This window comes from Hevea brasiliensis, chromosome 18 (assembly GCF_030052815.1).
Source record: "Hevea brasiliensis isolate MT/VB/25A 57/8 chromosome 18, ASM3005281v1, whole genome shotgun sequence".
NCBI classification, from domain to species: Eukaryota; Viridiplantae; Streptophyta; class Magnoliopsida; order Malpighiales; family Euphorbiaceae; genus Hevea; species Hevea brasiliensis.
The window spans coordinates 39,500,424-39,561,371 of record NC_079510.1 but is presented as its reverse complement, the minus strand read 5'-3'; the positions used below and the strand labels follow the sequence as shown (position 1 = coordinate 39,561,371).

At 35.6% G+C, this 60,948-nt stretch overlaps 2 protein-coding genes, 2 long non-coding RNA genes and 1 pseudogene across 16 annotated transcripts; 2 read left to right on the top strand and 3 right to left on the bottom strand.

Moving 5' to 3' along the window:
- Positions 1-2,534: 2,534 nt before the first annotated feature.
- On the bottom strand, positions 2,535-5,400 carry LOC110672806 (F-box/kelch-repeat protein At3g27150-like). 4 transcript variants are annotated; one of them, XM_021835691.2, is made up of 2 exons: positions 4,844-5,400; positions 2,535-4,302 (listed from the first exon to the last, which is right to left on the bottom strand). In XM_021835691.2, the coding sequence occupies exons 1-2, from the start codon at positions 4,905-4,907 to the stop codon at positions 2,828-2,830; spliced, it is 1,539 nt and encodes a 512-aa protein (XP_021691383.2). In that variant the 5' UTR covers positions 4,908-5,400; the 3' UTR covers positions 2,535-2,827. The 4 variants fall into 4 exon arrangements, with proteins under 4 accessions (XP_021691383.2, XP_057996705.1, XP_021691384.2 ...); XM_058140722.1 differs by having other exon boundaries at positions 2,535-4,283; XM_021835692.2 differs by having other exon boundaries at positions 4,950-5,400.
- A 9,421-nt stretch (positions 5,401-14,821) lies between these two features.
- Positions 14,822-17,488, top strand: LOC110672809 (30S ribosomal protein S21, chloroplastic). 5 transcript variants are annotated; one of them, XR_002498373.2, is made up of 4 exons: positions 14,830-15,304; positions 16,511-16,666; positions 16,837-16,877; positions 17,110-17,488. XR_002498373.2 is itself a non-coding variant. In XM_021835698.2 (3 exons), exons 1-2 carry the CDS (start codon positions 14,883-14,885, stop codon positions 16,620-16,622), a joined length of 534 nt encoding a protein of 177 aa, XP_021691390.2. In that variant the 5' UTR covers positions 14,830-14,882; the 3' UTR covers positions 16,623-16,666; positions 16,837-17,048. The 5 variants fall into 5 exon arrangements, 4 of the variants coding, with proteins under 4 accessions (XP_057996704.1, XP_021691389.2, XP_021691390.2 ...); XM_021835698.2 differs by lacking the exon at positions 17,110-17,488 and having other exon boundaries at positions 16,837-17,048; XM_021835699.2 differs by lacking the exons at positions 16,837-16,877; positions 17,110-17,488 and adding an exon at positions 16,809-16,835.
- A 4,991-nt stretch (positions 17,489-22,479) lies between these two features.
- LOC110661161 (chloride channel protein CLC-b-like) lies at positions 22,480-30,610 on the top strand (annotated as a pseudogene).
- On the bottom strand, positions 28,988-29,969 carry LOC131175969 (uncharacterized). The gene is made up of 2 exons (XR_009146086.1): positions 29,829-29,969; positions 28,988-29,755 (listed from the first exon to the last, which is right to left on the bottom strand). It is a non-coding gene; the product is annotated as an uncharacterized LOC131175969 (long non-coding RNA).
- A 272-nt stretch (positions 30,611-30,882) lies between the features above and the next one.
- On the bottom strand, positions 30,883-32,857 carry LOC110661162 (uncharacterized). Of its 6 annotated transcripts, none has more exons than XR_009146085.1 (6): positions 32,714-32,857; positions 32,519-32,633; positions 32,309-32,425; positions 32,076-32,188; positions 31,921-31,970; positions 30,883-31,439 (listed from the first exon to the last, which is right to left on the bottom strand). It is a non-coding gene; the product is annotated as an uncharacterized LOC110661162 (long non-coding RNA). The 6 variants fall into 6 exon arrangements; XR_009146084.1 differs by having other exon boundaries at positions 32,309-32,420; XR_009146081.1 differs by having other exon boundaries at positions 32,309-32,633.
- Between the last annotated feature and the right edge of the window lie 28,091 nt (positions 32,858-60,948).

Sequence of the window (60,948 nt, the reverse complement as noted above, 5' to 3'; positions counted from 1 at the left end):
GTTCTTGTTTTTGCAGTTCTGTTGAGATTTGGTAAAGGAAGTGTGTCGAAAACCTATCCTAGTGTTGTATCGGTTTTGTGGAGTTTGTAGCAGATTGGGTTGTTCTGGGAGAATGGTACCTCTTAGGGTCTCAAAGTACTGGCCTTACATGTGTAACTAGCTCTTTAAGGTTACAAGAGATTGAGAAGCCATATTAGCTCTGCCTTTTCTTTTCTTGCCAACATCCATGGTGATGGGTCTTTGGTTGGCCTATTCGAGACCTTGATGCTTCTATTGGAAGAAAAGCTTTTTGTCGATGCCTTGGAAAGTTTTCTCCTCAATGCTTGATGAAGAATCTATCTTTGTTCTTCCTTGTGTGCCTTGCCATGTCTAGATCAAGAGAAAGCTACAAAGGGTGGAAGCCATGTTGGGTTCTATGTTTTGGGACAATGATCAGTAGTTCAACCTAGAGTTATTTTGTTTGGTCCTCTAGGCTTTGCTATTTTTGTGTTAGAGTGAATGGATCTATAGGCTATTATGTTCTCTGCACCTCAGGTCTTAGCCTTGTCTTGCAAAAATAATTGTTATTATATAATATTTTACAATAAAACAAGAAAATAAAATGAAAATATGTTTCAAATCAAAGCAGTTCCTTTGTGTCATTTGGTAAGTTTGGGGTGAATGGTTCAAAGCATGCATACTCAGCTAAAGAATTGCCTCTCCTTATCTAAATTCGATCTATTATAAATTTAAGATATATTATAAATTTAAAATACAGAGCATGTGATCTACTTAAAATTTATCTATTAATTGAGTTTTATATATTGTGTTTATCATGGATATAAGACACAAATAAATATATAAGACTCCCTTAACAAGTGAATTCTAAATCGATTTCACCTCATACATCATGTATACTCGATTTTGGTAAAAAAAATTTCTTATTCTAATAACTGAAAGCATATTATTAACTTGATAAACTGCATTTTAATTCCACTTCCTTAGTCTACTAAAAGGGAAAAAAAAAGCGACATCATGAGCTCTCAATCAAAATCATAGTATTTCAAGTTTCAGAAGTATAGTTGATTGTAAGAGATGTTCCTTCTTTCTGTGGGTTGATGACATGATTTATAGAAGTTGTGAAGGAATTGCAACCATTTGAATGAGAAGATTTCAGATTTTAAGGACAAAATTGGGGACTGTCGAGCTCAGGAGATTGAGTTGTCGGCAAAAATAGAGGAAAATCGAAAGCTTATCAGCCGTTTGGAGAATGATTTAGGAGTTGCAATTACATTTGTGAATAAAGAGTACAACAAAGATAGAGTGACTGCTGGTAAGCAATCAAAGAACAACCTGGTGGTACATTATAGCGTTCTATTTTTCTTATTCTTGAATTTTGTTTCATCGTGTACATTCAATTGGATTTCTACGATTGCTCCTATAGGTTTATAGCATTTGCAAAACTCTAGAATTCAAAATATAAATGCAAATACTTACCTAATTCCATTGTCCTTTCTTTCTTTGTGGTTGTAAAAATTTTCAGCTCGCATTAATATTTTTAATAGGACTTGCCTTTTCTTTTTAATCTTCAGTGACTCATTTGAACTTTTTGAACATCAATTAGTGGCAATCCCCTTCGGCTTCTGGTGCCTCTATTGGCTGAATTGCTCAGGCAGAAAATCGCCATGCAAATGGTCAAGAATGCTGGCCTCTTAAATCTGCCAGATTCATTCTTGATTTGCTTAAGCAGGCTGAAAGAATCGCAGAAGTATGCTTTATCTACAAGTAACTCAAAGTCAGTTCTTTGATTCCTAACTTGGTGCAAGCTTTGTCAACTAGTTGAAGCGTCTGGATATGGATGGGTGAAACAAACACAAGAACAAAAACGCTGAACCTACGGTGCTTGACAGAATAAATCAGCTTGTTCAAATTTTCTTTTGCTTCGATGCTCACAGAGTCACAGAAAGTGCCAAGCTGGTGGATTTCCTGAACGCCTTTCTTGCATATTTTAATTCATCATATATGTTATTGTCATGCCATATCCAATTGGATTTGTTGGGAATGGAAGTTCGTTTTTGAATCCATCATTTTGACCCTGCAACATCAGTGGAATTATAATGATCAGAATTTATTGATTTATGATCAGTCAAATTAGAAATTTTGATGTTTATTTTGTTTTCTTGGTTTTGCAGATTGAGACTTTGCTGGCTTCTAGAAAGCACAAGAATGCACAAGCTCTATGTGTGTGTGTGTGTGCCTGAGATGCAGCGCTCTAGATGTTTTTTTCCCACTCCAGGAGATGTCTTTCTGGATGTTATTAATTGTATGTTGCTCCTCAGATTTTCCGAGTGCAGAAAAATTTTCAATTGGACGTTTTATAGCATTAGCACCAGATTCTAGTGTAAATGATTGCTTCCAATGTCATTATCAGCTTCATCTTCATGCATGTTCATTGTATCAAGCGCAGCCAGAGACATTTATAATTGTCCAATCTGTAAGCTGAAATTAAATCTTTGCAGTACTCTGTCATTTCAAACAAAACTAAAAGAGGAATATCAAGCAAAACCTTCAAATACATCCACAACACAGAGGGTTCAACAGGACCAGGATTCAAAGCCATTACAATTGACAGGATCCTGCACAGAGAATAAAAAGAAAACAAGCCACTTGATAGATAATTCATCCGGGTTCATTCAAATAGCCTCCATCACACTGTTTGGAGGAACAATATATATATATATATATATATATTGAAGCACCTAATATGTCAAATCCTAGTTTCTAAATATAGGTATTATTGTGACTAGCATCAAGCACCTCAGTAGTTGCTGCCTTGTAGGGTTAAAATTCAAGCAAACATAACAGAACAGTTCAATATAAAGTTGCTCAGTCTGTTTCTGCCACACTCAAGAGGCCTCCATTGCAATTCCTCAGCTACAGCATCTGGGCAGCAGGTGTACATAGCCATGCCATCTCCTGAATAAGAGACGGATTTTGATGAACCTATTACAAGTAGCTCATTGCCCAGAGACTTGAAGGCTACCCCCCATCCTCTTGAAGAATCAGCTCTTACAGGGACTGGTCCTAAGTTCCTCCATGTTCTGCTCCTTTTTGAATACACTTTCAGCCCATTTGATGAAGTCTCTAGCGAGTAAAGCTCATTATTCACAACAGCAACAAGAGGTGGAGATTGGAAAGTAGCAACAGGAGTATCCTCCAACACGTCGGGGATGAGTTCCCATGTCTTTTGATCCTCATCATAGGCTTCTGCACAAGTAAGACATCTTCCCTTCTCATTCCGCCCACCGATCACATAAAACTTGTTATCCATGTAACAGCCTGAGCAGAGCCTCCTTTTCTCCTGCATCGTTGGAAGGGTTTCCCATGTCTTAGTATCAGAATTATATTTCTCAGCAGAATTTAGAACTGCACCAGCCTCTGTTACTCCACCAGCTACAAAAGCAAAGGGACCACAGGAAGCTGAAGCAAACAGACACCTAGGCTTGATCATTGAAGGACCCTTTCTCCAGCTATTTGTTTCCAGTTCGTATCTCCAAACTACAACACCCTCTATTTCCCTGCCTGAAATGATCAGATGAGTCCCTGCACAAACTGATTCTCTGTCTCCTGAAGAAAAACAAGAGTCTGCTGGCAAGTCTGGAAGCTTTCTACAGGAACTGAATTGTCGATCAAATGCCCACCAACCGCTGTCTCCAGTTGTAAAAATAAAAACAGATGATTCTCTGACCCCAAGTTCCCTTCTAATCTTAAAGAGCTCACCACTCTTCATAAGAGAGAATATTCGCTTGTTCAGCAATGGAAATTTCCAGTACTCTGATCTTGGAACCCTTGCCAAAATCTGATTCTCTATCTCATCACTGAGCCGTGGAACTTCGGAGTAATCTGCATCCTGAGGTTCTACACTTGAGTAACCACCAACTCTGTCCTCGCTGGAAGAAAAAACATACCTGCCCATGCCTTCCATTCTGTTGGTTTCGCAAATAATAATAGTTTCAGGTGGTGTATTGCAAGCAATCCAGAAACTATTACCAGAATCCTCCGCAAGCATCGCTTTCTTGCTAGGATTATTATCATATCCAATCACATACCCTCTTTCATCTTCCTTGCTATTAGTTTCCCAAGCATCAAGATTTTTTGGTTGGGTACTATTAGAAGTAATCCAAAAGCTATTGCCAAGATCCTCGCCAAGCATTCCTTTCTTATGAGTATTACAATAATTTCTGCATGCTTCAACCTCTTCATCTTCACCTTCCAGCTCTTTCCCTTTGGACATGGATAATAACCTTTCAAAAAATGAAGTATCTGACATTACAAGAAATTAGGGGAAGATACTCATTATCAGAAAATATTTGGAGAATTATAAACATTATTAGATGACTGAATATAGATACAAATCTTGGGAAGGTGGAAAAGAAAAAAACCCAACAAATAGTTTTTTTCATGGATGGTGAGGATTCCAAACTAGTGAATATTTTCATCCCTAGAAACAAAATATTTCTCCCTATCAGAAATTAGACCAATTAACCACACGTATATGTCAAGAATTGATCAACACAGACCAAAGGCATGAGTGATAAAGAAACAGTAAAAAGCCATGAACCAAAAAAGCAACGGATATGAGCAAACTTGGATATGAGCCCAATTCAACCACATAAAAGAACCTTTTTGTACCATGAGCAGATCAGAAATAGACACTATTTACCCAGATGAGGATTGCATCAGCCAAGACGAGAGAAAATAAACATGCAAAACCATTATGAACAACCAGAAAATGCAGAAAACAGAACAGAAACAGAAAAGTAGTTATTCAAAATCAGAAGTCAAGTGATGAATCACAACGTACATGGATAGAAACCCAGCAAAGCAAGGCATGAACGGAAGACGGAAATGGTGAAGAAACAAGCCATTTGGACGCATATACAGAAAGAATCACAGAGAGAGAAGCGTACCAGGTAAGTCTAAGTCCAAGTCAGTCAAGTCAAGGAAGTAAAAGAAGGGGACGGTTATATGGAGAGAAATGAAATCATCATCAAAACACAAGTCTCAAGGGGCTCATAAATTGAGGACAACCCAAGAATTTGGAGTTAAGGAAGAGAGAGAAAACATATATAAATGCAAAAACAGACGATTATAGTAGTGTTGAGGTGAGAAGCCATTAAGAGGCAGAGAAAGATGGTGAAAGAGCTCAATTTCAAAGCAACCCATTTGCTGGGGAGGAGATTTATGGCTTAATTTATTGATGGGATTACAATATTCTGCAATTGATTGATTTTTATTAGTATTAAATTTCTGATATTGCTTTTACTATTATCATCACCTCCTCCAATACAAGACCATTTTTGTTTTCAAGAAAAGGCAATTCCTCCGGAGGAAGAGAGAGAGAGAAAGAGAGAGAGAGAGAGAGAGTCTGTTTTCGGTTCTCTGTCCCCTTTCATTTCTTTCTCTACGTAAAGAAAGAGAATTAACATTTTTAAATTCGTTGATGAGAAGCAAAGTCAGTTACTTTCCTCTCTCTGCCCTCTGGTTCCTTTTTTTTTAATTATTATTTTTCTTCTTTTATTATAAATAAAGCATAAAAAACGCCATTGATTTTAGGTCATGAATATTTTACATCTGCAAAGTACGTGGACCTTTATTTTTTTTTATTTTTTTTAATGAATGATAATAATGTCAATCTGGGTTTCGTGGGGTAAGTTCAATTGGAATCTCATTGCCAGCGTCTGTGTTTTTCCATGTTTATCGGGGATGCAAGTGTGCTTCCGATTCTTTTGCACTTCTGGGTCACATCTTGTCTGTCTTCATTTCTGGTCATCTCTCCTCAAGTGTTATCATTATCTTGCTGCTGATTGAGTTGCTGAGAGAGACAGAGATGATGAAGAGCTGGGTTGTGGATTTTAACCCTCTATAATGCTATAATTGAGTTTGTATTAGATTAATATTCACTAATTATTAAGTGATAATTATATGAGGGAGTATTGAGAAATGAATTGGCCTAAAAAATAATTATTTGTATAATTAAAATATAATGTGCCGAATATTCTCTTCTAATTTAACAAACAGTTTATAATAAAAATATTGTTACAATTTTGATTGTTAAAATAATTTGATATCATTAATGATATGTGAGAAATTAATTTATAGATTAATATATAAATTTTTATAATAAAAATATTATATATTTTAATTAAATTAGAAATATAAATCATAATAATCATTGGCAAAGAATAATCTATATGGATTTGTTATTTGATGGGTATTGCTTGAAAACTACATTGAGATAATAATAGAAAAAGGTAAAATTGAAAAAATAATAATTAATATTTCCTTAATTTAAAATAAATAAATAAAGTAAAACAAAAAAATTTTTTAAAAAATGGGGCAGAGAAGGAGTATAAAATTTTAAAGGACTAAAATATTATATAATATAATTATTTAAAAATAAAATAAAATTAAAAATTCATATTTTGTATTTTACATATTAATGAAGTGTACATTAGATTATTGAATTCCGTGTAAGTTTAGCCAATCAAATCTAATTTAGTTGGTCTCTCCATTTGTTTCAAAAGGTGTGGGAGTGAGGGTCTTCGGTACTTAATAAAAAAATTCATAATAACATTTTATTTATTTTTTTAATATTTAAATGAGAATATTTTTAAAATAGCTTTTTCACATTAAAATTAAATTCTTTCTCAATAATTCTAAAGATAATTTTAAAATATTTATATTTTTCAAAATATTTTAGAAAAGATTGTTTTTGTGGATAAATTATTTTTCCAATGAAATAGGAAGCGCGCATGCATGACGCGTCTTTAGGGAAAGTATATTAGGGATTTTTCTAAGTCTCAAACTCAATTCCCAATTTAAAATTTTGGTTGGTTTAGTTGTTAAATATAATTGATAGTTAATAATTGATGATAGTAAATTTATATTAAGTATTTGATAAAATTATATTTAAATATTATTATTGATATGTAAAATAACTAATAAGGACATATATTATATAATTTATTTTATTGTTAAAATAAATATAAAATTATAAATTTATTATATTATATTATTTATTTTATTATTAAAATAAATACATAATTATTAATTTCATATATTATATCATTTATTATATTATTAAAATAAAAATATAATTATTAATTTATTATATCATATTATTTATTTTTTTATTAAAATAAGAAAATAATTAAATTCCTTAAAAAATAATTAAATAATTTTAAAAATGTAATTATAAAATAATAAAATAATTATTTTTGTTTTTAAAGAGAACAAATCTTATAATTTTAAGTTGTTAGTAAAAAAACTTTTTTTTATAATAAATAAATATTTTATATTTTATGTTATTAATAAAAAATATTTTAATAAAATTACAATACGCTAATTAACGTGTTAAGATTGTAAAATAAAAAGATAATAGCAAACAATATTAATAATATTGATTTTTGAGTTATATAAAAAAAAAATATAATTTAAATAAAAAATAAAATCAAATCAACTATCAGTTGATGAGAAATAGCTCTAATCGTAGAGTTAATATAAACTGCAGATAATTAGCTCTTTTTTTTTTTAAGTTACAAAACAACTTAATTCATTTATTTAGGCATCTATCAACTATCATTTGTACTCAAAAGGTAAACCAAATACCCTTTAAATATATACAACTCCACTAGTCCACTAGCCAATGCCCAAAAGATTAAAGGGCTGTTTGACATTATTGTCAGAACTGCTGTTTAGAAAATCACTTTTTAAAATAAAAATAATTTAAAATTAAATTTAATAAATTTTAGTCATAATAATGCTAAAATAACAAAATTACTTTTATCATCAACATCTAAAATGATATTTTTATTCATAAAAATAGTTTTGACACTTCAAACGCAATGCCAAATAGGCACTAAAGTATCAATTAATGACTTGAGTGCTTAATTAGGGTACACATTTTTTAGTTTTTTAATTGATAAAATCTTCAATTTCATTCATATACTTATGAGAAAAGTTAAATTTAATCAAATTTTTTTTTTAAAAATTAATTCAAAATCTTTAATTTAAACTTAGTTTAATTTAAAAAATTAAATTCATAAATTAAATTTCTTGATTTCTGAATTAAAATAAAAAAATTCAATTTCTTATATTTAAATTGAAACTTTTGGATAATTTAAACTCAATTTATCCTTTTTTTTCATTAAATTCAATCCCCAAAAATTGACAAATCATTTAAGAAAATAATAATTAAAAAAATATTTTACAAATTAAAATTTCAATTGAAACTTAATAAAAAATATTAATAAATTAAAATACATGATCACCCATGGCTCATCATTTTCAGGAGTTATGAGAAGATCAATCACAAAACTTGATTAATTTTAATAGTAATTTAAATAATAAAATCAATAGACAAATAGACAGGAGTGGCAGTTTGTCTAGGACAATGAATGAAGTAGCTGCCAAAAGAAAAACAATTCCATAACATGTGTCCTATTCAGATTGTACTAATCAAGATTATCAATTATCATTCTAATTAATTAGTTTAATACAAACAATTGCAGAGAATAGGCCACGCCCTAAGCCAAGATAGTGGAAAGTCTATTAGATGAGTCATTCTTTTGAAGTGTTCTTGTTTAGCTTTAAGCAAAATTAATTAATTTTTTAAGCAAAGTTTATGTGGGTTGGCTCTCCACTGATTATTATGGTGGATTTACCTTTCCCCTTTATGGATTTTATAATAATATTCCAAGTTTCTCTGTCATAATCCCATTTTGGGTTAGACACAGCACAGGTGTTGATTTTTTAAGGTATTCTTAAATTCCTAATGTCTCTTAACCCAAACTATGGGATTGGCTACAAAACAAAACCTAATCAGCCTGGATTTAGGACAAAACCATGGGATGCATTAATTCTGTTGAAAACCCCAAAACCCACTAATCTTCTTTTAATCGGTTATATCAAATTGAAGCAGCACCAGCATGGAGATGATGATGGGTTTTGATTAAATAAACCCCTAATTATACCCACTAATAAACCTCAAAATTTAATATTAATTAGTCACTCTTTGGGATGCTCACAAATCTATTTGATGCTTCAATATTGGGGGTATAAAAGAAAGACAAGTACCTTGCCTTTTTAGGGTTTTTAAATGTCTAATTGCATATGCCACTCTTATATTTATTGGATTTAATCTATCATTCTCTAAAAAAAATTTGGAAAATCTATTACACCCTTAAATTTTCAAAATTTATAATAATTATACGCAATTTTATTATATCAAAATGTGCATTAGAGCATTCCTTCCAAATGCGAGTGTTACATTGAGCATTACATCACTACTAACTATTACCTATTCCACTCTGAATTCTTTTTGATGTTGTCACAGGAATCTCTACAAGTATGAATCTGCAACACAAGAAAGTATCAGTGGGTTAATTGATCACTACTCCAATGTCTAAGTTAGTATTGAGAATTTGGAGAATGAGAGTAGGGTTAAGAGAATAATTATTAGAATTTGCATACCTGTCAATCCTCATATATATAGGTATCAGTTAGACTCCCATTGGAATTAGGGTTGTTGAGTCATGAGGGGGTTTATCTCCTAATATCTCGAACCATCATGGCAATAGAGTTCTTATTAGTGTAAGAGTCATTCTCTTGTTGGGATTCTAACTTGTTGTGTAGTATCTCCAAATCCTGTCTTTAGGAGAGGGAGGTCTCCCATGTTCGAGTGTCCTTAGGCTTGTTGGGCAAGCATTATCCATGGGCGAGCGCCTTTATTCCTACTAAATGGGCGAATGTCCCATGGGTGTGACTCATGGGCTTAAGCCCTTGTACCAACTGGATGGGCGAACACCCCATGGGTGAGTGAGATTTGGGCAAGTAGCATCACTTCTAATTCCCTTACCTGTGCTAATTTTTAAGACAATGAAAATCGTCAACTATGGGAAGGATGCTTGGGTCTTTGACATTGATGAGACCATGGAACAAATAGGGAGATGAAAAAAGAGTGATAAGGAGGGAGATGTCAGAAATTAAGAAATAGAGGAGTGGATGTAACAACCTGAACTTTTTTTTTAATTTTTAAATTAAATACTAAATATTATAATTCTTTTTATTATTAGATTTATTATTAAGATTTTTTAAATATACATATTAATTTTCAATAAATGTATTTTAAATATATTAGTTTTATTTTTATCCTATTAGTATTAGAGGCAATTGATGATTTCATATAAAAAAAGAACTTTTGTAAATATTATTTCAATAAATTAAAATTAATGATAATGTTATTAAATGAATTTTTATATATTAGATTAGGATTGGACTTAATTGAAAGAACTTTAAAAAGTTAAGGACTTCCTTGTAATTAAAAGTAAAAAAAAAAAAACCTAATCAATGCAGCCTACCAGCCTTCCCTTTTTCTCTCTCCTCCCACTCCTCCTCTCCCTCTTGTAGCTCCTCCTACCTGATGAACCTCCCCCTCTTTTCTCCCTTATGGCAGCCACCATTACATCCAGTGGCTTACTCTTTCACCATCGGCAATTCAGGTGTCCACCAAGGAAGCTCAGACAGTGAGGCATCGTGCGTGGCTGGGGCAAAAATCGATGAAGGAGAAAGAGAGAATGCACATGTGGGGCTCAAACTTCTCTGGCCATTTCAAACAATTCCTACGGCTATTCGGTCTGAGGTCACTAGAGCTAGAATCCTTGAGCCATCAATGTTCTTTTGGGACCTCCCTCGTCGATTTTCATGGAGTTTTCCGGCGAGGGAGAGGATAGAGAAACAGTACCTTTCCGGTGAGACTCCGGACGATCCAACTGTCGCATCGAAGATTCGAGACCACCATTGATCTCAGTGCGACGAAACTTTTGAGATATGGCCAACCCCACTCTGATTGGATGCTGTTTGAAAAAGGTGATCATCGGATAGTCCAGATCGCTTGGTGAGTTTTCGAACTTTTTTTATTCTCATAAATTAAAAATAATTATATGATAATTATTAATAATTTATGGGCTTTGTTTAGGTGTAATCGGATTGGCAATAACTCATTGGCACTTGGGACCGAGTTTTCGGGACAGGTTGAGTGCCTAGTGGGTTATCCCATAAGGCGATTATGTTTACAGTCATTTCCAGCATTTTTAGACATTCCGGAGATGTTTCCGACGTATTCCAGATATCAGAATTTGTAAAGGTAGTCACTAACTCAAGTTTTATAGTTTGTGACATGATTAAGCTAGTTAGTTAAGTCTGTAAAATATTCTTTGCTTTGTAAAATTAAATAAAATGAGTTTAATTAATATAAGAATAATGTAAATGACCTCCAAAAATATTTTCATAATTTTTGAAGTACTGAAAATAATTATTTTAGACTGTAGAGGAATTACAGATCTAAACTAGAGTTTGAATTATTGGATTTAGATTAAATTTCTTGTAGGCTTCGGATGGGCATTATAATTATTCTTGTGAGCTTGAGGCCTTGTATGTTACTTTTTGTTGAGTTTTCTTATAGGGGTTAGACCCAGTTATAGGGGAGACTTGAAATTTAGGCGAGATTTTAATATTTATTATTGCTTCTGTAAATATAATTAATTTGTTAATTCTGTTAGTAAATTTGATAAAGGTCAGTGTATCTGTATAGGTAATTAATGTCGACTAGCCTTTCTTCTTTTCAGCTAGACTAATTGCAATTGGATCATCAGTCTATGAGTTGGATATTGATTATTTTGTAATTTCATTATTATTTATAAATTATAATTTTGGCATGCTCATACATTTTATATATATAATTACATACTTAGTTAAAAAAATTAGAAATATTTTGTTGCATATTTATTTATTGATAATTACTTGTGTTTGCCGTCCTGAGGATAATTTAGAGCTATGTGCATGTTATATATGGTACATGATAGATATGGATTGGACGGATAGTCACGGCTTAAGTTAGTCTCGCTGGAACTCGATCCTTATGGATATGAAAAGTTGGGGTGAGGCATGGCTTTGAATTGATCTTGCTAACCCCCGCATGTGAATTTAAGTGAAAGTTCGGCTTGAGTTGAGCTCGCTGACAGAATTTGGATTAAAAAAGGGGTAGAGGAGATCAGCTCCCATATTTATATATTGATGTGATACATTGAGTGCATGAGTAGCTTCAAATTATCTTTTCGTATGAATATTGGATGAATTATCTGTTATATGTGATGGATGTGCATTTCATAGTAGAATTGTACTAGTTTTAGATAGTTATAAAAATTACATCTATAATCAATATCTAAATTCTTTGAGCCAAACACTCATTCCTGTTCGAATATTTTTTCCAAGTTATAAGAGGAGTAAGTTTATTTTCAAAATTAACTTGCATTTTTTCTCCACAGGTTGTAGTAATTCTTAGTTAGTAGTTTTTATCATGCTCATTTATTTATTTAATTATTTTTCTATTTGTTAAATTATTATAGCTTCATTATGACACCAACGTGTGTGTGTGTGTGTGTGTGTGTGTGTGTGTGTGTGTGTGTGTGTGTGTGTGTGTGTGTATTTATATTGTATTAATTAATAAAAATTAAATAGTTTATACATGCTGGGTATCGGGGTTGAATTAGGTCCCCCTAGTTGTGATTTTCTAGTAGTTATTCAGTTGAGTTGGCCCAAATAAATTTATTCTATTTTATTTCATTTTGTTTGCATGCTGAACCTTGAGTTTTAGGTCTAGTCATGAGTTTGTGAATAGTGAGGCTTACTATAGGTTTTAGAGGTTTTATGCTAACCTAAGTCCTAGTGTCTGTCCAACCTGTGAAATCGGGTCATGAAAAAAGAGGTCACAGACTCGCATGAGAGAGAAAGAGGGAGATTGAAGACATAAGAACTAATCTAAGCAATGTATCAGCATGTTATATATAAGTTTGATCGATTTGGTTAATTCTGTTATTTTAGTTAAACTAATTGAATTGAACTAAAATTGAACATAAAAAAAAAATTCAGGCTAAAATTAAATCGACTAAATCAAATAATCGAATTCATTCAGCTTGATTTTTCTATTTAAACAAATAGTGATTTGCCCTACTAGACAGTTCTACTTGGCAAAGAATGTAACATCAATAAGCAAAGTGTTCTCTCTCTCTCTCCCTCTTTCTCTTTTTTAAGTTGAAAGGTTTTGTCATTGAGTGTGATTTTAATTTATGTATTTTTAAATTACGGAGGTGATAGTAGTAGCAGGAAGAGGTAGCAGCCGAAGGAGAGGAAGAGAAAAAGAGTGAGAATAGAGAGGGAGAGGAGAGAGGATGTCATAGATTCAAGGTACAATTGACAATAGGCGAAACTTTTTTTAGACTTATTTTGACAGGTTACTTGCGTGATTTCATCATTTATGTCAATTTGTGTTTATAATTCTATTTGTTTTATAAAAAATAATTTATATATGAAAAATATTTTTCATATAAAATATTTTTTTTAAATTATTTTTTATAAAAATATTTTTTATTATTTAATTATAATATTAAATTAATGATATGTATTTATATTACATATGTATAAGTAATATCATATTTTAATAAGATTATCAAAATTTAAAATATTGAAAATAATTTTTCCTTTTAAAAGGGAAAGCTATTTTCCTTAAAAAATAACTTTATGTTTTTTTTATTGGAAATATATTTTCTATTAATCCATTTTTTTAATACCCAAACATTAAAATAAACAAAAAATATTTTTTCAAAAAATATTTTTTTATGAAACAATATACATTTAATATATATATTTTTTAATTTATAGAAGTTTGCCTCTTTTTGCAATGGACCTCAGACATACTCAAGTGCACGCTTGAATGTCTCACGGAAATGAGGACAATTTTTTCAAGTTATCATCACTTGAGTTGAACTTAATTGTGGGTTTTGTAGGCAATCACTAGGCCTACGACAAGAGAATTTGAGCATCAACCTCAGTTTGGAAAAGTTTTGTTGATTATTCAAGAGACATGGGATGAAGGTTTTGCAAGCATTTACAAAATTGGTAAACCCTATCATCGTTATCCGGATTTATTATTTGCGTGAATTATTTACTAGATTTGACTGACATTAAAATTGAAGGGTTAAAATTAATTTTTTTTAAAAAGTATAATTTTAGATTTGAAAAAAATTATTTTTATTATTTTAGTATCTATATAATTAAAATTTATTAAATTTAATTTTAGATTATTTTTTAATACATTCTAATTAATATATTTAAAAAAAATATAATTTTTAACAATAATATTAGACAAGTTTGAAATTATTCCATGTAAATTTATTAAATTTTATTTTAGATTATTTTTTAATACATCCTAATTAATATATTTAAAAAAATATAATTTTTAACAATAATATTAGACAAGTTTGAAATTATTCCATGTGAAATTAGAAGTTACTTTTTCATAATAAAAAATTATTAAATTTTTATCAATTGAATTGATCTTATTATTCACTAATCATTGTTATGACATTAAATTAGGAATATAAAATAGTAAAAAAAACCAATTTTATTTAGTATTTAATCCAAAAATTTTTGAAAATCATAATTACGAGCCTTTTTATAGTATTTTGGCATTCCCAAGTCCATGATATCTCTCATTGACTTTAATAATTTTTTATATATATTAAAGTATATTATTAAAATAAAACAATAAATATTTCACTATTTGTAGTCAGAAGACACCTTACTACAAACCAATTGGGCTTACAAATTACTATATTATTGTTGGGCTGCCAGTAGAATTGGCCAATTGGGCTTGGTCATCAAAGCCTGTCGAACCAAACCAAACCCAACCCAAAACAAGAAGCCAGCCACACACCAGACCAGAAAAACGAAATACAACTCGTATCCATAGAGCATGGCCGAGGACTCCCTCAATCTATCCATCTATGGCTGCCTCGCTTTCTCTCTCCAACTTCCTTTCCTTCCTCTTGCCTTCAAACCCACCTCCCAAAACCTCACCCCAACTCTCCTTCTCTTCTCCACCAACTCAATTATTATCGCGAAAGTCTAATGATAAGTTGATTCCACTGGTGGGCCAACAAAGTCATTCTGGTTCTTTATCCGCTGACTTGTCCTCGGTTATCTGTCCGTCTCTTGCATATGCGAATACCCTTTTCTTCAAATCGGCTTACAATGTGCAGGTGATCGTCGATGAGAACGAGCCTGAAGAGAGGCTGTTGAATAGGTTCAGGAGGGAGGTTTTGAGGGCTGGTGTCATTCAAGAGTGTAAGAGGAGGAGGTTCTTTGAGAACAAGCAAGACGAGAAGAAACGCAAGTCCCGTGAGGCAGCTAAGCGTAATAAGAAAAGGTCTGGGTTGTTCTCCTGTTCTTTTGATTTCCTCTTTTTCTTGTTATTGTCTATTTGGTTTCTGAGTCAATTTGAAGGAAAGTAAAGAAAATATGAGGAAAGGGAGGTTTCAGATAAGAAGTTTACACCATTCAATAATTAATTATGCATTGAGCGCAGTATGATGTGAATTTTTCCGTCGTATTTTGTCTTGTTGGTTGGTGAGTGCGCTGGGTCTTTGACGAAGAATTTGTTTTAGGAATATAATTAGGTGTATCTCAGGCTTAGTTAATTGTGAAATTGCTTTTTTTTTTTTTTTGGTATAATTTCTTGCGTTTGGGTGCTGAGAAAATGAGGAGTTGGAAAGAAAAGCAAAGGCTTTTGTTGTTAAGACAAAATTTGGCCAAAAACTTGTTTTCTTTGGTTGTAGGGTAAGAGAATCTAACTGAAAAGCAACTTTAGTCACTTCTCCTTTCCTATTGTTTTAGCGACCCAATGCACTAGTTTTGGGTTTGTTGTGGTTTCTCAATTCTATTACTCTACCTGTGACGGATTTGTTTGATTTTCTATCTGCTATCTGCTAGAATTAGACGGCATTGATATATAAGCTGCTTTAAATCATCTAAATTCAATTGCAATTTTGATTTTCACCTTGGTTTGTGTTTGAGGATGTCATTTGCTGACTTTAGCCCATTAACATTATTGTATACTTGTACATATTTCACTTAATTGGGTAATTAATTAGTCATCTACTGCGTTCATTAATCATTATTTTTTTTTAAAAAAAAAGAGAGTCTTGTTGTGAGCATTTTGTAAGAATATTATTCAATTCTTTGATCTTTATGTTACAAATCTTTTGTATGCAATGAACTAGTTATGCATTTTCATTTGTTGTCAAGGTCTTGATATCTGCATTTTGTAACCATTCCTGCTTCACATGCTGTATTATGTTAGCTGTTATATTGCAATTTATTGTGGTTTTTGTGGTCTCTTTGCCATGAAATTTAGTATTGTCAATATGAGCATTGGCTGAGTAGCAGCCATGAACGATTTTTTAATTAGGCCATTGTTTTTCCTTAAGGGGAACGTTTTACTTCTGTTTTTTTGGCTCTATGCCCTTCACTCAGTTAATACAGCATTTTTTTTTTTCTCTATCAACAAAGATTCTTTTGTTAGGTCTTTTAAGAGAGTGGATATTTGTTGCTGATTTTTCTTGCTATAAACTAGGCGCTTCCAATCGAGACCCACAACCCAAAACAAGCTCGAAACATCCACAAGTAAGAAGGAGGAGGATGATGAAGATAACTGGGACATGCCTGAAGGAGGCCTTCCTTATTAAATATTTTACCTTGCCTATTGACTGTAGCATTTTCACATTTGACTGTAAGAGGCTTGTTTTTTCCTTTAAAGTTGGTCAATTAAATCATGTCAAATGGTCAATTAAATCATGTTCTTTGACTTACATTTTGCATTTTCATTTTGTTACTTTTGTATCTAAGGTAATTATATCTCATTCTTGAATCAGTTTAAGGGCACTTCGTGTTGTGTTGTAGGTTCTGAATCATTTCTTGGCAACTATCTTCCTCTGAAACAGGTAAGACAACTGTAGTTTTTACTCAAGCAATGCATCGTGTCAAGAAATGGCGTAAATCTGGTTTCTGTTTCATATCGTTATACTTTTTGAGACAATTTCCTTTTCACTCTAGAATTCATTTGTTTCCTTATTGTGATTGAGAAAGGATTCAAAGAGATACATTCTATATCAGTTTTATGCTATTCATACACTGAAAATTATAAGCATTTAGGCATATGTGGGTGATTTGCAGAGAAACAAGCAACACCTTGAATATACAGGAGGCAAAAGAACAGGGAAAGAGTGCTGAAGAGGCATTTCAGCCTCGTAGTAAGAGAACATTAGAGGGGCAAACGATTTTCTTGTTGTATAGAGAGTACAGGGACAATCATCTCTGAGAAGGATTAGGCCTTTATATTCTGTAATGTTGATGGGTGTTTCAATATAAAATAAAGCAATATGTAGGGTCAAAAGTTCAAGGCAAGTGGACTGTAAAGGGTAGCTTGGGTTTAGAAGGCAGAGATTGGGCCGTATACATGAATGAGAAAAGGCAATTGCCTCGTAGACTATGTGCTCAGTTCTGCACACGGTTCTGGTCATTAGGAATGGAAATAGGCAGGGTATACGTGAAATTGCGTGTATTTAAATTCAAAATGAATCTTTAGGTATGTAGCAAATCTGCCAATATGAGCCATTCTAAATCAACACAATTGACACCCATGAAGTACAATATGAAAGAAAGGATTCTGATGATAGTAAAGGATAGATCATACCCAGTGATAAGTGAAAATATTGATGGAGTATGAGGGAATGTAAATAATCTTTCCTTATGTTGTCCATCTTCTCTACAGCCTTCAATTAAATGAACAACATTTGCATAAAATAAATAAGAGTATTTGGTCATTCACAGGTCCAAGCATCTCTAACATAAACTCAACTCTGTTGGTTTTTCTAGTGGAACCATTAAGCAGAAGATATATGGACATGCCTCGAGGCATTCCTTGGTAGCCTCATGAACTCAAGAACCAGCATCACCTTTTACATCAACAAAATAATCATAAAAAACTTTTTAGTACCCATTTGAAATTGTAGTAAGGGTGTAAAATTATTTTTCATAAAAAATATATATATTATTTTAAATACAGTTGAAAAAAACAGTACACAACAACACTAAAACCAGATAGGTTAATGACTTGACACAGACATGCTGCCCTCTCCAAAATAAATATCAGAATATTCTCTTGCCTAAGTTGCATGACTGGACTAATTATTTAACTTATGTTTTCAAAAATATTATCAAGGGTGTAAACCAACTAACTCAAGCCAAGTTTTGAAAAGTTACGCTTAGTTTATTAAAATTTTTTTGAACGAGTTCTCGAGCCAAATATTTATAAGTTTAAATTTAATCAATTGATTTAGAAAATAAGCTTTAAATGAGTAAAATCAAATTAAGTTTTTTTTTTTTTTATTGAATTGACTCTTGAATAGTTTATAGAGTTACCTTGATTCATTTGTAGAGTTAGTTTTAAATAAAAAGATATGAAATTTAAATTATATAATTTTGATTAGTTCTCATAAAAAACTTAATTTTTGTAAAAATTTAAATTTGAATTACAAATAACTATATTTAATAATTACATTTTATATATTATATAAATATAATAACTAATATAAATATATTTTTTTAAATGAGTCTGTTCACGAGTCTATTTAATAAATCTACTCTCGAATAGACTCGTTAATCTACAAATGAGTCGGCTTAAAAGTCTTAACGAACCAAACACTATGAAATTTGAGTTCGACTCATTTATGAAATGAGCTCAAAAATTGAGTTTAAATTTAAATTATTTTCTAAACAAGTCAAATCCAACTAAACTTTTTTTGAGTCCAACTTTAAGCAGCTTGTGAGAGATTTGGCTTATTTACATCCTAATTTTACTAATAATAATAATAATAATAATAAGGAGAAGAAGAATAATAAATAGAAAAGATTGGCCTTCCGATTTCCTGAAGGGTTGCTTAATTCTGCACCGTTGATCTGCTCTCATCGACCCAACAAGATCTTTACACGTCTATCCAATTTGTTACATAAGAATAGGTTGGAGCGATCATGAGGATCTGGGAAGAAGTTCAGATCACCATAAGGATGTGATGTGTACACCAAAAGGCCCATTGGATAATTTTTTTTCTTTAAAAATAATCAATATTTTCCAACTTAAGCAAATTTGTTTAATCAAAATAATTCATATATATATTTAAATAAAATTTTATTATATTTACACTAAAATTAGAAAAAAAAATTAAGAGGCATCCACAAATTAATTTAAGCGCATTAAAATTAAAATTTTTTCTCAAATGATAAGCCAATTTAACTATATTAAAACTAGTTATCTATTTAACATTATTATTAAAATTTTTATTTAGAAAAAAAATCTCCTTTTAATATGTTAGTTTAAAAATATTAAAATTAATTTAAAATTAAATATGACATATTTTAATTAAATAATTTAATATTTTTTTCAAAACGTATTTTTAGTTTGGCGAAATAGTAAAAAAAAAAAAAATTAAATTTTACGAGTTTTGTCAATTATAATCAAAATATTCTTTTTTGTCAATTTTGATTTAATTTAAAACTTTTATGTTAATTATGACTCGAGTCCTAATAATAATATAAAATAATAATATTTTTACCACATCAGCAATAATATGATAAATAATTAAAGTTTATGTGACATCAACTGTCACGTTAGTAACAACATATAAAATATTAATATTTTTATCACATCAAACACCATATCAGTATTCATTTTATCCAATTTGAAATTTGAGTCATAATTAATACGAAAAATTGAAATTAGGTCAAAATTGACAAAAAAAAATTGACAATAATCGATAAAACTCATAAATTTTGGAACTCGCAAAGTTTGGACTATATTTTTTTTTTTTACCATTAGATCTTTTAGTTTTCTAACATCTACCCTAAATGGAGTATAAGTCTTATTCATAGAAATTACATTGGATAAGATGTCTGTGAAATTCAAGATATTTAACTTAAAATTGTTCTAAACTCGAACATTATTATTTATAAATTATTTAAATAAATGCAAGTTTATTTAATTTTACATATTTAATTGATAATTTATATAAAAATTTATTTTTTATTAACAATTTTATACATATTCAATAACAACAACAATTAAACTTTAATATCAAACTTATTGGAGTCAGTTATATATACTTCTTTTCACTGTTTAACTCTATTAGACAATAAGTTCACATTAATTTTCAAAACTTGTAAATCTTTTGATATTGCTTCTCTGTACATTATCTTATGTCTCCCCCTTCCTTTTCTCACTTTTTCTTTATAATTTATCACATTTTTTATTGAAGTATTTGATTATGTACCTTTGATATGATCAAAGCATCATAGTTGACCCTCTTTCATTTTATCTCCAATGTGGTCACCATTATTAATCTTATCTACCATTGTGTTACCAAACATTTATCTTAACATTTATATTCTTTCCATAATCATCTTGTAAATATATTATACTTTAGATGTCTGACGTTCATTCTCATGTAATATAGTTGGTTTGATCATAGTTTTATAGAATTTCTAAAAATTTATATTCTATTTAAAAAAATAATATTTTCAAATTTATAAATAACATTATAATATATATATATATATATTTCTATTTAATTAATAATTTATATAAATGAATTTTAGATAATATATATCTAATTTATAAAATTTAAATCTAGTATGGGCACTAATTATCAAATTCAAATTAATTCATCCCAAGTACAATAACATCTTATTTGAATTCGTTATTTTGAGATTAAATTAGATTGGATTGGATTGATTTGGAATAAATTATTTGTAAGAAAAGAATTCAAAAAAATTTTCACAAAATTAGTGAAAATTTTTTTAAGTTAAAAAGAATTAAATTATTTTATTTTAAATATTAAAATTAATAAAAAAATAATCAAATTGAATTCTTATAAAATTCTACAAATAAGAGAATTATGTGTTTAAGATATTTAATTCAATCTTATTTTTATTAAATGATCTTAAAGATGTATTCTCTCACCACGCATTAACCTGATTTATTTATAATTTTTAAAGTACTTTCAAATGGGTAAAAAATAAAATTTTAATTTTTATCAATCATACTAATAACATTATTAGGTAAAATTATAATATTTTTAATAATGTTCATAAGATAGATTTATTACTAATTTTTAAGCATTTTAACTTTCAAAGACATTTTTAGATCATTTATCATTAAATAAATTTTATTGGGCCCTGCCTTTTTATCAATCAATTTATTTTGAACATGATTGAAAGATTTGGTTGTCTACATGTGTAACTTGCCTAGACCCATATATTATATTTAATTATGAAAGGTTATTAAAAAAAAAAAAGAAATTAATAGAAAAAACCAGCTGTTTGAAAATGCATCCAATAAAAAAAAATAAAAGAAAGCGTTTGGTGGAAGGGATTAATTCAAGTCGTTTGTCTTAACTTACCGGTTACAGTAATATTTAAAAATTAATTTAAATTATAAATATTTAAAATTTTAATTAATTATATATTTTATTAAATTATTTATAAGTGACTGATAATTAGTTGATAAGTTTGATAAAAAAAATAGTATATAAATACATTTATTATTATTAAACTACTAAATCTAATAGCAAATAAGATTTATATTGAAATTTAAAAAATTAAATAAAAATAATATAATAAAATATTTAATTAAATTAATTTATAAGTATATAACTTATAAGTATTAAAATAAAAAATCGATTTATATCGGTCTATCTTTTTTAATTTATAAACTTAAAAATATTATAAATTTTTAGAGCTTTTAAGTTGATTTAATCAGTTTATAGATTAAAATAAATATCTTTTTAATCATTGAATTTTATATAATTATTAATAATAGAACACATGGAACAAATGTACTAAATAATTTTTCTTATTTTAACCATAAAATTGTCATTTTCTTTGAAAGAAAAGTTAATTGGTTTTGATTTGAAGTTAATGAGCAAGCAACTTCTAATGATATGGGAAATTTTTATGAAAGGTACTAAAAAGAAAATTTAATTAAGATTATGATCGTATGATCAAGATTTCATTGTCTAAATGTGTGTTTTTAATTTTATTATGTCAGTATTAATTTCTTTTTAATAATTTTAATATTTGGATTGAAATATTTTAAGTTTTTTTAATTTAAAAAAATAATTAAAAAAATTAAAATTAATTAAAAAAAATCAAAATTATGTATTATTATGAAAATTCAATTGAATTCTATTTTTATAAATAATTTATTTTAAAAGAAGTCAATAATTTATAATAAAATTATAAGATTTGTAAAGAAAATAAAAAGTTTGGACCCATTTGCTAAAACCCAAATGAATTCCGAGTTCTAAGTAGGATTTGAAGAATTGTATTCCAATAATTAGTTAAGTACTCTGGTAAGACAAAATGAAAAGGGATAAGAGTGTAATATAGGCGTCTAACAGCTTCTCCATTTTTCAAATTCCAACACTACAAAAGGCTTCTTGGAACTTATAAGCTTTTGCTGCTGCCTCTGCAATTTTTGCAGCTTGGAAAATGGAAGAAAATTCAAGCCAATTGGCAGAAGTAATGGCACCACCCCACACCATGGAAGATGGTGAAGAAGAAAGAGACCCAGAAAGCAATAATTCTCTCCAACAGCCACTCCTCACGAGAAGCAGAACTCTATCTTCCAATCCATTAGCCACAGCTGGAGCTAAAGTCTCTCATATAGAGAGCTTGGATTATGAGTAATCATTATTTACTTAATTGAATACCCTTTCTTCCCTCTTTGCATCTCTTGCTCTTTGTTAGAAGAAAGAATACAAGTAATGGAGAAAAGGATTGTGTATTTGTCTGTGTCTCATTTACAGAGATATTACATCTATTTATACATGAAAATATGAACTAAGTTGGACAAGAATAATAATTGCTATAATTATGCTACACAAATCTCCTATAATCATGCTAATTGCTGTAATTATGCTACACAAATCTCCTATAATCATGCTAATTGCTGTAATTATGCTAACACCCTCCCCCTCAAACTCAAGGTGGTAGCACAGGTGCCAACTTGAGTTTGCTTAAGAGATCCTGAAAGCGAGCGGGAGGATGCGTTTTGGTGAATATATCAGCGGTTTGGCTGACAGAGGAGACAGAAATCAAATATATGGTGCCATGAGCAACATGATGACGTACAAAATGACAATCAATTTTGATGTGTTTGGTACGCTCATGAAATACATCATTATGAGAAATCTGTATGGCACTTCTATTATCGCAATGAAGCATTGTGGCAGAAGAATGAGTGACACCCAAATCAGTTAATAACCACCGTAACCAAAGTAATTCAGATGTAGCATCGGAAGAGCACGATATTCGATTACGTGCTAGAACGTGCAACAACAGCTTTGCTTTTGCTACGCCAAGAGATAAGAGAATTACCCAAGAAGAAACAATAACCGGTTGTAGAGCGACGATCCGCCGGATCACCCAATCAAGATCGAGTAGCGGATAATACTAGGGAGGAGGTAGCAGAAAAGTGCAAACCATGAAAAAGAGTGCCTTTAATATAACGAAGGATTCGAAGTACTGCAGAGAAATGAGTTGAGCGAGGAGCAGACATAAACTGGCTGACCAGATGAACAGCATATGAAATATTAGGTCGAGTAACTGTGAGATAAACAAGACTCCCGACAAGCTGTCGATATAAAGTAGGATCATCAAGAGGAGTGCTATCAAGAGGTGTAAGTTTGCAATTGAGCTCCAATGGGGTTGATATTGTTTTGCTATCAGTGATGCCTGCTCGAGAAAGTAAGTCGGATGCATGCTTGGCTTGAGATAGATAATAGCCATCAGAATTTTGAGAAACTTCAAGACCCAAAAAATAGCTGAGAGAACCCAGGTCTTTCATTTCAAAATGTTGATTGAGATAATGTTGTAACTCTAGAATACCAGATGAATCATCTCCTGTTATTATCATATCATCAACATAAAGCAACAGAAGAACAATACCACTGTCAGTTCGGCGAGTGAATAATGCAGAATCATGTGGACTAGAGAGAAAATCAAGTTGAGCAAGAGTGGAACTAAATTTGGCAAACCAGGCCCTGGGAGCTTGTTTTAATCCATATAAGGCTCGTCGAAGTTTGCAAACCTTATGAGGAGAATGATAACCAGGTGGAGGATGCATATAAACCTCTTACATTAAATCACCATGAAGAAAAGCATTTTTGACATCCATCCGGAAAAGTGTGCATTTACAAACTGCAGCAATAGCTAAGAGACTGCGAATAGATGTTAATCGGGCCACTGGAGCAAAAGTTTCTTCATAGTCGATACCATACTCTTGAGTGTACCCTTTGGCTACTAAGCGAGCTTTGTAGCGTTCAATAGTTCCATCAGAACGGGTCTTGATTTTGTAAATCCATTTGCAACCAATAGGGGTCTTGTTTGGTGGAAGATCAACTACATCCCAAGTATGAGTTTTCTCTAAAGCCTGAAGTTAAATCGATCATAGCTTGCTGCCAAAGAGGGTCAGTACTTATCTCACGATAAGAACGAGGCTCATGAAGGGTTGCAATAGTAGAGTAATAGTGAAAATCAGAAAGATAATGAGGAGTTTCTCTTACACGGGTAGAACGACGAAGAGTAGTGCTAGGAGGAGATGCGGCGCGCGATCGGATCAACAACTGGTGCCGATTCAACAGGGGCAGGTGTAGTTGGGCTAATATTGAGCACATCACAATCACCTGGATCAGGACTTGGAAACAGCTCTTTGGAGGAGTCAGTGAAAAATAGAGAGTCAGTATTGACAGAGTGATGAAATTTGGAAAGAGAAGAGAACATAGTATTTTCCCAAAAGGTAACATGACGAGAGATGCGTAACTTATTAGAAACAGGATCCCAACAACGATACCCTTTGTGTTCAATGCCATAACCAAGAAAACAACATAGACGAGCACGGGGTTCTAATTTGGTATGTTCATGAGGTTGTAAAAGAACAAAAGAAACACATCCAAAAGGTTTAAGGATGGAATAGTCAGGAGGTTGTCCAAACAACTTTTCAAAAGGAGATAAATTATGAAGAACCAAGGTAGGAAGACGATTAATAATATAAACAGCATGAAAAGCTGCTTCTCCCCAAAATTTTTCTGGACAGTACGTACAGAATCAAGAATATGGCGATGCTTGCGTTCGGCTCGCCCATTCTGTTGAGAGGTGTGAGGACAAGAACGTTGAACAACGGTGCCTTGTTGACTAAGAAACTGAAGTAAAGAAGAATCCCGATATTCCATGGCATTGTCTGTTCGGAGAATTTTAATGTCACAAGAGAACTGAGTTTTAATCATTTTTGCAAATGTGATGTAAATTTGTGATAACTCAGATCGATGTTTCAAAAAATATATCCAAGTAAACCGAGAATAATCATCAATAAATATTACAAAATAACGAAAACCATTTATTGAAGAAATAGGAGAAGGACCCCAAATGTCAGAATGAATTAAACCAAAAGGAGTGTCTGAAGTAGTATTATTATGAGAAAAAGATAATGCAGGTTGTTTTGCAAGCTGACAATTTAAACAATTAAATGACTCAAACTTAGTAGATCCTAATAATCCACGAGAAATTAAAGGTTGAATTTTACTGGTAGAAGCATGACGAAGATGCCATTGGTGAATGGATGAATTAGGGATTGTAGCTGCAGACACAAATCTCTGAGGAAGATGTAAAGATGTAAGCTCAAATAATCGACCCACTCTGCGACCCTCCCCAAGAATCTGTCCCGTTTGTGGATCTTGTACCTGGACACCATGGTGAGAAAAAATAACATTTAGTCATTTTTCACACAACTGACCAACAGAAATAAGATTGAGTGCCAAATTAGGGATATAATAGGTGTCAGGGAGATGAAGATTTGAGGTAGACACATGACCAGTATGTGTGATGTTCATTTTAGTACCATTTGCAATATGGATTGGTGGTAAGGAAGATACAGGTTTTGCAGAAGACAAGAATTTAAGATTAGTAGTCATATGATTACAACATGCAGAGTCAAAAAGCCAATAAGAATTACCCGGAGTGGCAGACATGCCAGCAGGAGAATTAGAAGAGATAACCTGTTTGAATAGTGCCTCAAGATCACTCATGGTGATGGCAGTAGAGCCCTCAAGATGCGACAATGATGTGAGAGGAAGATCCAGGCTTTGAGACATTCTTGAATTTAGACTGCCCTCCTTTTGGTCTTGGAGGACGTGTGGGACAATGTTTAAGAATATGACCGTAACCATGACAATATTTGCATTTTATAGTAGGACAATATGCAAAAGCATGAGCAATTTGATTACAATTCTTACAGAGTTGATTGCCAGATTTCTGATGTGAGGATCGAGTAGTTGCAAGAGCAGCTTCAAATTGAGGAGTTTTGTCCAAACTGAGACGAGTCTCTTCAAAAATAATCTCTTGAATAGCAGTTTCCAATGATGGGAGTGGATTTCGATGTAGCAGGGACGCTCGAACGGCCTCATATTCTGATCGAAGAGCCATTAGAACTTGAATGAGATGAAGATGATCTTCACTGATTTTGGCCTGAGATATTTGATTCCAAATAGGTTGGACCTGGGCAAGAAAATCATTCACAGATTGACCTGCTTCTTGTTTCAGATTATGAAGAGTAGTCCACAACTAATAATATTGGGCAAGTCCAGTGGTCTGATATCGATTAGCCAAAAAATCCCAGATTTCTTTTGCAGAGTCATAATTAGCAAACTAGATGTGGATGGATGAGACAGAGGTATTGCGAAACCAGGTGATGATCTGATGATTTTTACTATCCCAACAAATTTTGCATCAGTTTCATCGTTCTCTCTTGTCGGCGCAGTGATATCTCCGGTAACAATACGCCAAAGCTTACGACCTATCAAAAAACTTTTCATTCCTTGAACCCAAAGATTATAGTTGGAACCGGTCAGAACTGTTGCAATAGGTCTTGAAATATCAGATTTCTCCATTGATAACAAGATGAGGAGAAAAAAAAAATGGTATAATAATAGGTATGAAAGAATGAACCAGAACAGGTTGTAGAGAGAGCAGAGAGACCCCAAAAACTAGAAATAAAAGCTTTATGGCTCTGATACCATGTTAGAAGAAAGAATACAAGTAATGAAGAAAAAGATTGTGTATTTGTCTGTGTCTCATTTACAGAGATATTACATCTATTTATACATGAAAATATGAACTAATTTGGACAAGAATAATAATTGCTATAATTATGCTACACAAATCTCCTATAATCATGCTAATTGCTGTAATTATGTTAAAACTCTTTTTTCTTCAAGAATGTTATGATGTGGCCTTTTGACCGATGCAGGGTCAATGAGAATGATCTTTTCAAGCATGACTGGAGAAGCAGATCCAAAGTTCAAGTTCTGCAATATATTTTCTTGAAATGGACACGTGCCTTTCTTGTTGGACTTCTCACTGGTTTAATTGCCACTTTCATCAATCTTGTAATTGAGAACATCGCTGGTTATAAGTTTCTTGCTGTTTTCCATTTCATAGAGAATGAAAGGTTCTGTAACATCCTTACGTTTCTGGTATCACCTATTTCAATCTTGATAATGGCTAGTCCTGATGCATTGTTTTTTTTTGTCGTGGTCTCTATGTGGTGCAGGTATTTAATAGGGCTAGCCTATTTCACTGGAGCTAATCTTATTTTAACAGCGTTTGCTGCTGTTTTGTGTGTGTGTTTTGCACCCACGGCTGCAGGGCCTGGAATACCTGAAATTAAAGCTTATCTCAATGGAATTGATACTCCCAACATGTTTGGGGCCACAACATTTATTGTTAAGGTGGGTTCAATTTTGAATACAATCTTCTTAAGTCAAATTCAATACTGGTTTATGGAAAGATTTGGAGGAACACCACATGAAACAAGTTTCTTTCACCTAAAGAGCACAGGTTTTGAGAGCTGTTTGATCATTCCCTGGCAGTGAAACATTAAACACAAAGCAGCTGTTTTTAGTGAGCACGGATCAGATCTGGAAATTGACTAGTAATACGTTTATTGATTAGAGAACAGCATTGATCACATATTGTTTTCTTCCTCTTTTCGCTTTCCAGTGTTTATTTATTTAGCTTTGTTTAAAACTGAAGTTCAAGAATACACAAGTCCAAAGTCTAATCAAAGACCAAGTTTGGTGAGTAGTTGATTCAATTGCCCTTTCATCTAGGCAGCCTGAAACATTTCTACTTGCTATTTTAGATATTTGGAAGCATTGGAGCCGTCGCTGCTGGCCTGGATTTAGGAAAAGAAGGACCTTTGGTACACATTGGCAGCTGCATTGCTGCATTAGTGGGCCAAGGGGGACCAGATAATTACCGTATCAAGTGGCGCTGCCTTCGCTACTTCAACAATGACAGGGATCGCCGGGACATATCACCTGTGGGGCTTCCTCAGGTGTTTGTGCAGCCTTCCGAGCTCCAGTGGGTGGTGTCCTGTTTTCTCTTGAAGAGGTAGCAACATGGTGGAGGAGTGCACTTCTCTGGAGAACTTTCTTCAGCACAGCAGTAGTGGTGGTGGTGCTCAGGGCTTTTATAGAAATCTGCAATTCGGGGAAGTGTGGACTATTTGGAACAGGAGGGTTGATCATGTTTGATGTGAGTGATGTTATTGTGACTTACCATGCGACGGATATCATCCCAGTGATTATAATAGGCATACTTGGTGGGTTTTTGGGAAGCCTCTACAACTACCTTCTTCACAAGGTCCTCAGACTCTATAGTCTCATCAACCAGTAAGCAATCTGATGACTTTTGCCTTTCAATACATTGCATGCCATAAAGAAAAATCCATGAACGGATAAAATGAGGATACAATTTCCCATGGGTCAGTAGACTAGTGGTTGGGCACCTGCCTTCTTGTATAGATGGTAAGGTAAGGGACTATGGGGTTCAAACCACTACTTACCCTGCATTCTCTTGAGCGTGCACACAAAAATAAAAGGAAAAGATGCATAGAAGCACTAAAACTGCAATTCAAGCTCAAAAAGAGAAAACACTCTGCTAAACCAATTGAATACTACCATCAGATAACCTGATATGTATGGAGTTTCTTAAACATGTCTGAACAATCCCGAGTTTCAAACATAATTCAGAATCTGAAGCAGATTCCCATATCATGATCAATGATAAATTCATGCACCAAGTCAAAAGCAGCTGACAAAAAGTTAAATTTTGTGTTGGGCTATGCTGATGACGAATCTTGTTTCATTGCAGGAAGGGAAGAATGCATAAGCTACTCCTCAGTTTAACCGTTTCACTTTTTACCTCAGTGTGCCAATATTGCCTTCCATTTCTTGCCAAATGCCAACCTTTTGATCCCTCCACAACAGAGGCATGCCCTGCCAATGGACGGTCAGGCAACTTCAAACAATTCAACTGTGCAAAGGGCTATTACAATGACCTTGCTACACTTCTCCTTACCACAAATGATGATGCTGTCCGAAACATCTTCTCCTCTAACACTCCCAAAGAATTTCAGCCTGTGTCCCTCCTCATTTTCTTTGCACTCTATTGCATCTTAGGACTATTTACCTTTGGCATTGCCGTACCCTCAGGTCTCTTCCTCCCTATAATACTTATTGGCTCTGCTTAAGGTCGTCTGCTTGGTGTTTTCATGGGATCCTATACCAATATTGACCACGGGCTTTATGCAGTTCTCGGTGCAGCCTCACTCATGGCTGGGTCGATGAGGATGACTGTTTCACTCTGTATAATTTTCCTTGAACTCACCAACAACCTTCTATTACTTCCCATAACAATGCTAGTCCTCCTAATAGCCAAAACAGTGGGAGACAGCTTCAATCCAAGTGTATATGAAATTATACTGCACCTAAAAGGCTTACCATTCTTGGATGCAAATCCTGAGCCATGGATGAGAAATCTCACTGTCGGTGAGCTTGCCGAAGCCAAATCACCAGTGGTTACTCTTTGTGGAGTGGAAAAGGTGTCCCGGATCGTAGATGTCCTCAAAAACACCACTCACAATGGGTTCCCTATTGTAGATAGTGAAGTGGTACGACCTGTGGAATGGGCCATAGGGGCAACAGAATTGCATGGATTGATCCTGAGAGCTCACCTTGTTCAAGTGCTCAAGAAGAAGTGGTTCCTGCAAGAGAAAAGGAGAACTGAAGAGTGGGAAGTAAGAGAGAAGTTTACCTGGGTTGACCTGTCTGAGAGGGAAGGGAAGATTGAAGAGGTGGCATTGACAAGGGATGAAATGGAAATGTATGTTGATCTGCATCCTCTCACCAATACAACCCCTTACACCGTTGTAGAGAGCATGTCAGTCACAAAAGCCATGGTGCTCTTCAGGCAAGTGGGGCTTCGCCACTTGCTCATTGTTCCCAAATATCAACAGCCGGGGTAAGTTTATTTAAGTTTATTGAGCATTTCATATTGACTTCAAATAGATGCACACACGAGAACTTATGGGATACCTTAAATGGTTAATCATTTCAGAACCTAGGAATTTAAGGGCAAGAATATCCCTCATCTAATTGCATGCGCCATTCTGTAGATATCTCCGGTGGTTGGAATCTTGACTAGGCAGGATTTACTGGCATACAACATCTTGACTGCCTTTCCTCATTTGGCCAGATCCAATTCCAGAGAAAAGCGGAACTAAAATTTTATCAGTCATATAAATGTTAACACAAGCTTTGCTAGGATCAACAATTTTCCATGTTCCTTTCTTTTTCATTCTTTCATCAAATTCTACTACAGAAGATTGGTAAGATGCAAGATTGACATTAAATGCTATTCATTTGCAAGCCTTTTTGCCCCTGTGTATCTGTTAGGTTTAGAACCCTAACTTTCAGTCATTCTAGTAACTGAAATGAAGAAGAGGGAAGAGAGAGGAAGAAAATGAGAGAGGAGAAGAAAATAGAGAGAAAATAATTGAGACAGAGAAGAAAGATTCCTTATTGATCAGAGATCTAGAATGAGTACACAGGAGCTATTCCAGCTCTTTTTATTCACCATTTTCTGCCAGAAGCAGGTTACAATCTGGTAACTACCTCTAACCAAATTTCCCCCCAAACAACTAGCTGACTTTTTTTGACTTTCTCACTTACTATAGCTATCTATTACATGGTATTTCCAGACCTATTCCTTCCTATTCTCTTTATTTCTATACTTTCTCCTTTGATGTGTAACAGTATCCCATTTCCCTTCCTCTATAACAGAGAATTCTGATAGTTGATAAAATTTCTGTTACATGTACATGGCGTACACCCATCGTTCATGCCGGTTCTGGTAATGGTCTAAGCATGCCAGGAATCAATATCCTGTATCTCCTACACTGGCCAATGTTGAGAACCTTCTTTGCAATTTATAATCCTTAAGGGATCGTAGAAACTCCTTGCTGATTCTCATGATTGTTTTTTCTTCTTCCCTGATTTCTTCTTCTTGACGCCTGCTCCTTGGCCCCCCTGAATACAGCCAGAATCTCAATACTGCAGTAACCCAAAATCAGATCTAATCAAGCATCATGAAAGAGATAAATAAAAGAATGTCCCATCTGTACACAGATGTGAAATTAATTTTGTTAAGGTATATGGATGAAGTGATTTAATGATAATGACATTCAGTGCCTCTATTAGAACTAACCATCACCATAATTATGGTTTGGGATCAAGAAATTCCAACAATATAATAATTTCTGCTTTCTTAACAGTTATGGATGTCCCACAACTGTAAATTTAATTCAAAGCTTCTCTTATTCCTAATTGCTACCTGGTCAAGCGACCTGGAATTCTCCAGATTTTTAAAGAGATTACAGATAGTTTAAAGCAAGTGCGCAAAACAGATGCAGTGAAGGCACTCATAACAATTTGTTTGTAATTCACATGGCCATTGAATTAAATACAGTAAAGTGAGTAAAAAATACATTTATGATCACTGATCAGTTATCAAAAAGGTAGAAGAAATAGTTACCTCTGGGTTTTCCAAATGCCACTCTTTGCTAGACAACAAAACTCGCAATCCTGTTTGATAATAGCTGCATAATTAGCTTGAGAGTATAACTTCTAATCAGAGCATAAAGTTATCAATTCCATGGCATTTCATAGCAAGCACTTCGATTGCACTACCTCTTTGGAGCTTTCCCATCCACAGTTTATATAAGTATGAGTTTAGGGTAGTGATTGAGGGTCCTTCAAAGTTGCTTTGCCTCTGATTTCAACTGAGACGTCCCTTTGACTTACTGCTGAAATTGACAATACAAGAATAAAGAACCACACCAGCAATGCTTGCCAGTAAAACAAACTAAGAATTAACACAGCCATTCAAACAAAGTAAGAATTGATAAAATTGCATTATCGACCTTTACACTGGGAAATGTCTACAACATTGTGAGTTCCGTCCTGGTAGCGCCCAATCAGAGGGTTCTTTGAGGAACAGCGAACAGCCAGTTTTGCGCAACACCTCCATCCTCACTGTACTGCCAAACCAAGAATTAAAACCAAAAAAAAATCCAATTGGGACAACTTCAAAAAAAAAAGAAAAATCCATCAGGAATGATTCGAGCAGACACCAATCTATAGCTATCAAAAGTGAAGACTGAAATTCCAAGGCTCTTGAAAAACTCAGCAGCTTCATCGACGATGATCGGACAATAGAGACTGAATTCTTGAGTGCACCCAGAGCACCTGAAAATTTAAAAAAGAAAAAGCAAACTATATAGTTTGTCTAAACGTCAAATAAAAGTGTTTATGGTTGGGCTACGCACGATTCGAAGTGAGGGCACTGGAGGACGCACGTTTGCGCAGGCACGGTTGTTGCGTTGAGGTTCGCTAGCGGAGGTGGCGGCGGATGAAACAAAATAATAATATTAAATAATAATAATTTTAAATAATAAAATATTGAAAATAATAATTTTAATATTATATATATATATTATTAATTATTTGATGCATTGAAATGAAAACTACGTACATGCATTGAAATAATAGTTTTTTTTTTTTTAAATTGCATTGAGATAATAGTTGTAGGGATCTTTTCTGACAAGTTATTGTATGACAGGTCCAGGTGACTCAAAAATGTTAAAACAGCCATGGTTGTGGTGGGCCTGTATCATGACCCAAATTATAGACCGGACTGACACTAGTACTTGAGTTAATATAAAATTTTTAAAGTCTGTAGTAAGCCTAACTATTTATTAGTCTAACTTTGAAATCTATATACAAGCCCAATTTCAAAAAATTAACCGGACAAAGTCCGATCATAAACTGGACCATATAATGAGAGTTTTTAGCTCACCCGACTTATGATCACAATATATATATATATATATATATATGGAGAGCTTAGCTCTCCCTCTCAATTATCAACAACTCGATATCAAATCAAATGGGAGTCCAACTCCCTCATCCAACATGGTCATCCATCCACTTATTCCACGTACATCGATTAATAAGTTTACAATTCTAAAATAATTAATCTTACAATCGCAAGCTAAGTAAAATGATTCTACACATGTGGAGATATAGAATTCAAATTTAACAATACAAAGAAAATTACAGTTAGTAGACCTGTGAGGTAGAAAGTAGGTTTAACACAAGAATAAGCTCTCCTGTAACCCGAAAAAATGGGTGAACATAAGTGAGTGTTCGACTCATAAAATAAGATATTGATTTGATTTACAATTTCTATAACTATCTATATCTAGTGCATCATAAGAGTGAAATGAATAATCTTCATATATTTTAAACAAATCAAGTCATAATCACATCAAAGGTAATCTGGAGCACTTATACACTCGTGTTACACATCCATACTCACACATATATATATGGGAGTTGATCCCCTTTAGAGCTCTCTTAGTTTCCAACTTCTGCCAGCGAGATCAACTCAAAGCCGGTCTTTCTCTTAATATCCAAATGCGGAGACCAGCGAGATCAACTTCAAGCCATGCCTACCCCGACTTATCCATAATAAGGATCGGGTCTTAGCGAGTTAAGCTTCATTTGCGTCTACCCGTTCTACCCATATCTATATAGACACCACATACACACCCACTCATACATACAGCTCCAGATCATCATAAAACAATAATCACTGTAATATCATTAAGAAGATCACCATAAAATAATAATCACTGTAATATCATTAAGAACAAATGCAATATAAAGCGTGCCTAATATTTACTGCATATATATATGTATAAGTGAAACATGAACATGTTTTGAATATAATAATATTGAAATTATAAATAAAATCAATATCTACTCGCTAATTAACCGTTGATAACTGAGGTGGCTGGGCGGAGAATGAAGGCTGGCCTAGCTCACCTAAATATTATATCGAAAATTTTATTAATATTTATTCAAACAAAACTTTAAAGAGTTAAAGGACAAATCCTAAGTTTTGCCGAAAATCTAGCAGAGTTTCCCCTATACTTTGGACCTACCCAACCTGAAAAATGATCCAAATAACATTTCTAATACACAAATCCCACATCCATATCTCATTATCATCATATGGTCCCTCCTAGGCCCTTCAAAACAGTCAATACTCGTAATTTAAAAAAAAAAAAAAATTTAGTCCCTATAACGATCATTTTATTATAAATCATCCAAACAAGCTCTAAAATTTCTAAAATTCTACCCCGCGGTCCTTAACAATATTATGAAGCTAATACAAAAGGATTTATAATTTTCTAACTACCCACGAATATTTTATAAATTTTTATTCTAAATTTGGCACTAAGTAATTAAAGAAACTTAGGGTTCGGGTTTACCTATGCCAATTCTAACTCTTGAAATGAGTCTGGAGCATTTGAAAATGGTGAGATAGACCATAACTTTGACTCGAATTGAAAGTTATTTCGACAGCCTATCTGTTCAGCTCAAAAATACAAACCCGACCAATGGTTGAATTTTCGTAAAACAAAACTGCCTACGTGAAGCTGATAACACTAGAGGTTAGAATAAAATTGTTAGAGAATTAAATAAGTTCATTTGGAGCTCAGAAAAACACTACAAAATTTGAGGGACCCATTGAAATTTTGGTACTGAAAAATTTTGAAATTTATATGATTGCGAAGCTCCCATCGAGTAGAGTACGCCGGTACTCTCAGAATTTTTGTGGGATTCTCAGTTTAAGAGAAATTTAGCTCAAAAATTAAAATGGGCTAAAATTTCTAGGCCAAAAATTAGACAATCCACTCGATAAAAATTTATATTCTTAGTGTCTATGAAAAGTTCAAGAGGTGTAGATGAATTTTGGGACAAGACCGAGTCCGATTGGTAGTTGGATCGATCGGATTTTGGTCGAGAAGGAGAAGTGATGAGCCATTTGAAGACGGAGTTTTGGACGCATTTTTTGGTGTGGGGCTACGGCAGGCGAGGAGGAGGTGTAGAGGTGGTGCACCGACAATTGGGGGAGGGACGATAGGTGGTTGGCCGGCTGAAGGAGGAGGGAGGAGAGAGAATCAAAGGGAAGAAGGAGAGGTGCCACGCGGGGAAAGGGAGGGGGAAAGAAAAAGGAAAGGGATCAGTTCGATTTGATCGGTCCGACCTGCTTTAATTTGATTCGGTCGATCTGATTTAAGATACCCGAATTTGAATTTTTACTCTATCCTAGGATAAACAATGAGGTCCGAAAATTTCAAAAAAATTTCAGAAAACTCGAAAAAATTTTTGAAGTCCAAATATATTTTTATTTTTGCTACGTTGTCTTTAAATTAATATTTATAAATCAATGAAATTTATTAGTTTAAGAAAATCGAACACAATTTTAAAAATTCAGAAAATCTCAAATAAATTTCTAAAATTTTAATATAATAAAATATTAATATTTTCATATAAAAATAATTATTTAAAAATTAGGGTTGTTACATTCTTTTCCCCTTACAGAAAATTCGTTCTTGAATTTTATACAAGGCAGAATAAAATTATAAGACTACATATTGAATAGATATGGTTACTTGCTGTGTATATCACGCTCTGACTCCCAAATACACTCTTTCACCGATTGGCTCCTCCATAAACCTTAACTATAGGAATCTGCTTTGACCTTAACTTCCTCATCTGATACTCTATTATGGCTACTGGTTGTTCCTCGAAAGTCAAGTCTTCATTCAACTACACAGTATTAGGTTGCAGCACATAGGAAGGATCAGGTATATACTTCCTAAGCATGGAAATGTGAAATACATGGTGGACATAAGAAAGGCTTTGGGAGCTCCAGTCGATAGGCAACTGCTCAAACTCTATCAATAACCTCAAATGGCCCGATGTATCGGGGTGCTAGTTTGCCTTTCTTCTCGAGTCTCATAACTCCCTTCATACGGGAGACCTTCAGAAATGCATAGTCACTCACTGCAAACTCTAAATCCTTCCTCTTAGGGTCTACATAACTCTTATGCCTGTTGAAAGCTATTTTCAGATGTTCTCTGATTAAAGGAATCATTTTTGAGATATACTGCACCAGGTCTACATCATGTACCTTTGCCTCTTTAACATCTGTCCAACACAAAGGGGACCTACACTTCCTGCCATATAGCACCTCAGAAGGTGCCATCTCGATGCTGGAATGATAGCTGTTATTGTATGCAAACTCTATCAAGGGTAGTTGATCGTCCCATTGTCCCCCAAAGTCCAGGACACACATACGAAGCATATCTTCGAGTGTTTGAATTGTCCTCTCCGATTGCCCATTTGTCTGAGGGTGGAAGGTTGTACTAAAGTTTAACTATGTGCTACGTGCCTCCTGCATCTTTCTTCAAAATTGAGAAGTAAACTGGAGCCCCCTGTTAGATATTATGGAAGCAGAAACTCCATGTAATCTGACTATTTCACAAATATACAGCCTAACATATTGAGCAACAGAGTAGGTGGTCCATACAGGTAAGAAATGAGCCGACTTAGTCAAACAGTCCACTATCACCCATATTGAGTCATATCCATGTGTAGTACGAGGCAACTCACTCACGAAATCCATAGTAATCATTTTCCACTTCCACTCTAGGATAGGGATCTCTTGTAACCTTCTTGCTGGTCTTTGATGTTCAAACTTTACTTTCTGACAAGTTAAGCACTTGGACATAAAATCTGTTATGTCTCTCTTCATGCCATTCTACCAATACCTATCCTTCACATCATGGTGCATCTTGGTGGAGCCTGGGTGGACATTATAGGGTGTGTGGTATGCCTCTTACATGACCTCAACTCTAAAGTTGTCCGCATCTGGCACACATATCCTAGAACCTTGCATAAGAGCACCATCTGTAGTAAATCCAAATTCACAATCTTCCCCTTGTTGTACCCTTTCTACAATTCTCATTAATTACGAGTCTCTGTGCTGGGATACTCTGATTCTGTCCCGCAAGTCTGGTCTCACCCTAAAGTGGGCTAGCAATGCACCCTCATCTGAAATATCTAGAATCAGACCTTAGTCCATCAACTCCTGTATCTCTCGAATCAACAGTATCCTTTCCATTGATAGATAGGCCAAACTGCCAGAAGACTTTCTGCTTAAGGCATCTGCCACTATATTCGCCTTCTCAGGATAGTACTGAATGGTACAGTCATAATCCTTCAGAAGTTCCATCTATCTCCTCTGCCTCAAATTTAAGTCCCTCTGCTAAAAAAATACTTCAAGCTTTTATGGTCGATATATATCTCACACAATTCACGATACAGATAGTGCCTCCAGATCTTTAATGCAAAAACCACAGCTGCCATCTCCAAATCATAGGTGGGGTAGTTTTGCTCGTGCCTTTTTAGTTGCCTTGAAGCATAGGCACTACCTTTTCATGCTGCATTAAGACACACCCCAACCCTGTAAGGCCCAACCTACTAGATAGTATTGTCCGCTTTGGCCCCCATAAGCCTCACAGATTTGTCCCTTAGGCTTTTTACACCCAAATGTGCACTAACCAGTTGACCAAGACTTCCTAATATAAGCACCACTAACTTTGTCTCCCATTCTGATGTGGGATCAGCTCATTCCCATGCCACCGGACTTCTAGTCTTGGGCCCTTCTTCTACACCCTCACAGTTCATACCACAGGCTGCCACAGGCCCACCAGCTTCTGCCTAGTTCGTCCTTGAACCACATCATACTGGAGGAGACTCAGCTCTGATACCAAGCTATAAGGCCCAGTCCACTGGATAGTATTATCCGCTTTGGCCCCTATAAGCCTCATGGATTTGTCCCTTGAGCTTTTCACACCTAAAAGCGCGCTACCAGTTGACCAAGACTTCCCAATATAAGCACCACCAACTCTGTCTCCCATTTCGATGTCGGATCAATTCATTCCTGTGCCCTCAGACATCTGGTCTTGGGCCCTTCTTCTACACCCTCACGATTTGTACCACAGGCTGCCACAGGCCCACTAGCTTCTGCCTTGTTCATCCCCGAACCATATCGTACTGGAGGAGACAGCTTTGATACCAAACTGTAAGGCCCAGCCCACTGGATAGTATTATCCACTTTGGCCCCTATAAGCCTTATGGATTTGTCCCTTGGGCTTTTCACACCCAAAAATGCGCTACCTAGTTGACCAAGACTTCCCAATATAAGCACCACCAACTCTATCTCCCATTCTAATGTGGGATCGGTTCATTCTCGTGCCCCCTAGATGTTTGGTCTTGGGCCCTTTTTCCACACCCTCACAGTTCATACCATGGGCTGCCACAAACCTAACCCTAGAAGCATCACAATACAACATATATTCTTCACCACTTACTGGTAATGTCAACATAGGGGCTGTAGTTAGACATTCCTTAAGTTTTTGAAAGCTTTCCTCACACTCATATGACCAGAAGAATGGGAAATTCTTTCGAGTTAACTTGGTTAGGGGAGCTGCTATCCTGGAGAAATTATGTAAAAAGTATCGGTAATAGCCTGCTAAGCTTAGAAAACTCCACACTTCAGTGACTATTGTGAGCCTAAGCTAGTTTATTACTGCCTCAATTTTTTGGGATCCACTTGAATACCTTTACTAAAAACCACATGTCCCAAGAATGACATACTCTTCAGCCAAAATTTATATTTTGAAAATTTGACATACAACTGGTGCTCCTTCAATGTCTGCAACACCATCCTCAGACGCCAAACATGCTCTTCTTTAGTGCGGAAATATACCAAAATGTCATTTATAAATACGATAACAAAGCGATCCAGGAACGACCTAAATACCTTATTTGTTAAGTCCATGAAGACTGCTGGTGCATTAGTAAGTCCAAAAGACATCACTAGGAACTCATAATGACCATATCTTGTCCTGAATGTTATCTTTGGTACATCCTCGCTTCGAATTCTCAGCTGGTGATAACCCGACCGCAAGTCTATTTTTGAAAAATAACTTGCTCCTTATAGCTAGTCAAACAAGTCATCAATTCAAGGAAGTGGATACTTGTTCTTAATTGTCTCCTTATTTAACTGTCTGTAGTCTGTGCACAATCTCAAGGATCTATCCTTTTTCCTCACAAACAAAATAGGAGCACCCCAAGGTGAAGTACTAGGTCGGATGAAACCCTTATCCAGAAGCTCTTGCAATTGTTCCTTCAATTCCTTTAACTCTGCTGGTGCCATCTGGTAAGATGGCATAGAGATGGGGTTGGTACCTGGCACAATGTCTATACAAAACTCTATTTCCCTCTCTGGTGGTAACTCTGAAAGCTTCTCAGGAAATACATCCATGAATTCTCTCACAACAGGAGCATCTTCCATACTTATACCTTTGGTAGACGTGTCCCTTACTAGTGCCAAATATCCCTAACATACGTGCCTCAACATCTTCCTAGCACTGATAGCTGACACAAAGTTGTACGGTGCCATACTTCTATCACCATCGAAGCTGAACTCTTCTATTCCAAGTATATGGAAATACACATTTTTATTTCTGCAATCTAGGGTGGCATAATGAGTTGACAGCCAATTCATTCCCAAGATGACATCAAAGTCTATTACTGGTAAAGGAATCAAGTTTGCTGGAAGCATCTTTCTATTTATTACCACTAGGCTACTCGAAAAAATCATATCTACATCTATGTTGTCACTAAGAGGGGTAGCTACAGACAAAGGACACTCTAGAGCTGTAGGATTTCTACCCAACCTCAGGGCAAAAATAGGGGAAACATACGAGTCTGAAGCACCCGAGTCTATTAAAACACGTGCCTCAAAAGAACAGACTGGAAGAATACCTGCCACTACTACATTTGAAGCTTGAGCATCATGGTGTGTCAAAGTGAAAACTTGAGCTTAACCCCTGCCTTGAACTGCAGAACCCTGAAGTTGACTCCTACCTCCTGATCTACCTCCAAATCCACATCCTCCTTATCCACGGCCCTGTTGGCCACTGTACTGACTACCCGCCATGTTGGATGTGCTAGGATGCATCTGATAGGGCATATTACCAACAGAACCTTGTGAACCCATTATGTGCTCGCTGAACATGGGACATTCCCTAGCAAAGTGGCCCTATTGGCGACATCTAAAGCATCCATTAAAGCTTATCAAATAAGGCCCCGGGTGTGATCTGCCACATTGTGTGCATGGCGCCAAAGAGGAACCTAAACCAGACCCAAAACTACTATAGCCTGAACTCTAAGCATTGCATGAACCATAACCTGGTCTGAATCCCTTGGCTCTATGTTTGTGGCCTACTTTCTTATTCCCCCTAATCCTTTCATTGTGGTGGCTCTGGCTGCCACCCATGGTGTGCATCTATGGAAAACTGAATGACCCTTTAGCTCGATTTTTCTTTACTCTGCTTCCCTCATCTCCCATGTAGCTAATTTCAATTTGTCTGGCCCTGTCCACCACTACATTAAAGGGTTGATCTGACAGTATAACCAGATTTGCATACTTCCTGTCTAGCCCCTTTAGGAATCTCTTTACCTTCATGCTTTCTGTAGCCACAACTGTAGGGGCATACCTACTCAGTTCTAAGAATTCTGAAGTATACTCCTTCATAGATCTACCATTTTATCTTGCGGCCTTAAAAGCCCACTACTTTTGGTCTCTGAAGCTTTCTAGTATAAATCTGCTGATAAACAATTTAACAACCTGTGTCCAAGATAACCCCTCAATGAGGGAAAACACATAGTCGGACATCCACTGTCTAGGAACGGGACCTAATACATGTTGCATGCATTCTATTAACCTCCAATTAGTTAGCTGCAGCTCCATCCCTGCCTATCTACAGGAGTCTAAAAATCTGTAGGCATCATTTGTCACGTCATAAGTATCAGGCACTAATTTCTTGAAATTTATAATTTGTTTATCGGGTTTTACCCTTGGTTCTATGGGCTGCTGCTGTGGTGGAGGATGGACCATGTACTATGCCCTCATATCAATGGTCCTTTGTAGACCAGCTAAAGTAGCTACCATTGGATCCATAGAACCCTAAGCCATGAAAAACTGTTCCTGAACTGGTGGCTGCTGCTCCTCTACTTGAGCAGCTTTAGGTCTCCTGCCCCGCCTCCTTGGAGCAGGCGCCTCATCCTGTGCCGACACCTTGTCTGTCACTTCCCGTTCTAGCACTATGGTAGCACTTCTACTTCTACGCATTTTCCTAAAATTCAAAAGCATTAGCCCACAAAAATCCGAAATAGCATGCTACACAGCTCTACAAACTCATAATCACACATAGGTATATAAGGCAAAAACTAGATGCAGCGATGACAGTGTAAAGACGAACATGGACCCTATACTCTGCACGTGACTCCTAACTAGACTCTTCTCAAAACCCTAGACATATACTTCCCATGAATTTGGAGCCTAAGCTATGATACCATTATTGTCACGATCCAAATTATGGGTTGGATCGGCACTAGGACTTGGGTTAGTATAAGGCCCCTAAAGCCCGTAGTAAACCTAACTATTCATTAGCCCAATCTTGAAGCCCATATACAAGCCTAATTTCAAGAAATTAACTGGATAGAGTTCAGCCATAAACTGGACCATCCAACGGGAAGTTTTTGGCTCACTCGACCTGTGATCACAGTATACATATATATGGGGAGCTCAGCTCTGCCTCACAATTATCAACAACTCAATATAAGATCAAATGGGAGTCCAACTCCCTCATCCAACATGGTCATCCATCCACTCATTCTACATACATAGATTAATAAGTTTAACATTCCAAAATAATTAATCTTACAATCTCGAGCTAAATAAAATGATTCTACACATGCAGAGATCTAGAATTCAAATTTAACAATACAAAATACGAAAATAATAGCTGTAGACAACATTTTTTGGTCGGCCTTTAAATACACAACTTATTATGATCAGTGAATGAATTTCCCATCTTAACATCATCCAATCTCAATAAGTTAACTAAATTATGATCCGATCACGGGTCACTTATCTGAATTCAATAATGGTTCAAATCGTTTCTCAAATAAATGTGACTTCAGAGTAATTCAACATCGTGCACAGTTAGGTTGTTTTCCAATCTTTTCATTGTATGTTAAGTTTTCAAAACTCTATTTTCATGCACCTTTAAGTTAGGTTGGTCTCTTTGCTTTTATTCGACCTATTCTAATCGATGTCCGATCTTTGGATCATCCAATCTTGTATTCTATTATTTTCCGATCTTACTGTGTTCAAATACCTCAAAATTCCAAATTGTGGTTAGTTTAGTGATCAGTTATCTGACCTAACTTGTTCAAACACCATTAATAAAGTTGATTCGATCTCTAATAATTATTTCAACCTAAAGCACTTCAATTATGATCCGATCTCAAGTTACCTTTCTGATTTTACAAATCACTTTTCAAATGTTTCAAGTTTCAATCGATACTCGGTCTCAGGGCTATCTAATCTCATATTCATGTGCAATGTTTTTTTTTTTTCCAATCTCTTTAAGGTGTGGTCTTATTTTTTTAACTAATCTCTAGATCATCTAGTTCTACGTTCAACTTTATTCAATTGATTGGCAATTAATTCTTTCTGATCTATTCAAAACTTGTACATGGTCTGATGTTTTCCCTATCTCATCAAGAAAATTGATCACAAAAGAGATTATTCATTTCAAAAAACATGATTACAACGTCATTCGGCGGGAGGGTCTTCCCCAGCCCAATCTTCAGCTACATTTTCAACATTTACACTCTCCTCCCTCTCTTGTTCATCTTCGCTCTCAGCTTCGACACCTGGAGTGAGCTTTTCCAACCAGGTAAAGTCCTCTTCAGGGTAGCGCTTGACCAGCTTGGCAAGGAGATGCCCGTGGGTGCTCACATAAGTGCCAGCTTCCTTTATTAAAGCTTCATCCTCCTTTGCCTTTATCTCTTGGGAGAATCGAGCCAGATCAGTAGTTCGACAGGCTTGGCCATCTTTAAGTTCCTTCTCTCTAGCTGAACCGTTCTCCCTTCATAAGATTTCACTTGCCCCTCCAAGTCATTGATTCGCTCATCAGCAGTCAAAAGTTGGGCCTTCGCAGCCACTGCATCCTAGACTGCCGTGATGATCTCTCTCCTTAAGAGATGGGCCTTCTCTTTGAGCCATTGTTGGTTAACAACTGCCTCTAAACCCAAGCTCATTGTTTGGGTCAGAAGATCTTCCATGCTCTCTGCACCCATCCAAGTATGATATTTAAGGAGGCAGATCGAAGCGCCTAAGACCTTGACTAGATCTGTATTCCCTCGTACCGAGCGGTTCCTCTCTAATGATTGTATTAGAACTTGAATACCTCGGGAGAGCGGTCGTCCGGCTAGAATTACTGATCCTAAAGATCCACCCTTTGCACCCGAAGAGACCGAAGGTTGGGGAGGAGGTTCAGAGGGTTGAATGGGAGGCTCTGGAGTGAAGATCTCTACCTCCGAGGTCGGCTGTTCTTGAGTTTGGCCCAGAGAGCTCGGCACTTCCACCAGAACCCATCTCTGTGCCTCGACAGCGGCAGTAGCTTCCTTCATCTCTAACACCTTCCGGGCAAGTTCCCTCTTCTGTTTACGACTTTGCTTTGCGATCTCACTTCACACTATACCTACACAGAAAATAAGCTAATGAGTTCACTAGGACTAAAAGACTTCAGATTCAGGTTTTACTGTTCCCTGGGCCGAGATTAGAGAGTTGTGATTCGATGTTCTCATGGGCAATCACACTCATTATCCACCATTTAAGTTTAGCCATGATCACATCTGAACATGAGTATCTATGAGTGATCACTTGGTTTTTTAGTTCCTTCACCATGGCGCCCTCGACTTTGTTCAGAGTGATCTTCTTTTCTAGCTTTAGGACCAAGTAATTCTAACTATGTGGAATGCCTATGAAGCCATCAGAATCTTTACTCCTACAGATAAAGAATCGATCTTTCCAATTTTTTTAGCAAGGAAGGGAGATCGGTGAAGAGTCCACAGTTCAGTTTCGCTTAAAAAAACCAGAATTCATCATTCTTTAGCCGAGCAAGCCTATGTAGTTCGGCGAAGACCTTCACTATGGGCTCAAGTCCCTTAGCTCGGCAAAGACCTCTAAAGGCCACCAGAGTCTGCTAAGAGTTTGGATGCACTTGAGCTACACTAACTCGGTGATACTTCAAGACGTCTTTATAAAATTGCTCCAGGGGGAACCATAGTCCGGCCTTCAATTGTTCTTCGTACATTACAATTAGATCCATTTCGTCAAAGAAGTGGTCAGCCCAAAATTCCCCGTAACATCTAATGAGCTCGAAAGATTCGGTTGAGAGATTAAATTCTTGGCTAATTGACTCAAGATCGGCTAACCCGAGGACTGATGAGAGTTCGTCCACAAGTAGATTCTCCTTCCTCGTGACCGGAGCCTGTTTTTACTTTGGCCCGGTAGGCTAATTAGTGATCGAAACGATAGCAGTTCTAGGTTTAGATTGCCCACCTGGTTCGGCCTCATCACCTTCTTCGGAGGTCCATGAAAAATGAACGGAGGGCGGGCTTATAACTCTCTAACCATCGGTACCGCTCATTTTCAAGAGATGAAATTAAATTTGATCGATAAAAGATCAAACTCTTATTAGGTTGTAAATTGACGCAGGAAAGTTGGGGAGTTCTAGAGAGAGCATCAAAAGGCTTGAATAAATAGAGAGAGCAAAATGTTCGAATGACTCAACCCTTCCTCCTATTTGTACTCGTCCGAGCATTAAATATTCACAAGGCCCTAGGCGACGCATTGATAAATGAGAAACCCAGTCATATCCCACTTGTACATTAAGAGAAGATTCCAAAGGGGGAAGAGATCGGATAAGTAAGGTTGGTTGTGAGGATTGACCAGAGATAGGAGAGTAAAAGGGTCTGGATGGAAGATCGGTTGAATAAAGGTATCACTAAAGATTAGATCGAATAAGGTTATGACGAGATCATATTGGTTAAAGAAGGTATTAGTTAAGAGAGATCGAAAAGACAATCAATGCAATGCAAACAATAAAAACATAATTAACATAATTAATAAAATAAAACAGAAGAAATAAATAAAAATGAAATTAAACTTAAATAAAAGTCCATTTCATTTTCAAAAGATTAGATTACATCATTTGGGCTATCTCTCCAGCCCGATCATTAATTTCAGATATTCCTACCTACTCTACCCTACGCTCTACCCTTGTGCCTACAGTTCGACATGTTTCGATCTCAAGATGCCATTCAAGAGATACGTAGAGATCAGGAGGGTAGCTCTTGTTAACTATGGTAAAGACTACAGAAAGCCTGGTGTCAACGTCAATGTCATCGACCAGGATCGAGCTATAATTGAGACCCCTAAGATGGTTAGGAGCCAAATGAACTTCAAGAGGCGATCACCGATATTAAGATTGAAATTAGCTTGCCCGAGATCAATCTATGGCTCAGACCAGAAACCTGATTAGAGATCGGCATGGTGGTTATTTTGGATCTTGATCAGTCGTTTAGTTCGATTCCTTTCAACATCATTAGATGATGTTCTCATAATTCTCTGATCACCTGCGTCGTCCATTTTCAGGCGACAAACAAATAAAGCTATCGGAAAAAGATCAAAATGGTCGTCATATTGGAAATTGGTGCCTAAAAGGCAAGGTGTCATACCTTACCCCTCCGTAAGGCATAACATGATCCCGTAGTATATCTAATGAATTACCGAACTTCGCCTACCGATGACTCATTAAACATACTACAAGAGATTTTAATCCCTTTCCTTTGAATTTAAAATGGTGGGTCATATTTCTTAATTATTAAAATTCTTTAATTGGAATTTATATCGAAATTGAATTATTGATTATTTTAAAATCTCCGCAATTTTTGTAAAATTTCGGCAGAGTGCTAGCTTTATTTGGGAAAAACAGTTCTTCAAAAACCTGTGAAAAACACTTTCAATACATATTTAAATCCCAAGCTCCATTATTCTCAAATCAAGTCAATCTCAATTCAACTCAATTTCACAATTTCAGAGAATTCTAAAAGAAATTTACATACTGCATTTATACACAACAATAAATAAATGTAAACAAGTTTATATTACAAAGTTTTACATTAATCAAAATAACAGTACAACTTTTAGACAACTGCTCAATGTTTACATATGGGTACATAAATTAATTTACATCAAAAGGAAAAATTTACATAGGGTATAATTAATATACCCGGAAAAAGTCCAAAATAGCTTCAAGTTCAGCTCCAAGCAGCTTACTCTGCTGCCTTGTTCTTTTCTTTATCTGCGACAGTAGAACAAGTTATCGCTGAGTATTGATACTCAGTGGCACACAACTAAGTAAATTCAACTCATTACAAAGCATAATAAAGCAAAATATGACAAATTAAAATTTTCATAATCACATGGGGTGTTTTCCAAAGTCTTAAGTTAACATGAACTATTTATTTCAAACCATTTTTCACAAATCACAAAATAAAGGTGTTGCCAAGAATACACAGTCTAGACCATGACACAAAATTTCATGATCAATGCCGTATTATACACCACGACAAAGCAAATCACCTCACTAACTGTTATTAATGAGGGAAGGGCTAGCTAGCTAATGAATACTCATATAGTCTTACCTCACTAATCATTATTAATGGGAGACATAAGCAATTTTTAATTTCCTAACCCCAAATAGCCGTTACTACCAGGGATTTTCGAATGAGACTGTCATGTTAACTGTGGTTTAAAAACTAATTCATAAAATTTCCATTCAAATAATTGCATTTTAATTCACTTAACACAAATCATTCAAGAATTTACCCTTAAAGGGTTGGCAACACATCATTCATAAAGTTCAAAGAGAAAATCACAATTGCCACCAAGACATTCAAACTCACAATTCATTCAAAACAATTTACAATATTAAAATTAATTGAATAAAATTAGTTGTGTACAAACATCTAGTGAGTCGCTTCTTTGCATTGACTCACGTTTTTCTTTCCCTCCTTTTTAGTCTCTTTTTCTACTGAAACACACAATTTATAGTGTTTCAATATCATACCTTATAAGCAATCCAATAATTAAATTCATACACACTTGATTATACTTTTAAATTTGCTTAAAATAGAGTTCTTTGTGTTTGGCATATTGGGGTTACTATTTATTTCATTATTCAAGTCAAAATATTGACTTTCTCATACGTACCAGGTATATTAATTCTAATTACCCCACATACCACATTTTGGGTTATATTTATGTTGGTATTGATTGCCAAATTCAATTCAAAGTCTATTAGGGTTAAATCTCAAAATTTCAGTTTTAGGTTACTTGTTTTTACTGTTCCATTGGTCTATCTACAGTGAAAATTTGGCTAACTTTCCTTCATCAAAGTTGTTCCTTAATGTCTTAGCTTTAATTCTCTTTTTGAATCACTCCATTCAGAGTTTTTTTAGCTCAAGTTATGCTATTTCTAAGGTGGCTAGCCAGATTGGTTCAAACCCAGAATTCTGGGTACCATTTTGGTTCTGGCAGTTTTGAGCAACCAATTTTGGTTGACAATTTGACTTGGTTATGGCCAGATTTTGGATTTGTGTTCTTCATGAAAGTTGTATTACTATGTCATATCTTTCTAATGGTATAAAAATCAGGTCATTTGGACATGTCTACACCAAGTGATGAACATTTGAATATGTACTGTTCATATGGTCAGTTTTGCACAGTGGTAATATGCCTAATCCGGATTTGACCTAATTTGATGCCAATTTGTGCAGTTTTAGGAAAAGATTTCTTCATCAAAATTGTTGCATTATGACTCTATTTTCATCTCCAATTGGCCTCACACCAATTGGAGCAACAAAATTTAGTTTATGACCATTTAAAGGGACAAAGGTCAAGCTGTCCAGATTGGGGCAGTATAACCTTCAATCCCACTTCATTTCCCATGCATCAAATAAACTTTCAAACATGCCAATTGACCAATTTAAATCTCAATTAGGTCAAATTGTATCAATTTATCATTTCCCCCAAAATTTCCCCCTAATTTCCAAAGGCTAGGAACCCTAATTCACCAATTTGTCATAATTCATGCAATTTCAATACTCTAAACATACATATAACTTCACCAACCTTAGAATTCATATTCAATTAGGCCAAAGCACACCAAACTGAACGAGTAGAAGCATGAAAAACATAATTTAGATCATTGAATTCAAAATTTTTCTTCTAGGGTGTCATGCATCATGTAAGATTCATTGTTTATCTATTTGATTTCAATGTTAAACAGCATATTAAAACTCTTTTAATATGTTTTTAGATCTACATTTGCCATTTAAGATTTTAGAATTAACGAATTAATTCATTAGAACCCTAGATTAGATCAAGAACAGGTGCACTAACCTTTTGATGCACTGCAGTTGTGTTTGGCACCTTTGGGATGCGCCTAGGACACCAGATGTTGTCCCTCTAGCTTGTCCATACTAAGATCACTAATGGCAGCCCCTTGGATAGCTTCTCAAGCCTTTCCATTAATTAGAAATTCAGGTTTTACCTTTAGAGAGATTACAGATGTATACAAAATACTAGAAATGATTTCTAGCAATTTTAATTCAAGAGAATGTTGGCAATTCTCTTTGAATTGATGAGAGATAAAGAAGAAGAGAGGAAGAGCACTCCAAGGGTGGCAACACCTATGAAGAACAGCAGCTTATATTTTTACTCTTTCATAACAACATATTATATAGCTAGGTCACCACTTAAAACCCTTGCCACATGTCACATTCTGATTGGCTCTTAGTTTAATTGACCTAATCACATTGTGCCAAGTGTCAAACTTAGATTTAATCTTGACTTTGATCATCTTACATGATTAAAAGACAATTGACAAGCTTATGTATAGTGCCATGTGTCACCATCTCATGATGCCACATGTCACCCTGTGAAATGACTAAAATACCCTTGTGTCTTAATTTTGAGTTCTCAACCCAAAATAATTATTTCTCTTCTTATAATCAATTTATATCAAATATAAATAAATAAATTAATTAATATCTATTAATTAATTTCTCATAATTAAATTCATTTTTAAATACTGTAAATATAAATTTAACTTATACTATACATCCAATAACCTATATTTGGTTTCAAGCCATGCTAGGGACTTTGAAATCTAATTGCAAACTAAACCTATTTAATTAATCAATTAAACTCTTTAATTAATTAATTAAATCACATTTAACTTGGTGATTACTTGTGTATATGTGTGACTCACTAGGTTCATCACTAATTGGCAATGAGATATGATAAACTCTTAATATCATCAGAACTCTTTCTTACTATAAATGATTTCTCTAAATCATTTTATGCACCTCATAGCATGTCATGGCCATCCAGTTAGTAATAAGGAATACCTTAAATGAACCTTTAATCATATGTTACCATGCATTAAATCTCTCTGTTACAAAATCCCAATTCGAGCTGGAGTCATGGTTTATGTCAAACCCCATTTGCTATGAATATTATGTTCTCTTTTAATTCCAGTTCTTGATTAAAAAGATTTTCTCATCAGAAACTCTTTTCTGATTAAATCTATCTGTCTTGGCCAGGAACTTGAAACATTTAAGAACAATTAAATGAATATAGGATTTTATCTCTATTTACTTAGGGTAACAGATTCCATCTTGATCAACACCTACCTCCATATATAACTAGTAGGAGCCAACACATGCCCATATACGCATACACAGTACAAGTATGAAAGCAGTATCAAACTCAAACCACCTATATACAAGATAATTATGCTATCTCAGGTCTAAAGATTATATGCACTGATATAATTTATGACAATACATTGACGAGAGTAAACTCCATGTGTTTGTCATAAATGTCACTGGTTCAGCCTACTTATCATATATAAGTGCCTATCATGTTTGTTATATGGCAAGAGACTCACCATTCCATCTTATTTATATCTCATATAAATACATTGGGAACAAATATGAATACAATCTTTCTGGATAAGTCATATCCTTATTGTGAAGTATTCTCGATTGTGAACTAATTTATGATACTTTATGCTAGAAATACTGTCACTCATATTCTTAACAACTTAAGAATAGAATTTCTAACAAAATATCAATGGACCTTTTCTATTACAAATAAATATATTATATAAACAGAAAAGTGAAAATGCCTTTTATTAATAAAATATGTACAAGATACATACTAAATAATATGCTCTAGGGCATACTACTAACAATCTCCCACTAGCACTAGAGCCATTCATTACAAAATCTTAGACCCATCTTCTCAAGATGTCGGTCTAGCTGAGTTTGTGACATAGACTTAGTGAATGGATCAACTGGATTTTCAGCTGATGCTATTTTCTGCATGGCTATATCGCCTCGCCCAACTATTTCTTTAATAATGTGGTAGTGCCTTTCTATGTGTTTAGATTTCTGGTGAGACCGGGGTTCCTTAGCCTGTATGACTGCTCCATTATTGTCACAGTGAAGTGGAACTGTTGACTCAATGGAAGGAACTACTGCAAGTTTTGTCACGAACTTCTTTATCCAAACAGCTTCCTTTGTAGCATATGATGCATCAATATACTCAATCTCTGTAGTGGAATCTACAGTCATACTCTATTTGGAACTCTTCCAATTGACTGCACCTCCATTACAAATGAACACATACCCAGAGGTAAACTTTCTATCATCGATATCTGATTGGAAATCAGAATCAGTATAACCATCGAATTGCAAGTCACCACCTCCATATATCAAGAATAAATCCTTAGTTCTTCTCAAGTACTTAAGGATATTCTTGACAGCCATCCAGTGTTTTAAACCTAGATTGGATTGATACCTGCTAGTCAAACTAACAACATATGCGATATCCGACCTAGTACACAACATTGCATACATCAAACTTCCAATAGCCTAAGCATATAGAATCCTGGCCATTTTATCTCTTTCTTCAGGTATCTTTGGAGACATCTCTTTAGAAAGGTGGATACCATGTCTCACTGGTAACAATCCTCTCTTGGAATCAAGCATGTTATACCTCTTTAACACCTTTTCCAAGTATAGACTTTAGAATAAATCAATTATTCTTTTCGCTCTATCTCTATAGATGTGAATCCCAAGAATATAGGTTGTCTCCCCTAAGTCTTTCATGGAGAATGTATTTGACAACCATACCTTTACAGTTGTCAACATACCTGTGTCATCACCCATCAACAAAATGTCATCCACATATAAGACGAGGAAAGTGACAGCATTATCACTAACCATCTTATGTACACATGGCTCATCCTCATTTTTGATAAAACTAAATGATTTAATGGCTTCATCAAAATGGATGTTCCAACTCCTTGAAGCTTGTTTCAACCCATAAATAGATTGCTTTAGCTTGCATACCTTGGAACCATCTTGGGATTCAAAACCCCTAGGTTGTTCCATTAAAATGTTTTCTTCAATGTATCCATTAAGAAAAGCTATTTTGACATTCATCTGCCAAATCTCATAATCATAGTATGCAGCTATTGCTAATAGAATCCTAATTGATTTAAGCATGGAAACAGGCGAGAAAGTCTCCTCATAGTTTCCTTGCCTTTGGCGAAACCCTTTCGCTACTAGCCTTGCTTTATAGGTCTCTACCTTTCCATCAGAACTAATTTTCTTCTTGAAAACTCATTTGTTCTATATAGGTACAATACCTTCAGGTGGGTCAACAAGATCCCAAACTTGATTCTTATACATGGAATCAATCTCGGATTTCATAGCATCAATCCATTTTCAAGAGTCTATATCTGATATAGCTTCTTCATAGGTAAGTGGATCATCTCCATGATCTACTTCTTCATAAGTAGACAATTCTTGTTCTTCTTCATGAAGGAAACCAATTCTCACTAGTGGGTGAGATACCCTGGTTGATCTATGAGGAACAACTGTAGATGTTTCATCAATAGGTGTAGGTTGACTAGATGGATCTATATCCATTTGATCTGTTGGTTGGTTGGAATTCTCCAATTCTAACTCTATTTGCCTGCCTTTGCCTCCTTCTTGAACAAACTATTGTTCAAGAAATGTGGCATCTCTACTTACCACAACCTTTTGTGATGTAGGCAAATAAAAAATAATATCCAAAGCTATCTTTTGGATATCCAACAAATCGACCCTTTTCTGATCTAATTTTCAATTTATCAGTGTTCAGCTTTTTGATATAAGCTGGACAACCCCAAATCTTAACATGCTTAAGACTTGGTTTTCTTCCATTCCATATCTCATAAGGTGTGGAAGATACTGATTTTGATGGAATCCTATTCAGAAAATACAAAGTTGATTCTAATGCAAATCCCCAAAAGGAGATTGGCATATCAGTATAGCTCATCCTAATACGTACCATATCCAATAGGGTACGATTTCTCCTTTCAGATACACCATTCAGCTGTGGTGTTCCTGGAGGAGTCAGCTGGGAAACAATGCCATGCTCTCTTAAGTATTCATCAAATTCAGTACTCAAGTATTTACCTCCACGATCTGATCGAAGAGCTTTAATACTTTTTCCTGTTTGATTTTCTACTTCAGATTTAAATTCTTTGAACTTTTCAAAGGATTCATATTTGTATTTCATCAAATACAAATACCCAAACCTTGATTTATCATCAGTAAAGGTAATAAAATAATGAAAACCACATCTAGCCATTTCTTTAAATGGACCACATACATCACTATGTATTAGCTCCAAAATATTTTCTGCTCTTAGCCCTTGTCCAACAAAGGGTGATCTATTCATTTTGCCCTGAAGATAGGATTCACAGGTTGGAGTAGGTTCAGAACCCAATGAGGATAGAATTCCCATTTTCTCCAGTTTTGTAATCCTATCTTCTGCAACATGACCTAACCTTAAGTGCCAAATATATTTTGAACTTGAGTTGATTTTCACCATGGCATTGCATTCATTTAGATCACTTGCTTTCATCTTGTGTTTGTCATTATTATCCAAATAATAAAGGCCATCATTCATATAACCCAAACCAACATATTTATTTCCAAAATAAATATTACAAACATCATCTGTGAACTAAAATTCATAGCCATTTTTAGTCAAACTAGATATAGAAATGATGTTCTTAAAAGCATCAGGTACATATAAAATATTATCCAAACACAAAACATGTCCAGAAATGTAAAAAGATTTAGATCCTATGGCTAAAGCTTCAACAGTTGAGCCATCGCCAATCAGGAGTCTAACATCTCGAAAACGCAAGCTGCTACTATTTGCTAGTTCCTGCATATCATAAGAAATGTGAAAATTGGCACCACTATCTAAAACCCAAGTTGTAGATGAACTATGAGTATCATTAGAATCTAAATAACAAGATATGGACATACCTTTCGAAGGTGTATCCTTCTTATCCTTCAGAGAAGCAAGATACTCTGGGCAGTTCCTTTTCCAGTGCCCATCCTACTGGCAGTGGAAACACTTTCCTTTGCCTCCATCAGCTTTAGTCTTCCCTTTCTGTTTAGCTATTTTCTTGGAAGGATCAGGAATCTGAGGTTTTTTTTTCTTATTGCCCTTCTTTTTGTTGGACATTCCAGCAGAAAAAGATGCAATCAAAGCTACCTCTTTTCCTTTATTACCCGGCATATTCTTTTGGGCAATAACCAGCATGTTGAGTAAACCAGCCAAGGTGCATTCCTGCTTAGTCATATGAAAATTTGTCATAAAATTCCCAAATAACTCAGGAAGGGACTGAAGGATCAAATCCGTCTGCAGTTGGAAATCCCTATTAAAGTCAAGATGTTCCAGCTGCTCAATCAGTCGAATCATCTTATGGACATGATCCCCAACATTCTGTCTCTCAGACATCCTCATGCGGAATAGCTGTCTAGATATCTCATACCTAGCATTTTTGCTGTGCTCACCATACAACTCTTGTAGGTGAAGAAGAATCTTACTCACACTCTGCATGTGCTCATGCTGCTTCTGTAACTCATTACTCATAGAAGCAAGCATGTAACACTTGGCTCTCATATCATGCTCCTTCCACTTGTCCAAAGTTTCATGTTCCTCTTGAGTGGCTGTCGTAAGGGATTTTGCGGTCGCCTGAACAAACCCTCACTGAAGTGGGAAAGAGTGAGGAGTCGCCACCTTAGTTTTGAGGGAAACTAAAGAAAACCATTTGGAAAATAAATTGAAATGAAACCACTTCAAGACAGAGATTCTAGGTTCGGGGTCCGTAAACGGGTGGGGAAGGTGTTAGGCACCCCACCTCGTCCCTTAATAAGGGTAAGTAGATTTAATTTTGCATTAGTTAGGAGGGCTTGAATGGGCATGTTGATCCTTTTGACTAAAGGAACATTAGATTTTTCACTAAATTAGGATCACCCAGATACATAAGTAAATGAGACAACCTTAGTGAGTTACCGTTGCATGTTAATCTTATTTAAAATAACTATTTTATTAAAATTTAATTTAAGAATTGTATAAGAACTCTTCTCCGAACTCTTTAATATTTATTAAAATTTTGAGTTGAGATCGGATAAGAACTCTCCTCCGATCTCTATTAAATCATTAAAAATTTTGAATTGAGACCGGATAAGAACTCTCCTCCGATCTCTATTTAATGCTTATTAAAATTTTGAGTTGAGACCGGATAAGAACTCTCCTCCGATCTCTATTTAATATTTATTAAAATTTTGATTTGAGACCGGATAAGAACTCTCCTCCGATCTCTATTAAGTATTTATTTAAAATTTTGATTTGAGACCGGATAAGAACTCTCCTCCAATCTCTATTTAATTAAAGTTTTGAGTTGAGAATCGGATAAGAACTCTCTTCCAATCTCTTTTAAATTAACAGGAACCTGAATGGGATCTTTCCGATCTCCCGAATTTTAATTTCAGCTACATGTCATAAGGTCCTAAAGCTAAGGATTCTGGCGTTCTAAGGTGCTGGGGATAAGGCTTCTTTTAACTAATTGATATTTTGTGACTAAATAAGAGAAGCTGGACTAAATTTTGCTGACCTCCCCTAAGGTCACTTTACCAGTACCTATTAATGTCCGATCTATTCTGTTTCGTTTACTTTGGTTTTATTCCACTTTATGGCATCTTGCCGAATTGCCGTTTACATCAGCCTAATATTGTGGCTATTTTCCTGACGTGTTATTCAGGCTCTCTCTCTTAAAAGAGACCCTTAAGTTGCAGTTACCTACGTTTTACCCAACCACTTACACGCTACTAGGAGCTAGAAAACTTGCATTCAGAAATGACGAAGATTAATAAAATGATGGACTGATCACTAAAGAGATAACTTGAGAGTAACATTCTTTGGGGTTCTTTTGCACAAAATGAACTTGGAGAAAATCGCATATGTAAGAAGAACAAAGAAAGTGCGAAAAGTAAACGTAAACACTTAATAAAACAACAGTATGAACTCTTACCTGTAAGGAGCCAAATTTATTGAAATAACTACGGGGTGACAAATAGTGATAAGGCAATGGATCGATTAGCTCGAGGTGATGTTCGTTGTGAACTGAAAGGTGCTTAGCTAAAATGCAATCAGATTAAGATAAAAACGAGTGGAATGAAGTTTGAGCTTGGATAATGGGAATGAAAACAGAGATGATAAAGGGCTGAAAGTGAGAGTGTGACCGGATAATGAACAAACTGAAAATGTAGAGTTCCAGTATTCAGAATCCTTTTCAAGAAAACACTTCAGAAAACTAGTTTCAAAAGTCTTTCTAATCAACACTTCTAAGTAGCAGAGTAACAAACTGAATGAAGTTTCAGAGTTCCTCCGCTATAATAACTACCTCTCTTTTTTTGCCCGTCCCTTGAACAGTTTTTCATGCAGGTATTTATAGGAATCGGGTGCTCCCCATGAAGGGTCAGGATTTATTTTGAGGGAGATGGAGGGTCGAGATTTTGAAGGACATGATCGGATGCTTGAGAATTAAAGAGAACCAAAATGAACAGCTGAGATTATTCTTCAGAATATTTGTCCTTTTCTTCCTTCAATCTGACGGTCTCAAATCCACTTGTCCGGAGCGATCTGAGGGCTAAGAGCGAAAGGCGCTGGTCCTGTCGTCTCCTCTCTTGATCTAAGGGCTCCGGGTTCGTCCTTACAAGTGAAATCAACGGTGAAGATTGGGATGTACAGGACTGTCATGACATACCCTGGCACCTGTCAGCATTGCGGGCGATTCTTAGGCGTGCGGTGGAGATCTCGTCTGCCACGCTTTAACTACCTCGGCTCTGATTCTGACGACAGTTATTTGGGATTTGTCTTATTCTTTTTGTCTTCCGATCCCTCCCCCTTTTCGATCTTCTTGACATGTTCCTATTCCAATCTCTCATGCTGATCTCCCATCTTCCGATCTCTATTCTTCAGATCCCTTAATCAGCCCTGGTCCGGTCGAAGCATTAATTCCTCTCGATTCCCGAAGCGTCCGCTTCGTTTTCTGCTTAGCAATAAATGCCCGATTTTCCCCTATATATACCCCTGACAGAAGGAACCCCCCTCATTCGATTTTCCTTTCTTGCTTTTTCTTTCTTGTTTTAACTGTTCCGGCAGTAATTCCGGCTACGACTGTGGCTTTTGATCCTTTTCCGATGGACTTCTTTACCCACCGACTGAAAATTTACGATCCCGGTGATCGAATAATCGTGAAAACCTTAACTGATGATGGTGAGAGAACTGAATCGATTGACCGATCTGGCTTGCGGACTTCGATCGAGCCGATCTCGAGTCGCTCAACTGGAATAATCAGCGAACCGATTTCGGCTGAGCAGATTGCTAATGTTCGGCCGATCCCTGGCGATCGCTCTTCCGAGCTTATTCGGCTCCTCACCACATTGGGTGTTCCGACAGCGGTTTCCCTCCACATTGGGTGTTCCGACAGCGGGTTAAGCTCCGGTCGGCGACACCCTGTGGATCAGTCACAATGTTGGCTATTGACATAGGCCTCTTTAGATAGGATGTTCCGCTGATCTTTAGAGGTCGGCCTTTTGATGTAATCAGATGTAATCCGATCTTGAGATCGCCCAAATGATGTAATCTGACTTTTGGAAATGTATTCCGATCTCTTGAGATCGCCCAAATGATGTAATCCGATCTTTTGGAAATAAAGATTTTATTTTGTCAATTATTATCTTATTAATTATTTTCCGAGCTCTAATATGATTATCCGATCTGATTCTTTACCTGAATGACACTTATCCGATCTGTAATTCGAAACACCTGGATCTACCGCTCTATAATTAACCGATCTCTTTATGGAATCTTGGGAATATTCGTGAGACGTGTCAGAATAGCTGGCGAGTCCCGCTAACCGATGCACTGCCTGGAATCTCATGAGCATTAAATGCTCGGACGAGTATAAATAGGGGTGAGGGGTTAGCCATTTGCTCCTGTATGTCATTTTCAATCTCTCGCTCACAACCTCAAAGTTCTCTCGTTTACTCAAGTTCTTCCGATGCCGATCAGACTCCGGTAAGGGCTTTGATCTTCTTTTTAGTTTAAGTTCTTTATTTCCTTTGAAAATGAGTGGTGCCGAGGGTCAGAGAGCGGTGAGCCCTCCTTCCATTCAGTTCTCGTGGTCTTCTGACGAAGAAGAGGTGGTCGGGCCAAGCGCGCAACCAGAACCTCCTAGGGTCTCCGTTCTAGCTCGGGGGCGGATCGCACCATCAAGGCCTGCACCTTCTTCAGGGAGGGAGAATCTTCCCATGGACGAGCTGCCATCGATCTTGCAAGAATCCGATCTGCAATCGTTTGGCCAGGAGTACAATATTCGTCCTGATTCGTATGAACTTATCTGGTGTCACAGCTATCACTGAGCTGATTACTTCTTTGAAGAGAATGACTTGGTTATGGTATATGAGGAACAGTTAAAGGCCGGTCTGCGGTTCCCTCTGGACGATTTCTTCAAGGAGGTCTTAAAATTTCACCGAATATGCATTGCTCAAGTCCACCCCAACTCGTGGCGGATCTTAGTAGCCTTCCGAGGCCTATGCCGAGCTAAGGGGATCAGACCTACGGCTAAGGTGTTCGCCGAACTGCACAGGCTAACTCGCCGAAAGGACGACGAGCACTGGTTCTTTCAGGCGAAGCCTCATTGTGGGCTCTTTACCAATCTGCCCTCTAGCCTTAAAAATTGGAAGAACCGCTTCTTCATTCTGAGGAGCAAAAATCCGACCTGCTTTGAGGACTTCCCCCGTAGCTGGTGGCACCAAGGGCCCTTGATTCCGAAGCATATTACCTTGAACCAGGAGGAAAGCCTCATAGTGATGGAACTGAAGAATCAGGCTGCCACTCAAAAGTTCTCCTGTTTAAATGCGGTGACTAGAATTTGCACCATTGGACCATACAGCTGATCACCAGCCAAGATCGCGAACTTCCGCTCTCTGACCTCGGCATTGGTATTTTCAACATCTCAGATCTCAGGACCTTAGCGATCTCACTGACCTTTTCTTTGTGCAGGTATGGCGGGTGGTGAGGGTTCCAAGAAGCGGAAGAAGGATAGAGAGATTTCCCGGAAAGTAAAAGAGATGAAGCGTTCGGCACTACTTCAAACACCCGGCCATGAACCTGGAGAGATACGAGGGGAACCGCCCCGACCTTCGGGACCGCCGAGCACAGAAGCTGTCCGATCTCCTCCTCAAAGGGAAGAGCCGGCTCTGCCTCCTCCAATTGCTCCAAGCACAGAAGGGGGTCATTCTCGACCTTCTTCGAGGCCCTCTTCTCGTGGCGCTCAAGTGCTGATCGCTTCTCTGGAGAACAATCGGACTGTTTGGGAGAACCCTGATTTTGCCAAAGTCTTGGGGTCTTCTATCTGCCTTCGGGAGGATCGGGACAGATTGTCTCCGGACAACCTTGATGATATCCTGACTCGATCCATGAGCCTGAATGTGGAGTGTCTGGTGAGCCAGCACATAGTTCGGGAAAAGGCTCATCGCCTGGGTAAGGAGATCGAGAAGAAGAATCAGGAAGTGGCTTCTCTCCGATCCCAACTCCTATCCACTCAGGATTACATATCTCAAGTTGAGGGGCGGGCGAAGTTCTATGAAGACAAGCTGGCCGAACAGTCTCATGTTCTGGCTGAAAGGGATCGTGCTCTCGGGGAAGTCCAGGCGCTTCGGGCCAATGAAGCTTCTCAGGTCACTCAACTTATCGAGGAGCTTAAGGCGAAAGACGAAGAAATGGTGACAGGAATAGCAGGTGCTTATGTGAATGCTCACCAGGACCTCTTAGCCGAACTCCAGAAGCGTTACCCAGAGGAGGACTTCTCTTGGATGGCCGACCTGGCTCCCGGGGGCGAGGGTGAGGATAGTGAGGAGGAGGGAGAGGGTGAGCGAAATGTAGATCAGGCTGGGGGTGATCCCCCAGCCGAATAACTTGTACAAATTCTGAAATGAAATGAAATGAAATGACTCTTTTGTTCAATGAATGGTTGTGATCGGAAAATTTCTAAACACTTGATTGTCTGAGTATATTGAAATAACTGAAAGCGATTATTATCCTAAGTGTGAGAGATCGGAAAACACAACATGCATGAGATTGGTAAGGAACCAATGTTAAACGGAACTTAATTGAAAATTTGGCTTGAACATCTAAGATCAGGATCTTCATTAAACCGGATTGGAACCTTAGCTTGATTATTCCTAAACTTTTAAAAGGGAGGTCGACCATGAATACTGGCAGCAAGGCTCTAGTGTTAATTCAATTTTGTCTGACAAGAGAGATCGGGAATATAGTTAACTGGTCAGGATATTTGACAATTGGCTTGAGAGATCGGTGAATGATTGAGAGACCGGTAAGGCTTAGCATTGACTCAATTCTCTGTGAAGAGAGATCGGAACTGTGGTTAGATGGCAAGGAGAGACTTAGTGCTAGGGATCGGTTTCGAAGTTTATAGATTCTGGGGATCGGCCAAAATATGGTGTCGACAGTGGCCTCTGGAGGTAAGAGACCAGGAACATTTGAGTCTAGAATATATCCTATATGTTCAAGGTTCATGATAAGTTTCAAATTTCTTAGCCAATTAGATAGATTAGGTCCTGTCAGCCTATTGCGATCAAGTATGCTTGCAAGGATATTGAATAGTGGTGGTTGTGGTGTGCTCATTATTATCAAAAAATTAACTGTAGAAAATAACCAGATTAATTAGTAAATGTATCATGTAATTAACCAAAATGATTATGGTCTTTTAATCAAATTGGTCCTCCCATTAACTTAGCGAATCCTACACTTCCAAAGTAGAAAACGAAAATCCTAGTTGGGTAAATTTCTAGTGGGTGATTGAATTCTTATAGTCTTATTGATCATTCTTAGGTACATCCATTATTGGAATTACAATAAACTATAAGTGAGTAACTTCTTGCCCATCACATCTCATGTGAGGTTCAATCCTTTACCTAGCCCCTAATGCTCAAAATCTTAGGTACATCCATTATTGATTTCTCTTGCATTAGTTAAGTTGATCCCATAGAGCCAGTAAACATGCAAATAATTTTAATGTCCTCAGGTACATCCAATATTGGCTACCAAACCATTTACATATTTACAACATCTCATGCTTAACAATTATTATTAAGAAAATCTCTTAAATTAATTACATCATATGTAAGTATTTAAAATTTCTTA

Coding starts and splice junctions, on each gene's coding strand:
- LOC110672809 (XM_021835698.2), top strand. CDS start 14,883: ATGGCTGCCTCGCTTTCTCTCTCCAACTTCCTTTCCTTCCTCTTGCCT. Junction 15,305..16,510: donor GCTAAGCGTAATAAGAAAAG/GTCTGGGTTGTT, acceptor GCTATAAACTAG/GCGCTTCCAATCGAGACCCA.
- LOC110672806 (XM_021835691.2), bottom strand. CDS start 4,907: ATGGCTTGTTTCTTCACCATTTCCGTCTTCCGTTCATGCCTTGCTTTG. Junction 4,303..4,843: donor TTTGCTGGGTTTCTATCCAT/GTACGTTGTGAT, acceptor TTGTAATGTCAG/ATACTTCATTTTTTGAAAGG.